Raw genomic sequence first — 68,583 nt, 5'->3', positions numbered from 1 at the left:
TGCCGCTCACCATCTGCGTGGCCTTTCCGAACCTGCTCACCTCCCTGTTGGGCTCCTGGGTCACTCTGAAATTAGGTCTTAAGCAGAAAGAATGGGGAGTGCTCTGGGGAAATGTATGTGGCCCAGTGCCAGCCCGATGGTGGCAGGCCATGGGAGGCTTCCCCCCACCTCTCTGCGTGGCCCCGGGGGTCCTGGGGAGCCTGGTGAAGCTCAGACCCTCTCTCCAGGAAAACCGGAAGCTCGAAATCCTGCATCAGACTCCAGGGTGTTCTGGGAACCGTGGAGAAACGTTGCGGCCGCTGCTGGGGTCATCAGATCCCATCCTGCCTTGCCTCTCTCCCCCCACGTGACTCAGGTTCTCCACTTTTGCACAGCCTTCCTCACCAGATGGTCAGATAACCCATTAGAGAAAGAAACAGTGGTGCCCGCTGGGATGCACGTGGGCTACCACCATCCATGGGCTCCCTGGCCAGAGTCCCAACCTAACCCTGGTTGCCCGAGGCCCTGCCGCTGAGGCTACTATGCCTGCCACCTGCAGGAGGAAGACCCGGCTGCAGAAACCTGGACACGAGAAGGTTAGGAGGAGAGTGGCTGCAGCTGGCTGCTCTCCCGGGCCTGCTGCCTGGCATGTGGGTCGCAGGTTCCTCTGCTCCCTGGGACCGACTAGCCCTCAAGGGTCAGGTCCTTATTGCCCCCGCCCTCCCATGAGTAGGACTGTGTCTCACCCCAGGGTCAGCATGTGACTTGGGTGGGGTGGGACCGTTCCCCGGTCAGACACCTGACCACTTACCCACCTCCTCCATTTGCCCACTCTGTGCCCTGTGTCTGGCTGGGTTCCCTGCCCGCCAGGCACTGCCAACACCCGGGCCTGGAGCTCACACTCTCCCAGACGTCCGGGGGGCCCAGGCCCTTCCCCACGCCCCCAGCCCAGGACCTTCAGGGGCAGGGACACTGACCGCAGTCCATGTTCTCTTTAGGACCCCAGCAGGCTCCAGGAGAGGAAGCAGGGGCGGCCAGTAGAGGGTTCGACAGTGTCGGCCCCCAGCCAGTCTCCCTGGGAGAAGACCCCTCACTCCATGCATCCTAGTGGCCTGGGTCTCAGAGACCACCCCCCACCCCCACCGAGTGCCAGGTCCCAGCTGTGAGAACAGGCCTCACACCAGGCCACACCAGGGGCGCCCATCCTCCGGACTCGCCCCCAGAGAGCCTCCCGCCCTGCAGCTGCTGAGCTGGAGACAGAGCCTGCAGTCCCAGCCCCTGGGGGCCCCGGGGTCGGGGGTGGGTCTCCAAGTCCAGGGTTTTGTGAGAAGGTCCCCCCCCCCCCGCCCCCTGCATGGGCCACAAAGCAGAGCAGAGCGTGGCAAGAGCCCAAACCACGGCTTCCTACCACCTGGAACCAGGGCGGATGCCGGGGCCCCCGGAACGCGGGGCGCTCGAGGCTTCGGCCACCGCCGCCTCCTCCCATCGCGTAGGAACTGTTTCCCACGTTGTTGGAACTTTCCACAGGCCTGACTTCTAACAACTGCGCATCATTCAATTAGACAGACGCGGATGGTTTCTCAGCCGGCCTCCGCGCACATCTGGGCCGCTTCCGGGTTCTGCCGCTTGTAAATAACACAGCCAGAGGAGTCTCCTGCGCCGGTTCTCTGGGTTTCGCATTATTTCTTCAGGTTAAATTCCCAGAAGCAGAATCACTGGGTCAAAAATATGAACACTTTATGCTTGTTGCTACACACAGACGTCAGAATAAATCTGGGACTCCATGCTGAGCCGGCCCCTGGGGCCAGGCTGCCCAGGAACCGGCCTCTCCCTGGCACATCCCCGGGGGCCGAGATGGGGGCCTGGGCTTCATCTGGGGTGTCGGGCGGGCACCAACCTCGGCCCACTCTGTGGGCTTCCTGAAATTCCCACGAGGGACCCTGGTGGCCTCCGAGCTGACTCAGCAGCTGGAGACTGGGACGGGGGTGTAGACACCAAGAAGTCATCACTTCCTGCCCATTTCAAACATTCTGTGAAGCCCTATGACCCAGCCCTTTCCCTTCCCGCTGGGCCTCCAGCCCCCTGGATTTTCCTGTTTATTGCACCCCAGAGGCTGGCCTTGACCTGGCTTCTCTCCTCTGGGGCTGCTTCCCGAAAGGACTGTCCGATTCCATTTTCGGCCAAGGCCGGCAGGTCCAGGGCAGACGGGCTGGCCTGAGGGTTGACACCCCATAGCTGGGACTGACGCCAGGCCATGCCGTCCCCAACCTATGCAGCCAAGCAGGGCCCTGCTGTGGGCTTGGGGCCCCAGAGCTGTGGCGGTCTGTCTGGCTGCCCATGGCCTCCGAGGCTGCGACCCTGGAAGGTCAAAACCGAGCTCTGGGGTCACACAGTGCTCAGCTTGGTGCATACAGGGAAGGTTAGGGTTAACCCTGACCCAGTGTGACTGTAACCTAGAAGCTCAGCGCCTCAGCGCGGTGACCCCCCCCATCTTTTTACTGAGGAAGAGCCCAGCCCGAGGGACAGTGCTGGAGGCCAGTGGTGTCGCAGAGACCACAGTGTCGTGGGGAAGCATTCCGTGCAAGAGTGCAGACAAACCGTGATGTGGCAGCCTTGCTTTGTGTGGGTCACACGCCCAGCAGACCTGTGGGCTGAGCCGCCCAATGTGTGCCCTGCAGCGCTGGGCAGGCAGGTGGCATTTTTCACCCTGTGTTAGCTTTCTAATCCTTGCCCCATCCCATGGGGTGAATAGGGTAGGAAGAAATATTCCATTTTCCAGAGGTGAGAGGTGAGGTGACTGTTCGTGGTCACAAAGCTGGAAAGAAGAGTCAGGACGAGGCCTTGAAGCCAGGCCTTCTCCTCTCAGGTTGGGGAGGGGATGGACCCTGGGGTGGCGCCAGGCCAGGGTGCAAAAGAGCCCCTGTGGACAGCAGGCTGAAGACCCCGGTGCCTGGCACCCTCCTTGTGGACAGGGGGCTGAAGACCTTGGTGCCAGGCGAGGCTTCTGCCCCGGAGCCGGGCACCCTCCCAGGCCAGGCCCAGAAGGGGCCCCACCTCCATGGTCTGGCACCAGCCGTGCCACCTCCTGCTACGACCTGCGTCTGCCACTCTTTGGCACTACATCTAGCCTCTGGCCATCCCTCTGCCCCTGTCCCCCGCATGTCTCACTGCAGCTGTCTCTGGGGCAGGTTGTTGTCCCTGCTTTACAGACGGGAAGGTCATTGCGGGAGAGCTGGACCCGCCTGAGGAAGAGTGAGGACCCGCAGAGCCGGGGGCAGCCCAGCTGCGGGGCTCCCACCCGGACACCAGGCCCTCACGGTCTCAGGACAGCTCAAGACGCGCCCAGTGAGGGCCAGGCCGACCTGGCTGGTTCCTGGGGGGACACACTGAGGCCCAGCGCCTGCCAGGGCGATGGGAACATCTCCTAAGAGTCAGCACAAGCTGGGGCCTCTCTGTGGGGCCTCCAGGGGCCTCCGATTCCCGCTGTGAGGCTTCCCTGAGCACCTAGGTGCGGAAACACCTGCTCGCCCCAGGACAGAGGCAGCCGGCACGGCTCCGCATGCTGGAAAACGCAGGGCTCAGGCGCTTCCTGAGCGGAGCGGCACCCCCATCTCGCCCAGCCGTCCGGCCGGGGCAGAGGAAGGAAGTGGGCACAGGCGCGGCTGGAGGGAGGGTGCCCACCCTGCGCCCGGGTGGGATGGGGGCTCCAGCACCAGGTGGTCGTGGTGCAGCCCTGGCCGGGCCGGGCGACCTGGGGAGGAAGTGGGTGGGTGCAGTGTCTGCTGTGGACGGGCATTGCGCCAGGAGGTCTGCTCTGAGCCCTGAGGCCACTGGCCACACGGGCTTCTCAGGCTGGCTTGGCAAAGGCACAGAGACCGGGGGTGGAGGCGGGGGCAGGCCTCGAGGGTTTCTGGCTGCTGTTTGACAGCTAGGCCTCCCCGGCTCTGGCCGGGTACCAGGGCAGCTCAAGGAGCCCCGAGAGGCCATTCTCATAGGCAGGCAGAGCTTGCCCAGCCACTGGGCGTCTGAGGGACACAGGCCTAGACTCTCACCTGGGCCCCGCTCCCAGTGCCTTAGGCCCATCCTGAATGCTACCTTTGCCTCTGAGACCTCAGTGACCCAGTGGTCCTGCAGTCAGGACAGCCTGGCCCAGCCTTCAGCAGGGCTGCTATCGGTAAAAGGGAAAGAGAAATGTTTCGTTGCTTTGTAAGTAGTAAAGCCCCAGAAGGATGAATGGTTTTACTCAGTGCAGCTCCAGGTGTGGCTGAATCCGGGGACTCCAGCGGTGCCCTCTATTTAAGTTCTGTCTCTGTCCGTTTCCAGGCCCCTCGGGCTCCACTCCCCACAGTGCGGCAAAGATGGCTCATGTCCCCACCACTCAGCACCTCCTGTGGAAGATGGACTCTGCACAAAGCCTGGACCCCATGGGCAGCTCGGGCCTCATGCCCATCAGGGACACAGAAGTCCAGATACATGGGTGGATGCTTAGGGAGCAGCAGTAGGTTTCCAACCCATAGCTGTCTACCCAGGGGCTGACTGCGAGCCAGACCCAGAGGCCCTGAGTGTCCACTTAGCCCATTCCATCCCCTCACAAGTCCCAGAGGTGAGTCCATTCTACGGATGAGGAGCCTGAGGCTCAGAGCAGGAAAGCCACCTGCTTAAGGCCACTCAGCTTGCTAGACTGTGGCCAAGAAATGTGGATCAGGGCGTGCTGACCCCAGAGTCTAAGATGCAACCCCCAGGCTCTCCCTCGGGGTTAGGGATGATTCTGGAAGCCCTTGGCAGCACAGCAGTCAGCTATCTGTGTTGCTGTCATCCCCGTACCAGGGCCTGTCTGCTCGGGGCACCTCTTATTTGGGGTTGACACTTGAGGTGAAGCCTTTCAAACTGGGTACCTGTGGGGCCCGAGAAGAGCTGAAATCCATGGGACAAAACACAGCCTGTTTATTCTGAGCTGGGTCTTACTCAGGGGCAGGTGGTGGATGTCAGAAATGGTGTGGATCCAGCTCCAGACCTTTCCACAAAGCTAACATCACAATGAAGTCACAGCGAGCAAGTAGCACAGATGGGTTAGTCCCAGGGTCTCTGAAAGTGATGCTTACACAAGAATAGAGTCTCTTGCGTGTGCAATAGCTCTATACTACATTATCGTGTGTGCAAGAATGTTATTGCCTCCAGGGGGTAACAGTGGTAAAGAATCTGCCTGTCAATCGAGAAGGTACAGGAGACATGGGTTCAATCCCTGGGTCGGGAAGATTCCTCTGGAGCAGGAAAGGTCAGCCCACTACAGTATTCTTCCCTGGAGAATTCTATGGACAGAGGAGCCTGGCAGGCTGTCCACGGGGTCACAACGAGTTGGACACAACTGAGCCTTTTAAGTTAACCAGTTAATAGTGTTATGCCTGAAAAAAAAGAGGTACAGGACTTAATTTTAAAATACTTCATTGCTAAAAAATGCAAGAGCTGGAGTAGTAACACGAAGAATCACTGACCACAGTCACGATAGCAAATGTAGTAAGTAATGATGAAAACGTTTGAAATATGGAGAGAATTACCAAAATGTGACACCCAGACAGGAAGCGAGCAAATGCTGCTGGAAAAACAGCTCTGACTGACCCACTCGATGCAGGGTCACCGCAAACCTTCAATTTGTAAAGATCGCAGTGCTCAAGGAGTGCAATAAGATGAGATGCACCTGAATTCTAAAACAAATGCAAACTCTTTTTTAAATGCGAACACGTGCATTCATGCAAGGGGACAGCCATAGTGGGCTCCTGGTCAGGACAGAACCTAGAGCTTTCCTGACCTTGAGATGCAGACCTGAGCTGCAGAGACCCTGGGCTGTGGGGTAACCGCGGTGAGGTGCCGGAGAGCGGACACGGCGTGGGAGATAGGGGGCTGCCATGAGCCAGCTCAGGAAGTCCCCAGTGGGTACTTTCTCATTCGTCCCGTGGGTTGAGCGTCCATACTGCGAGCCTCAAGCTCTGTGGATCTCGGGTAAACTGTCCCACACAAGTCCTGTCCTCAACGGAACAAGTCCTGACCCTATGGGTGAAAACTCAAGACAGTCACATGACATCTAACCATAAAGACAGCCCAGAGGTTGGGGTGTGGGCCTGGGGAGGCTCCCGGGAGGGGACCCCAAGAGAGGAGGAGCCTTCACCGCTGAGACAGTCCACCCTGCGGGCTCCAACAAAGGCGGGAAAAAGCGCCCAGATGCGTTTTAAACACAGCGTCCAATGCTGTAAGTCAACTCCACTCCCATAAAAGTTAAACAAGCAAAACCCACGGCCTTGGCTGGGGTTGCCCACGGCGTAACTCCCTTCTTGGTTTTGTCTGAATTTCCATAACAGGGGTGGGTGGGAGTGTTTTCATTCCTGTGAAAAACGTGGAACCGGTAAACACAAACATGTTTCTTTTTCCTCAATTGGCCTTGAAGCGAAAAAAAAAGTTGCTTCCCACGGAGGGAGAGAGGCCCAGGCCTCCCTCGCTCACCCGAAGTGCGGTGCCAGCCCGAGGCTCTCTGCCTTGGTCTCCCCACTCGGGAAGCTCAGCGCCTGTAAGGTCAGCTGCGGTCAGGAGGCTGGGCCCTTCTGGGGACCCTCCCCACCTTCACGTCCCCTCTGGGTCCCTGGCCCCGGCCGCTGTGGCTCCCAGGGCCCAGCTTGGGACTGAGCATCATGTGTGTGTGTAGGGGGTATAAATCAGTGGTGTGGGGGCTGAAGGGCCTCGGGGAGATGGCGCTGGTCCCCCCACCTCCACACGCTGGACGTACCCGGGGGCGCAAACACAACGTGGCTTGCCAGCTAGAGTCTGCGTTTAGTGGACAGGGCAAGTTCAAGTTTCAGCATCGTTGTCACATTTTAGCAGAGTGTCCTTGCCCTGTGGAGCGGCAGGTCGCCTCCTGGCCCAAGGAGGGAAGAGTCCAGCACTGGGGACCAGCAGCCCCCAAGCGCAGAAACCAGGGCAGCTTTTTCCCTGCAGGCCACGACGAGCCGAGTCCCACTTTACGAGTGGGCATCTTGCGAGGTCGTCTCATCTAACGCAGACCCTGCTGTTGCTGCGTGCCAGCCGGTGAGCATGGAGGCAGGTGCAGGCAAATCTCTGCTGCCCCTCCCCGGGCGAGCTGGACTCCGAGAGACCCCCACTTACCCTCGACCCGCCCCGTTGCCAACACCCACAGCCTGGTGCAAAGCTTGTGAAACTCAAAAACCAGATTTATCTGCATTAAAACCCCTTGCGTTGGTCTCCCGGCCAGAAGTCTGAGATCAAGGTATCAGAGGCACCGAAGAGGGTCTCCCCGCTCCCCCCGCCTCTGCGGCTCCCGCCGGCGGTGGGCAGTTCTTGGTGGGTGTTCCCGGCTTGCAGCCACATTTCCCGATTGCTGGGTCCATTGTCACGAGGCCTGCTCCCAGGTCCCAGATCCCCTCATCTCGGGACACTGGTCACTGGATGGGAGCCCACATCCTCCAGCCTGGCCTCACTTTAGCTTAATCACATCTGCAAAAACCCTATTTCCAAAGAAGGCCACATTCACGGGTTCTAGGAGGAAACCATCCACTGCGTCTGTGGGGACACAGTTCAGCTTGTAACACCCAAGAGTGGTGGCAAGTGATAAGCCAGGACCTGCTCGTGGCCAGCAGGACCCGGCACGGTGAGGGACACGGGGCCCGTGGATCCTGTTGAATGCACCCGATTTCATTCGACGCGGTGGGCTGCCAGGCTGGAGGCTCGGGAGAGCCCTTGGCACCCGGGGTGGCTCCCCTGGGAGCAGCGTGGCTGTGCTGGGGCCGGTCTGCCTGTATAGCATCTCCCTTCACTTCCAGGGGTCTCTGCCCCCCGACGCCTCCCCAGAGAAGCCCCCCGAGCTGACATCGCCCAACGGCCCTGCCTCCCGCCCGACCCATCGTGCAGCACAGAAGGAGCGATGTCCCCTGAGTCCACGAAAGGCTCTCTCACCACCCAGCCAAGGCCCTTGTCCTGCTCAAAGCGAAGCCTGAGGTCTCCAACCCCTACTCAGCCCCCTGTTGCCTTGCCATCGCCACCCTGCACTCCGGGCGCCAGTCCATTTCTCAGCTGGGGGTCCAGTGGGCTCAGAGCAGACTCAGCTGATGAAAGAGGTCAGGGCTCAGGTAACCTCCTAATGCAGAGGCCAGGTAGATCACTAATGCCCAGGGGTTGCGGCCCCGGCCTGACAAGGCGTTCGGGCACACAGACAGACAGATGGATGGATGGATGGACAGCAGGCCACTGCAGCTGGCTGCTGGGCATACCGGATCATGTCCTCTGGGACTAGCTCGGCCCCCTGCAGCAGCCGGGGTCAGGGGGAGCAAGGCTGTCCCCACCCCCAGCTTTGCAGGGCCATGGTGGGCAGAGGTCTCCATGCAGAGATGGCATCCGTTTTTCTTCATGGCTCTTCCCTCATATTAACAGCCAAGCCTTGCTGTTCTAAGTGAGGAGCAGACGTTAGTACAAGCACGCTCAGGAACCCAGCTTTGGGGAAGCGTGGGTGGATACCCAGCCCCAGGAGTCAGGGCCCCCAGGAGGGGCGAGGGGCCCCTGTCACGTTCACCACCACAGCCCACCTTCCCCAGCACCCTGCACAGGGCGCACTTGACCCTGGTGCCAGCAGAGCCCTGGGCTGGCGGTCCCTTCCCAGTCCTGCCAGCAGGCATGGGAACCAGCATTCCTTCTGTGAGATGAGAGGGACCAGGGGCAGAAAACGCATGAGGCCCGTCCCCCCCAGCCTCATGGGTGCCCAGGCGGGGTGCTCAGTAGTCACCCTGGCCTTTCCTGCATGTGGCTAAGGCCGGGGGGGCCCACCGTCCGGGTTCCCAGGTCCGCTGCCCCCCCACCGCCCCACGACCGCAACCCCGGGAACAGGTACCCTAATCCCATCACGGCCTGCTGGCTCCCACAGTGCTCAAGTATTTTTATCCTCCCTGTGCCCAGGTGATAGCTGGTCTGATTTATGCTGTGCAAAGACCCTCGGTGGCTGCAGGCCCCTCTGGCGGGCTGGACGGTGCGGAGCTGTCCTCCTTGCTGGTTTTTGAGAACTGTTGCACCAAATGCTTGCCTGAGAAATGCTGATTATGACGTTAAGAAGAAGGCTGGAGAGGCCAAGGAAAAAGGGACGAGAGAGCGGGAGGTTGCAGAACCCCTTCCGGATCGCAGGAGCTCCCATCGCAGGCACGGACCACTGGCATTTGCCACCAAAGAGCCTGTTTTTATTTAAACGGCCCAGAGCAAGTCTCTGACTAAACTAACATTCCCACGCCAACACTCAGCAGCGCCTCTGGTTTTTGGCAAATTTTTTCCTTAGCTGTCAAGGCAGAAATATAGAAGAATTCTGGTCTTACTTAAGGATTGTTGGAGTTTTTTTTCCCCTGCCCCTGGAGACATGAAAATAACTCACAGATGTGCAGTACCTGCTAATGTCTGTGGTCCGTTTAGTCCGGGAAGAGAATTCCCTGGGCTCCGTGTAACCCAAACCCCGATGTCCAGGCCCATTTTCTTTTTAACAGGGGGCCGTGGCGGTGGTGGGGGGCGGGCGAGTGCAGGGAAGGGCGGAAGTCCTAGACATGTTTAAATGTGTCTGGAGCAAATGGGAGGAAACCCAGGCAGCCCTGAGAAAGCAGCGGAGGGGCTGAGAGTCCCCGTGGGCCCACCGGGGGGTAGGGCAGCTGGAGGGGCGGGGGTGGTGGGCGTGGGGGGGTTGGTTCACAGGGTGGGTTGGGGGCAAAATGTCTGCAGAGGCTCCTCTTCAGCAAATCCCTCTGGGGCAGAAAGATTTTGCTGTGGGAAGCCTATGTCTTCCCTATGAAAATAAAGATGGACTTTTTTAAGAAGGCAATTTCCAGCTATTTATAACTTCAGAAAGGAAGAAAGGGAAGGAAGGCGGGACGGAGGGAGGAAGGAAGGGAAGAGAGAAGGAAGGGGAGAGGTTGGGGCTGGGGGAGGAGAGGCCTGGCCCGGTTGTTCCCCGCGTGAGTGACTCAGGCCTGCCGAGGTTCCTACCACAGCTGGGGGTGGGGCCAGGCAGTTTCATCCCCCGGGGCCCTTTTTCTTTCTTTCTTTTTTTTTTTTTTTTTTTTGGAGAAAGTTCTGAGCTGCAGCCAGCAGGGCGGGCTGGGTAGAAGCTCCCTAGAGCCAGCCTGCCCCCACCTCCCAGCAGGCTCTGCAGGGGTCCCAGGACCTACGGGTGGGGGCTGCAATGGGGAGACCCAGGCTGGGTTCCATGACCTCCTCAGAGCCTCAGTGTCCTGTCCATAAGGTGGGCAACCCTGCCCCTCAGCCAGCCCTACAGGGAGGTGTCACCTCTGAGCTGGACAGCCTTCTATGAGAACCCCCACCTCCTGCCCCAACCCACCTCGCCCCCACGGCCCCAGGTTTTAGCGAGCCAAGCCTGCTTCACACCATGCCCCCGGTACTAGGCAGGCCCTTCCTCCTCTGAGGCTGGCTGTCTCCAGGGATACCCAGAGATGGGCCACTGAGCCCTGAGTGACCCAACCCCAAGTCTAGCTCTGCCCTGGCCCTCTGGGCAGCTGAGGAGTCAGGGGTCCAGAGAGGTCCAGGCCAGGCCCGTATTCTCAGAGCTCGGGAGACCAGGCCCAGAGTCCTTTCCTGCTGGGTCAAGCTCTGAGCATTTGGGGAGGGGGGTCCCTATGGAGAAGCAGGTGGTCCGACAGGGCCTATGCGTTCCCTGCAGCCCATGCCTCCATGACAAGCGCCGGGGCCAGTCCTGCGACTCTCGAAGCCCACACCAGCCAGGCCTCATCGGCTCACCTGCTCAGGGAGGCAGCTACCTGCCAGAGGATTTGCCCGGGCAACACTCCCTAGGCTCTGTGCCTGCCTCTGAGAGGCTGACCCTCCTTCCCGGGTTTCCTGGGCAGCAGCGGGGCGGGCCGGGGGGCTCACAGTCAACCCCGTTCCCTGGCCCTGAGCTGTCTAGAGGTCTTGGGCCCTCAGGGAGTGACCGCTGTGTGTGACAGGTGGATAGGCCCCTCAGAAGGGCAGGGCCGGGTGCAGGGTCCTGCAGCATGGTGCCGTTTGGTAGCCACCAGAGTGTATGCATCTGTTGGCGGGGGCAGGACCCACAGTGACAGGTCCCTGCATCCACCCCACCCCCTGAGGAACACCTCATGGAGGTGTGAGAGTTGGGAGGCCCCGGGGTTCTGGGGCAGCTTTTTCAAAAATTGTTCTATTTGGGGGCTGCTCCCCAGCTGCGGGGCGCGGGCTTCTCATCGCGGGGGCTCCTCTGGGGGTGCACAGGCTCGGGCAGGCGGGCTTCAGTGGTTGCAGCACACAGGTTCGACAGCTGCAGCTCGCAGGCTCAGTAGCTGTGGCGTAGGGGCCTTCCAGATGGCTCAGTGGTACAGACTCCGCCTGTCAAAGCAGGAGGTGCAAGAGACGCAGTTTCCACCCCTGGGTAGGGAAGATCCCCTGGAGAAGGACATGGCAACCCACTCCAGTACTCTCGCCTAGAGAATCCCATGGTCAGAGGAGCCTGGCAGGTTACCGTCCAGAGGGTTGCAAAGAATCGGACACGACTGAAGCAATTCAGCACGCTTGCATGGACTTGGTTGCCCTGTGGCATGTGGGATCTTCCCAGACCAGGGATCAAACCCGTGTCTCCTATAGGGGCAAGTGGGTTCTTTACCACTAAGCCACAGGGGAGTCCTGGGACAGCTTCTTGGAGCGGGTGAGGCCAATAAGGGAGGGGACCGACCCACTGCAGACCGCCTGGGACGCAGGGCTCGAGGGGGCGTCCCCAGGCCTGGCGGAGCTGGCCCATGGGGTCTGCCGGCACCCGCAGTGGGGCCTGGGCTGGCCCACTCCCAGCACAGACAGACCTGGGTGACCGTGGATCCCTGCAGGGGGAGTGAGTGCAGGCAGACAAGCCAACTGGAGACCCAGCCTACCCCTTCCCTTCTGGGTGCTGGCGGGAGTCCAGCTTGGGGAAGGGGAGCGGGGAGCAGGTAGAGCCCCGGGCACAAGCGCGCGGGGGTGCCTGGCCCGGGTGCAGCCCATCGTGGTGGAGCCATGCTACATCGCTACCGAAACCACGTCCAGAAAAATGCTCGAACGTCTGGAAACGTTCTGGGTTGCTTTCAAGAGGAAAAGGGTGGACAGGACTCTAGGAATCTTTCAGTGGAGGAGGGGACCAAGCCCAGGGCGGCAGGCATGGGCCCTCAGTGAGCCTGCTGGTCAAGGCCTGGCTGTGGTGGGGCAGGAGGCTGGGCACGTCTCAGGCACCCAGGCCCTCTCTTCCTAAGCGGGTCAGACACATTTTACAATTAAGTTCAAAAGGTGGACAAGTGCCGCCCCTGGAGTTCTGGACTCGACCCCCTGCTGCCCTGGTGGGCACTGCCCCCGCCCCCCAATCTCACCCCTCCTCCCCACACCCCATCCCCTCTGCCGCAGGGCCACCGTCACCTGCACCAAGCTGCCCAGCTGCCCCCACGCTGTGAGCAACCCCTGAGGCCAGGGCGGGCAGCAGCCCCGTTGTGGTCCCAGACAGCCCACCCCAGGCTTCTGGAGCCCATCTGCCTGCTGAGGAGCAAGGCAGAGACCTGGCCGACCCAGAACCAGTCTTCTCAGGACAACCAGGAAAATCAGCAGCGCCCCACACCCTCCAGTTGCATCCGAAGCGCTGGGGCCCCAGGACCAGGAGTCTCTGTCTGGCTGCACCTTAGAATCAGGGCAGGGGAGCTTTAAACAGCATCCCCCACAGCAAGTCAAATCATGCCAGACTCCCTGGAGGAAGGGGCTGGGGTGAGTTTCTTTGGGAGGCAGGAATGGACTCCCCAGCAGACCTCCCCTGCCCATCCTGGCAATGATATCCCTGCATCTCTGGGGAGCAGAAGAGGGGAAACTGACCAGCTCAGCCTGGGGTTCGGGGGCTCAGGGCCTTCTCCCCTTTAGGCCCAGCAAGCTGGACCCCAGAGAAGAGAGTGGCTACAAGACACTGACCCCTCTGCGAGCCAGGCCTACAGCCTCACCCCCACCAGTCCCAGGTTTCCCAGGTGGCCTGGGGGGCTGTGCAGGGACCGCCCAGCAAACCTGGCCCTAGTGCCCACCACAAACAGGCAGGAAGCCCCAAACCTTGTTTCATTGCTGTGCCCCCCGGATCAGTGCTGGCCACCCCAGGCCCCACTCTCCCACTGGGCTCTGGAAAGGACCCGCACCCCAAATTCCCCTCCTCTCCCCAACACCCCCCAACCAGGGCTGCCCCTAGGCTGCCCATCCTGTAAGAGGAGGTCACCAGGGTCTGGGCCGTCAGGACCCCCAGTCCTCCCCACCTCAAACCCCTTGGCCTGGGAAGGTTGTTAAAGAGAGATAAGAAGGGGCCTAATTTGTGATTGGAAAAGCTTGGTGCCCACTTGCCAGGGCTTGGCCCACCTCCTTCCCAGGTCTGGAGGGGAGGGAAGCCCCGCCCAGCCCTTGACCTTGGCCTCACACAAGCCCCTCCCCAGTCCCAGGCACTTCTGGTTTTGCCGGGGTCTCCTGGGGGCCCCAGTCACCCATGGGATACCCCAGGAAGCAGGTGGCTGGCATGGGGGTTAGAAGCTTCGGAGGCCCCCTTATCTGTATCACTGGCTAATGAGAGTACCCAGCCCCTGGGCAAAGGCCCAGTGTAGGCCTGGCAGGGCTGGCAGACTCAGGTGAGACTCCCCCGGTCCCAAGTCCCTCCTCCAAGACTGCTTCCTCGGTGGAAGGCTGAGGACTTGCTCCCAAGCCAGGGCTGGATGGCCCTTTGCTTTTGATCTGGGGCCTGTTTGCAGAGACGCTGGGTTCCAAGAGGAAGGCACGCAGGTAGGGGCCCCAGAGGGGTGCCGGCCCTGAAGCCCTCCTCTGTCCATCCCTGGGAGAGGAGAGGCTGCGGTGTGCAGAGCCCTGAGACTGCGGTCTGGTTGTTGAGGGGTGGGCAGGGGAGGGACTTCGCAGCCCACCCCTCTTCCTGCTACGGAAAATCTGCTCCTCCAGGCCTCCTGGCTGCTGTTATATAAACATCTCTGCTGCCTCCAGGCGCCTCCTCTCCCGGGCACTGACCCCGAGAGAAGTTACCCCAGGCTCTGAGAAGTGCCATGCCGTCAGCCTCCTGGAGGAGGCAGGCCAGGGAGGCTCCAGAAGCAGCTGGACAAGCTGTTCCTCCTGGTGCTCACAACTGCATCCCAGCTGCCCCCAGGTGCCCTGCAACAGGTGTACCAAGGAGGTTGGGCTGGTGCAACCTGCCCATCAGCAGGCAAACCCCACTCTGCCCACCTCTCTGGGCCTCCCTGGCAAGGGCGGCTTCTCAGCCAGCCTCTGGGATTTCTACAGTCCTGAGGGTTCTCCTGACAGGGAACCGCACGCTGGCTTACTGCCCTGTGTTGAGAGGGGGTGCTGTTCTGTACCCAGTGCGAGGCTGTAAACCAGCTTAGCAGGGACAATGGCAGGCATTTTGGACGCCCAGCACTTAACCTGGGCTGGCACAGGATGCCCAAATCTGGCGTTATGGTGCAGAAATAAGTCACCCGGAAGGAGCACGGGGGAGGGTCCAGGGCTGCCGGACCCACAGCGTGCTTCGCGGGCCACCTTAGGCTGGAGGCGCGGAAGAAGGGGTAGGACGGTGACCAAGGAGCGTCCGGAGGCGGTCCCTCCTGGGGGAGCTGGTGCTTAATCTTTCTGGCCGGGCGCTGGCCCCAGGCTATTTCCTTGGGGGTACCCAGGGTCCCTTTGGTAGAGGCTGCAGCCGCGGCACCACCATCTTTCAGGGTCAAATGGCCCAGTCTTCACAGCCACGGAGGTGGGGGCAGGTCTAGGCTGGAACTTTCAGAGGTTTTAAGTTGCTACCAGGGGGGCTCCTAGGATTAGGGCCCCAGGCCAGGGGTAACGCAGGGCTGCCGATGGAGCGACTTCTCCCAGAGCCTCTGCCCCAGGGACCCCCACACTCGCCTGCCCAGCCCAGCTCCTCTCGGGGACAGGCCTGTCAAAGGCGCCCCTTTCCTCGCTCCGCCTGCGCCTCCTCCGCTATTGAGATGTAAATCTTTGCCAATTGTCGCCGAGCGCGGCGGGAGCCCACAGCCGGATCCTTCCGCAACCCCGGAGCAAACTTTGGGTCTCCGAAAACTTTCGAACGAGAAGTAGTCCCTTAGGGCATGGGCCCCGACCCCGCTCCGCACGGCCGCGACCCCCACCCCCGTAGGACCCGGGCTCGGGACCCCGCGCCCCAGCCTGAGGAGGCGCGCGGCTGGTCGAGGAGAGCAGAGGGGCGCGGCCAGCAAGGGGGCGCGGGGTGCGGAGGGATCGGCGGGGGCGGGCCCCGGGGGCGGGGCCGGCGGGGCGGGGGCGGAGCGCGCGGCGGCCGGGCGCCTCACTAGTGCCTCGGCCACGGGAGGGAGCGCACGGGCCCCGGGATCGGGGCGCGGGCCGCGGGCGCAGCGTAGGAACGATCGCGGGCGCGGAACCGGGCCGGGGAGGCCGCGAGAGCCCAGGGACGCTCTCCAGCCGGAAGGAGAGGGCAGTAGCGGGCCGTCACCGCCCCTGGGACAGTCCCTCTGCGCTCGGGTGTGCCGGAGCCCCCGCCGGCCGGGCGCAGGAGGCCGCCCCCGGGCGCAGCGGGCAGCCGGTGGGCAGGCATGCCGCCGCTCCTGGCGCCCCTGCTCTGCCTGGCGCTGCTGCCCGCGCTGGCCGCACGAGGTAGGCGACTGCCCGCCGCGAGCCCGCAACTTTCCGCGCCTTCGGAAACTTTTGGCGGCGCCCTAGGCTCCAGTCCCCGGGTGCCTGGGAGCTGGCGGCCAGGGTGGGGAGGGGGACCGGGCGACCCGGGGCGGGGTAGGAGCCAGAGTCCCGGGCTCGGGGAGAAGGACTGACCCTCCCCCGCTCCGTTTGCCGGATCGGGACGGACTTGGCGGTGCTCGCGCCTGGAACCGAGTTTGGCGCCGGGTTTGAAGTCGGCTTTGAAGCCGGGCGTGGGCATCTGGGGGCCTGGGAGACCTAGCTCTGGGCTCGCCTTTCACCAGCCGCGCGTGGGCTCGCTCCCGGGGCGGGCGGACGAGCTGCCTACTACTTTTCGATTTGAATCGAGTCGGTTTTGGTTTCCTGTTGCTTTGGGGCCATTTATCTTTTTTCTTCGCCTCTTGCCCGCGCCGAGGGCGGATGTTGGGGCGCGGAGCCTGGGGTCCAGGGTGCCGCGATCGTCTTTACTGAACCGCACTGCGGGACCTGGCTGCCCAGCGTGTTGGGCAGAGGGGAGCAGGGTGGGCCAGGCGGCCCAGCCCCGCCTCCCTTCGGAGTAGAAGAGTTCGCGCAGGACCCGGGCGAGGGCCCCAGACCCAGGTGTCCCCCGGCTCCTGGCCACCCTGCCCGCGGTGTCCCCTCCCCACACCGGGTCGCTACCCCTATCCTGGCTCACAGTTTGGGGCGGGGTGGGGGTCTTGTGTGCAGAAGATTCCGCTGCTACTGATGAACTTTCGCTTTGTGGAGTTCACGTTTGGAAACCTTGCAAGGGTTGCCAGGGCGGTCATTCCTCTCCGCTTCCCGTGGAGAGGAGCTCCGAGGAATCGGATGGTGATTAATGCTTCTCTTCCCCTAAAAGTTGGAGGGAGAGCTAGTTCCCTGCTTCCTGAAGATGGGGTTCCATGTCACACCCCGTCCCCACCCCCCCAGAGGGGGCTTAATTTACATAGCCTTGGTAAGAAGGGGGGGCGGGGGGGCGTGGATTAATTGATCCCTTCCCGGGAATGAAGTCAAATTCCTTCCAAATGGAGCATCTTCACCCTCGCCCCCAGCCCCTGGCTGTGTGTGGCAGGGGAGGCTGCCACTGAAGATGCCCACCCTGGGGAGCCGGTGTTGGGTGTCAGTGGAGGCGTGGCCAGGTCCCTGGGGTGCAGTCCTGGTGCCCCAGGAGGCGGCCCTGGCGCGACAATGGGCTGCTCTGATTCCTCCGCCTGGCGCTTTGTTGGCGGGCGGGGCAGCGGCCCTTGCAGCTGTCGCATTTTCCCACGAGCGGGGGAGCTGAGTGTGGCCAGCACCACCCCCCCCCAGCGCCACCCCTTGGAAGAACTTGTTTGAACAGCAAGACAATCTTGGTGCTTGGATAGGGGCCCCAGCCCAGCCAAGGTCCCCGGTGAAGCCGGGGTGAGGGGTGAGAAGTTTGGGAGACTGGCCCAGGGTCATCCCAGCGTTTCTTCCCTGCTGTCTACAATGCATTTCAGGTCACTCCTCCCCACCCCTCTACCTACTTTGAGCATGACCTCTCCACCTGCCACCCAGCCAGTCTATTCCTCCCCGTCCCATCTCTGATCCCAGAACTGTGGGCAGAATGTTGAGCCCCCTTAGGGTTCATGCAGGGCTTCCTGGGGGCCCCCTGCACCCAGTAACCCCATGACAGGAGGTGAAGGGTAGGCAGTGCCCCTGGGGGTGCTGGCCAGGCTGACCTCTCCTCTTGCCCCTCCCCAGGCCTGCGCTGCTCCCAGCCCGGTGAGACCTGCTTGAACGGCGGGAAGTGTGAAGTGTTCCCCAACGGCACCGAGGCCTGCATGTGAGTATGGGCCCCCGCGCCCCTGCAGGGACCTGTTGCTTTGTCAGAGCGGAGCCCCTGCCTTCTGCAGCGGGCCAGCGGGGGCAGAACACTAGGCCATTGTCTTCTGGAGATGGCCCAGAAGGCTGGGCGCGGTCACGTGCTGGTTTTATTGGACAAAGTCTGGCAATTACTTAATCACCAGCAATTACGCTGCGTGTGGAGCCCAGCCTGGCCGCTGGGGGTTCAAGCACTCCTTTGAGGACCACCTCAGACTCCTGGGGTGCTAGGTGGGCATCCCTGCTCCCCCATTTCTTCCCAAAGTCCCTGAGACCTGCAGGGAGGCTCCAGAGCGTCTGCAGGGAGGCCAGGCCCTCCCCACCCTGCCAGCTGAGGGGAGTGCCTCTGCTGGGGGCAGGTGATGCTTGCTCCAGGCAGGTGAGCGCCTCCTGAACAGGAGGTGCCTCTCAGCGAGAAGCTGACTAGTTCAAAAGCACACCCACCCTTTGCCACCCTCTGCCTTCCCTGGCCTCAGGTGAGGTTGGGGAAAGGAGGTTGGAACTCATCGTGGTGGCCGTGCCCGTCTCCGCAGGGGTATGGGTGGGAGTTCCTGCCAGGAGCTCTGTCTCTGTCCCCAGCTCTGACCTCCCAGGCCCTTCGCCTTCCCAGCCCTGGGTCCTCAGCTGTGAACAGGGGTGGCGGTGGTGTCAGGGAACCTGGTTAGGATCTATCGCCTGCCTGCCCGCCTGCGAGTACTGGCAAGCCTCTCGGGAAGTTTTTCTGCTGTGGCCGATGCCCTTCAACTTGAGTTCGTCCCTGATGGGAATACCGAGCAGGTTCCTGGCGGCTGGAGAAACGCCCCCTCCCCAGGCTGCAGAAGTGAGTCCCCAGCCGGGCTGGCGCGCCCTCATTCCAACTGCTGAGGGCCCATTCCCTTGACAACCCCCAGCCCGGGCTCACTGCCGGCCCAGCCAGTGGGCAAGCAGCCCCCTCCTCCCCGCTACCCCGGCCCCAGACTGAAGCCAATTAAGCAGGTCTGTGAGCAGTTTAATGGACAAAATGCATTGTGTCTTTGTCAGACACTAATGAATGCGCACTACTTTCTTTTTTTTTTTGCTTTTTTTGGGGCCTTTTTCTCCTCCTGCAGAAGCCTCACCGACGCTTGATGCCCTAAATCTTGTTTCCTTTCATTGAGAGACCGACAGCTGGGATTCAGTGGAAGTGCAGGGGCTATTGTTGGGGAGGCGGATTAATGCTGGGTGATTAAGTATGCGTGGCTTCCCAGAATGCCCACTCCCTTCCCTGCCGTTCGGCTCGGCTCACTGGGATGTACGTGCGTGTAGGGCTGGGGGCAGTCTCCGTGTTTCTGCAGAGGGCTCTGGGGAGGGCAGGGGCAGTGCTGGGCTGGGGGAAGTAGGAGCCGTCTCTCCTTGCGCCATCACCGGGGGATTGGGACGGGGTAGCCTGGGGCCCCCCCGCCCCAGACCAGCGCTCCGGCCGCACGCTGCCCTTGCTGCTGCAGCTCTCACCGCTGGCCTCTGGGTGAGGCGCTTCAAAGGGATGCGGTTGGGGGAGGCTCTCCCACCCCCAAACCTGGGCAACTTTGGGAGTTCCTGCCTCCCCAAGCCAGGCCCCGGATCAGGGCTAGGGTGCCGGCCTTTTTCCTCCCTTTGGCCTGGTGCTTCCCCCCACCACCACCTTGGCGGGAAGCCTGCCTGTCTGGCCTGGCACCCCGCCTCGCTCAGCCCACAGAGACCCCATTGTGAGCACCCTGCAGACCCATTGGGAAGTTGAACGGAAGTGCTGTCCTTGCGGGCCCCAGCTCTGGGTGCCTCAGGCTGGAGGCAAGGGATCAGCCATGACGACTGGCCAGGCCCAGCCATGGGGAGGCCCCAGTCCAGGCTCGTGGGGCAGGGTGGGGGCACTGTGGCCACCCCCAGGGTCCGTGCTGTCTCGCTCTCACCCACCACCCACCGGTCTGCGGAGGTTCTGCTGGCAGGGGCAGCCCGGCTCTCTGGGCTGAAGGGGAGAGCCGCTGTCTTCCCTCCAGGGTGTCTGGGTCTCAGGCCGACCTGGGTGTGAACCCTGGCTCTGCAGCCTCCAGCCGGGACCCGCAGAAAGTTCTGTGACTTTCCTGCTGCTTCCCCTGTGGCCAGGGCGTGGGAATCGGGGCTGTCATGTGCCAGGCGCATTCATGCCAGGTGACTCATCTGTTTCCACCCAGAGAGAGGGAACCTTCCCCAGAAGCCACCCGTCAGGTGTCTACAGGGCTCAGGGTCGGAAAAAGAGGTTTGTGTTGTTGCGAAGTCCCTTCAGGAAGTCCCAGAGAGCGGGGCCGGGCCACCCGATGGCCATGAGTCTCTGGGGGCAGAACCCTCTGCCCTGAGGAAGGTGGCTGTGTGTGGTGGCCCCAGCAGGCGGTGCCTGGGGAGGCCGGTGACCCAGGGGCAGGCTCAGGTGGGTCTTTGCAACCTTCTGCCGCCTCAGCGCCCAGAGTACGCCGGAGGGAAGTCGGGCAGGTGGTGGACCTCAGCTTTGGACGATCCTGTATTTGAGGCCTGGCCCTCCCGTGCCCAGTGCCCTCGTGACCTCAGGTCTTCGGGTCACCTGAACCCAGATTCCCCCAGCCTGTAATTCGTGCTTGATCCGTGATTGATCTCCTTGGTGGTGCGTAAAGATTACGTAAGAGGCACGCAGCAGGCGCGGGGCGAGTGTCCGCTCCCTTGCTGCCTTCTCCTTTTGAGCTGACAGCGCTGGTTTCAGGATCCTCATTTGAGAGGGTTTAGTTGTCTAATGAGTGAGTTCAGAGAACCCGAAAGACACGGCCCGGTGGGCCCGAGCCAGGGCACCGCCTGGGAGGGGCCGGCCGGCGACTCCGAGGGCTTCTCACCTGCGGTGGCACCCGCAAACCCCCTCCTTGCTTCCTTCCCAATTCTGAGCACCTGTTGTGTGCTGGGTGCTCCTCTGGCCGTGGGCATGTGGGCCCAGGTCCGACGCAGCCCCTGCCCCCATGGTTTCTCCGCTTTCCAGTGTGGGGGTTAGGAGAGGCGGCCTGAACACATGACACGTCAGAGGGAGGGGAGTGCAGTGGGCAGGGCAGCCCGGCCCCACGTGGCTGGCAGCAACCCCGGAACCATGGGCATCGGGCGTGTAGCAGGGCCCAGAGATGTCGGCGCCCGGTCCAGCGTCACACAGCCCAGCGTAGCACCTAGCCCCGCTTCGCTCTGTCCGGGGACGTGTGTTCCTAATCACGGCTGCATCCTGCCTGTACTGCCCCCGGGGCCCTCGCTGGCCGTCCTGTGAGGAAGCAAGGCGGGGACAACGACTTCCCTTTAGAAGAAGAGGGTCAGGGGCCGAGTGGAAGTGACTCGGCCACCCGGCTGCAGAGGAACAGTCTACGTCTGTGTCACCTGGCCCGTCTGTTTCCACTGAGTCACCTGCGTGTCTCGGGCGAGTCTGGGGGAGGAACAGGTTAATTCTCACCCTTGCCCCCGCCCCCACCCCAGGCTGAGAACGAACCAGGTCTGTACAGGACTTCCTCTGTTTGTCAGCGTCTGGGCGCCAAGGACGCAGGGTTAGAAAAACACAGCGAATGCACAGCCTCAGCCCCAAACCATCACCTGCTGCCTCTGACCACGGCGGGTGGACGTCAGGGAACACGCGAGCCCCACAGGAAGGTGCCCTCCTCGGGTCTGGCTCTGCCTCTATGGCGGCCAGTGTTTTTTCCACTGGAAAAAAAAATAGGGATTTTTTTTTTATAAAGAGAGAGAAAAAAAAGAAAGCTGTGCCCTTAGCTGGAAGAGGGTGGAGCCGGGCAGACAGCTGAGAGAGAACGCTTTTCTTCAGGACAGCTGAGCTGGGTCAGGGCAGCCGAGGCCACGAGTGAGAGAGCGGGTGCAGGGACCTCCTGCTCCGAGGTGGGGGGGGGGGTGGGGGCAGGTCCAGAGGGCAGCACGGCTACACTCCCCCAGGGCTGGGTGGCAGCCCAGGGGTCCCGCGGAAGCCAGCACTGGCTCCGTCCCTCGCTCACCATGACGCTGGCCGGGCCGGGCTCGAGGAGGGCACCTTTGCTGTTTCACGTCTCGCCTATGAATAGTGAAAGGATGTGGCTTTGCAGAGTCGATTGAGTGTCCTGATTGCTTTCCTCAATAAAGTACTGACGGTCCCTCCACGCACAGACAGCCCCTTTCATCCAGCCTCGTAAAAGAGCGGCAGACCTTTTTTTCAGCGGCCTCACACCCCCTCAGGATGGCGGCCGGCTGTGCGTCTCATCCTCAGTCCCCACTTCACAGGTGGGAACGGCTGAGGCTGAGAGACGAAGAGGCTGGGAACGGGAGTAGGGGACCCGGGGCCAGCTTGCCTCAGCTTCTGCCTTCGTGTCCGGGCACATCCAGAGCCTGGCAGACTCTTCCTAGAGGCTTTAACGAGCGGCTGGCCTGGGGGCATCGCGACTTGTGGGTCAGGGTGCGTTTGATGGGTCCTGAAGTTCCCGGCCGGGCTGTCTCTGGCGACCACACCCTGTAGTCCCATGGACTGTAGCAGGTACAGAGCGACTGGCTCCTGCTCTGTGCCTGAGAGTGCAGGGTTGGGTGGCCGACCGGAGCTCCCTTCCAGCGGCATCCTGGCAGGACCCTGGGGTGGGCCCGCAGATGCCCAGGTGGCGGCAGTGGACGCAGCGTGGTCGGGGGAGGAGGGCCCAGGAGTCAGGCCTGGCCATGCAGTAGGGCGGCTTCTGCCTGTCTGGGGCCATCTCAGGGCTTTGGGGTCCTCACCCCCACCCCCTGGGCCTGCTGGTGGGCCGTGGACACACCCGCTAGAGCGGGGGCCGTGATTGACAGGTGCTGCTGCAGAGGAAGGGCCGCTGGGCAGAGAAGAGCCCTTTGCCAGAGTGGCCTTTGTTGGCTTCGTCCCCGGCATCTCCTTCCTCAAGGCCCCGCCCGCCTCGCTCCGCTGAGGTCACAGGTTGCTGATGACCAGATTTGGGGTGGGGGCGGGGCGGGGCGGGGCAGGGGGAAGGGAGGATTTCTATTTGTATTTTGGTGGTCGGTTGCACGTGTCATGAGTTTTATGATTTTAGACGTTTAGAAGGTACATTTCGGGAGACTTGCCTGGTGGCCCAGCGGTTAGGACTCAGGTTCCGCTGCAGAAGGCACAGGTTCCATCCCTGGTCGGGGAACTTAGTCGCTTCAATCGTGTCCGACTCTGTACGACTCCGTGGACTGTAGCCCTCGGGGCTTCTCTGTCCGTGGGATTCTCCAGGCAAGAACACTGGCGTGGGTCGCCATGCCCTCCTCCAGGGGATCTTCCCGACCCAGGGATCAAACGCGTCTGTTGTGTCTCCAGTATTGGCAGGCGGGTTCCTTACCGTTAGTGCCGCCTGGGAACTGTGCGACACAGCAGAGTAAATTACTGAACAAAGTCTGCATTTCAGTGGCGCTTGGTACATTCACAGGCTTGTGGGACCAGCACGTCTGTCTAGTTCCAGGTTTTCACCACCCCGAACAAAACCCCCGTAGGCATTAAACAGGTGCCCCCCTTCCCCTCCTCCAGCCCCGAGTGCTCCCATCTGCTCTCCATCTCTGGCTTGACCTGAATGCACGCGCCGCTCGCCTCTCCCACCCAGCTTCTTTCGCTCGGGGTGCGTGTCTGTGCGTCACTCGTCTGGGTGCTGGCTGGATTCGACCTGCCTGAGAACGTCGGGGTGGCTGGCAGTGGCCCAGCATGGTCATCCCGGTATGGCCTTGGGCAGAAGTCCAGAGGCGGTGGGTGTCGGGGGTGGGGGATGTCTGGAAGGCTCCCTGGAAGAGGCGACGCTCACTCCTGTGTCTGCGTGGCCAGCCATGGGACCCCCTTGAGTGGGGCCTGGCGCATCCAGGGGTACTTGTTAAAGTGGGGTGGCGTGCCCTCAGGTCCAGGGGATGAGCGCACAGGGCTCCACGGCCAGCACCCCACCACCTGCTCGGTGTCAGGAATGCAAGGGGCAGCGGGCGTTCACTGAACGCTCTCTAGGTGCTGGGGCGAGGCGGGCAGGGCAGACGCATGCCTGGCTCGTTGTTTGAGAACCAGACTCGAGGGCAGATGCCTTCACCTCCTGCGCCGTGAGGCTGGTGCTGTGGGAATGCCCTGCCCAGGTGCCCCAGGCCCCCCTTTTGGAGGGAGTCCACTGTGGAGACTCAGGCAGATGGGCTCTGAACAGGTCAGGGGCAGCTGGAGGGCAAGTCTGAGACCTGAGCCCCTACCCACGCCATCTGCCTGTTTCCCGGCCTTGCCCTGGCCTGGAGCACATCTCTCCTGAAACAGGGCTCATCTCGGAGTTGGTGGGTGTACCCTTGGGAGGCACCCCACCTGGTGTGAGAGGGTGAGGGTCAGGGGCCTGGCTCCTCGCGCTTAGCCACAAGCCGATCCCCTCCCAGGGGCTCTCGGGGCTCAAAGAGGCTCCATGTTTCCTGCAGGGCACCAGAGGGGCTCTCGTGCAACGTTAGCATGCTCAGCCGCGGTGGGGAGGCTAAAGTGGGTCCCCCCGTCACAGGTGGGGGCAGCTCTCTGCGTGTCTCTGAGGCGCGTGGAACTCTGGGAACAGAACGCCCTCCCCAGGGTTTCACCACTGAGTGGTCCCTTCTGGCTGGGGGTCTCCTCCCCACCTGCACCCCCGCTGCCCCTGGGATGGAAGCATTCTGGGAAAGGGGGCCTTGACCTCGCCATCCACTCCCTGCCGAGGCTCGGGGGCAGGGGTCATCATCATGATGGCATCCACACGTTTGAGTGAATTAGATTCATCATTGCCCGTTCCCTTCCTGACACCGAGCTGCTGCTCTGCATGGGAGCCTGTCGGGTGGCATGTGGACACCTCCAAGGGCCTGGCCTCCCCTTCCACGCAGCGCCCGCCCCCTCTGTGGCTCAGCCCCCAGGATCCCCAGCCCTTTGCTGTGCTGTCCTGGGCTCTCCTGGGTCGGGGCTAGGGACGGCCTCTGGAGGTCTGACCTGAGCCTCGTGCACCTGAGTTGCTCCATTTCCTGGAAGGTGCGTCCGGGGTCCTGGTTCCCAGCAAGCCTTGGTGGGGGCGGGGGGTGCCCTGGGGAGGCCGCACTTCCAACGCCCACGTGGCGGTTCCCAAACATGAGAGGCACTCAGACAGCCTGCCAGGCCCCACCAGCCTCGACCTGGGAGTCCTCGTGGGACAAGTCAGTCACCGGGCTTGGGTGTCCGTCGCGTGTCTCTGAAGTGCTTGAATCGGTTGGCTCTTCTCCGCTGGGTAAATGGTCCCTCATCCCTCTGTTGACACTGTGATTTGCTGAGCAAACTCTTTGCCCTGCAGGAAGCATGAAAGTCCAGCCTCCCCCAGCCCGGCTGAGGCCTGGGGCAGGCAGGTCCCATGTCGTCACGTCGGCCTTAGGGTCAGGGCCACGGGCCGGGAGAAGGGCTGGGGGTCTGAGCCACACCGCACAGGGGACAGGCCGCTGGAGGCTGGGCAGGCACTCGGGGTGACAGGCGGGCACCAGGCCGGCCCTCCTCCGGGGACCTGCCGGCCTCCTGCTTCCTTCACCCCTTGGTCCTGGGTCAGCTGAGCCGCCGGCCTACTGCCCAACCCCAGGAGGCCTGCTGGACAGGCAGCTGGGCCCTGGCGGGTCCTCGCGGGTCCACTGGGGGATACGTGTGAGAGGAGGTGGGCGGCTGCCCCTGGAGAGCCCTGTCGGTGGCTCCCCCGCGGGGACCCGGGGTTCGGGGACCTGCCTCCCACCGTTTCCTCTTGGTTTCGGTTGCTGGTAAGCGGAAACTACACGGTTACTGGAAATGACAGGTCTGGGGGAGAAGCCAGAGTTTTGAGTGTGTGTGTCTTTCCCTGAAAGCTTTTCAGTACGAGAGATGCTGAGCTAAGGCCGGGCTGAGGCGGGGCCTGGGGGTGGGGGGTGCTGGCCACACTTCCGTCCCCGGGGCCCCCGTCTCCCCTCCGACCACGGAGAGGGCTGGGGGAGGTGACTGCCTCTGGGCCTTCCGGGTCAGCCTGAGGGTCTCTCCTGCGCTCACCAGGCTGGTTCCGGCTCTCAGGGGTGGCCCCACAGGGCGGGGCTCCCCTCACTTCCCCCTCCAGGGCTCAGGATGAGGGTGGCCTCAGGCCTGATTGAGAGCCAGATGGGGTGGGGGAGGCTGGCAGGGCTGTGTGTCCCGGTGTCCACAGTGGCAGGGGCCTCAGGCCATGACGGCTTCCGCCTGGGGGTCCAGGGCCCAGGCCCGGCCCAGCACGGCGCTCGGCAGGCATCTGGGACGTGGCCTGGGTCAGGGCTGGACCCAGCTGAGCCCATCCGGGTTTCTGGAAGGCCTGGCCTCCAGGCCACAGGCAGGCATGGTCCACGTCAGCTGCCCGGCCCTGTTCCAGCTCACTGCTCCCGCCAGGCTAAAAGAGCGCTGTGCTCTATAGCACAGGCCATGGGGGGCTGTGTGACCGGGGGCTGCTCACCCGCCCCTATGAGCTCCCCTGTAAACAGTAACACACGTGGGTCCCGATGGGACATATCAGCGTGGCTTCACTCCACTCTGGGCCTGTTCCCAGTGCTCCCAGGCTTCGTCCAGAAGGCTCTCAAGAGACCAGCCCAGCCCCGGATTTGGGTGAGGTCATGGAAGGGCGCTGGTGGCTCAGACTGTAAAGCGTCTGCCTACAGTGCGGGAGACCTGGGTTCGATCCCTGAGTCGGGAAGATACCCTGGAGAAGGAAATGGCAACCCACTCCAGTGCTCTTGCCTGGAAAATCCCATGGATGGAAGAGCGTGGTGGGCTACAGTCCGTGGGGTTGCAAAGAGTCAGACACGACTGAGTGACTTCACTTTCACTTTCACGGAAGGGCGCGAGGTTGTGGCCAGCCCAAGAACCTTCTGCTTTCCCCGTGGAGAAGAGTCTCCCCTGAGCCCAGACGGCCCTAGGCCCAGACCAGCGGGCGGGCTGCCCGGGTGTCCCCAGGCTGTGACAGTGCAGGGCTGTCTCTCAGCAGGTCCACGCCGGCCTGGGCGCAGCTGCCAGGGCTGTGTCTCCTGGTGTCTGCCGTGGTCCCGTGCCTTGGTGACTGTGCTGAGCCCGGGGTGGGGGCCAAGGCGGCCACGGGCTTGTGGGCAAGCCTGGGGACATGGGGCCTGGTGGTCTGCCTCGGGCAGGGGTTGGGGACTGGGCAGGTGGCGAGCCTGAGCTGGGAGAGGCGTCCTGGGAGAGGGTCTCATGGGAGCCTCATCAGGGCCCACTCTGCTGGCCCTCCCAGCGGCCGGCGGCTGTAGGCTCCGTGCTTCCTCTCTGTCCCTAGGGCTGGACAGACAGGAAGGAAGGCCACATGAGCTCTTGTGGCTGAGGGTGGTGACAGGTGTCCGGCGTTGGTGGGACCCCTCCTGCCACACGGAAGGGGTGCGAGGAAGCCGGGGCCCAGGGCAGCCCCACCCCGCCAGCTGGGAGCTCCCCAATTCCCAGGCTTCTCACCCAGACACCCTCTCCTCCGCCTCCAATCCAGGGTTTTGAGTTTCAGCAGATCTTGTGGGGTTGTAAGAACACATTGTCTGCTCCAGCCCTCCCGGACTGGGAGATCAGGCGGTCAGGCGAGAAAGCCAGGCCGCCGGGGTGGGGGAGGGGGAGGGGGAGGGGGAGAAGGAGTGGGGTGCTGAGCGCCCACACCCCTCCTCCACCCAGGGAGCTCCTGCTGGCCTCCCAGCTGCCTCCAGGGGGCGCTGTGCTCTAGCTGCCCCCAACCCCCACACTGAGGGCCTGGCGTCTGGCCACCGCTGGGGACAGCAAAGGTTAATAGCTGCATTCAAACCCAGGTGGTGCCGTGGGTATAACCTGCCAGAGCCCTGGTTTTCTCATCTGTACAATGGGCCAGTGTCCCTGCAGGGCCATTCTGAGAAAGAGACGAGATAAAGCCTGAGTACAGGTCCGGGAGCGGGGAGGGGAGTCCACAGTGTCTTCCTTCTGGGACCTGTGTCGAGGGGGGTCCTCAGTGTTCTCCCGCGCTGCATTCGCAACTGGAGAATGGGAAGAAGCGGGGCTGCCCCGAGCGTCCACTCCGGTCGGCGGGAGAGCCGCCGGGCAGGCCTCCCCTCTCCCCGCACCACCCCACAGCCGAGCAGAGGCGGGCATTGCAGGGCCATTTCTGGCTCTGGCTCCGACCTCAGTCTGTGGTTGCTGACTTAATTAATCGAGTTTGGATTAAGCGCACCCCCGCCCCCCATGGCGTGGGCCGCAGGCCGCGTGCTCACCGGTCCCTTCATTGTATCCAGTGTCTGGGGGCACGGGTCCAGCTCCGTCTTGTGGGGAACCGAGCTCCCTGGCAGCTGGGAGGGGCCACTCCCTGGCCTCCCAGAAGTGGGGCTGCAGGCTCGACCACGTGGGTCTCAGAGAGCTATTGGGGTGAGCCCTGGATAAGGACACCCATTCCCACCTTTGTCCAGCTCCTGGCTCCATCTTTGAGGGTGATGGTTGGGGAATTAACCCAGCAGAGCAGGGCCGCGGTGGGGGGGTGGGTAGCAGGCTTTTCTTACTCGCCCAGCAGCCCCCAGGGCTCTTGGGACAGCGTGTTGGCTGTGCCTTTTGCAATGTCCAGAGGGGCCAGCCAAGCAGCGATGTGTGTCTGCCCGTGGGTGGGCCTGGGTCGTTCTCTGCCCACTGCAGCTGGGCCATCTCCAGGAAGCCGCTTGACCTCTGCCTTTCCATCCCTTCAGACGGGCAGCCACTTCCCACGTCGAGGGTGGGGCAGCTATGATCGCCGCGGGGGGGTTGGCGAGCCGCAAGCATTGTTTTCCCCGCAGTGGGAAAGGTGGCTTCCCGGAGGACCGCTTCCGTCCACACACAACACAAAGGGCTTCCCCGCGCTCCTGCACTTCCTCTTTCCAGCTTATTCTAAACCATCCAGAGGTGCAACTTGGGAGAAAAGAGGCAAAGAGCCCTGAGCGGGGAGCAGCTGCTGGGCCCGGTGGCTCCACGCCCCGCCCCGCCTGGACCCCTTTCCTCCTCTGTGGCCGCTGCCTGTTCTCCACTGAGGGTCAGCCGCTGTTGGGAGTTGGGGTCTGTCTGCCTCAGACCTGGCTGGTCCTTTTCCGGGGTCCCCTGTCCCTCGGCAGCCCTGGCTGCCGCTCGCCTCCTCCCTGAAGCTTGGGAGCCAGGGCAGCGCCCTCCCCGTGCAGCTCTGAGCCGCCCCAGCCCAGCGGCCGTGCGGGCTGGAAGCAGACTGCAGCTCAGCCAGGCACTAGCCGGGTCCCTGCAGTCGCTTCCTGGGGCAGTTGGGGCTGCAGGTGGTGGAGTGAGGTCTCACACTGTGGCCTCCAAACCCGTGCAGGGGTGGCCAGGCTCCAGGCTGCCCTGGGCACACCCTGCCTGAGCAGAAAGGGACCAAGACAGGAGAGGGCAGAGGGCTGTCGTCCAGGTACCCTGGAGCACGGCAGAGTCATGGCTCAGACAGCGGTCTGGACCAAGGATGCTGAGGGTTTGAGAGAAACCTGGAGCCCCGCCCACTGCCTGTTGGAGTTCCCGGGCACCACTGGCTTTTGTTCCGTTCCTCACAGCTGAGCTGTCCTGGTTGTGCCCAGTGGGGAAGGACCCCAGGATGGGCATGGTGGGTGGGCACAGTGAGGGAGGCCAGCAGAGGCCACTGAGCACCACCCTCAGTCACTGCGCGACCCCCCGACCTGCCACAAACACAGCCTCCTGGAAACTGTGATTCCCCACTGGCATTTGGGGCCCTTGAACCAGCCTCTGCCCAGAGGGGCCCAGGACCCCTGGCAAGCCTTATCCAGGAGCACAAGTGGACTCCTTGACCCCGCCCCTCTGAGGGAGGAGCTGGGGGCTCAGAGTCTGTCCAATGCACCCCCCTGTCTCCTGGCCTCAGTCTTCCTGTTCCATAAGTGGGCAGGAGCCTCCTCCACCCGGTCTGCAGGTGGCCCCAGTTGCCTGGGCTGGGCTGGGGGTCTGAGAACCTCCCGGTCAAGCTGCCCCGAGGTGGGCGGGCCTGCCTGCCTGGTGGTGGGCCTTAGTGGTCTTTGTTTAGCATCCTGGACCACCTCTGGGGAGGAGGGGGGGACCCTGACGAGCCATCCGTGCTCCCTGGCCCCTCTCTTCGGGGCCCGAGTAACATTGTGTTTGTTGGAGGGTCCTGGGCAGAAAGCCTGTGAGCGAGGCAGTGCTGGTGTGGGGAGGGTCTTCTAGCAGGCACCCCACTGCAGGCAGAGCTAGGGCCGGGCGTGGGGGGTGGGAAGGGCCTTCAGCTGCAGCAGGTAGGACCCCAGGCCCTGACTCAGCCCCCCGGGGATACGGGCTGCATGGCTGGGGGGCAGGGACCTGCAGAGCTGTCCCTGTCTGTATTGGGTGGCACAGTCCCTGCCCACCTTTGGGGCATAGGCCCTGGGCCTGCAGACGTGGCCTCCAGCCATGGGTTACCATCTCTTGTGCTGATATCCCAGGCCTCAGGCGGCAGGGTCGAGTGGGGCCCTCGGTGCTGGGGAGCCCTGTGTCCCCCATGGCTTTCCTTAAGCAGGTACACAGACCCTGGTGGAGCCACCGTGTCCCCAGGGACATGTCGGTGAACTGCGTGCAAATCAAATCCAGCAGTGTTGGCTAGAGTGAGAGTCCGCTGTGCTCCAGGTGCCCAGGCCGCCTCTGCACCAGGCTTTCTGTGCCCTTGATCCCAACTCGCATGAAACGGAGGCATGGCAGGCAGTGCCCATCTGTGCCGCAGAGCCTCCCGAAAGTTCTGATGGACTGTCTCACCCATCCATCGGTGGTGACCCCCCCTCCCCTGGGGCGACTCTGTCTGGCCTGCAGAAGGAATAGGGTGGCACACCCCCCGAGGACCCCCAGTCTGCACCCCCACCCGGCCAGGGCCCTGTGCTCACCCAGCTCTGCCCCACTCAACCCCCCTGCTCAACCACAGACTGCTCGAGAGCAGACCGAGTGAGTCCTTCCTCTGTGCTGAGTCCCGCCTTCGAACTGCGTGTAGAGGGAGCTGTCATCTCTCCCCTGGGAGTGGCAGATGGCCCGCTTAACTCAGAAAGGAAAACAGCACCATTTAGCATTAGTCCCGGGTGAAGGGGTGAAAGGTCAAGGCAGCATCTGCCTCTGGACGCTTCTGGGGCTGCATTTCTATGGAGTGGCGCTGGGGGGGTGGGGGGGGGTGGGGGGAGGAGCCGGCTAGGAGGAAACACTGAGGAAGCCTCCAATGAGCTCCAGGCCAGTGGGCGGCTGGGCGGCTGGGCAGGCGGGCGTCCCAGCAGCTGTTCTGCGCTGCCACCCCCAACTCCAGGTGCCGCCTCTCTGCAGCTCTGATTCTGGAGCCCCCAGCCCCACCTGACCCTCTGCTGCTGCTGGCTGTGGTGGGCCAGGACACCCGTCGGGCTATGTGTGGGCCGGAGGGAAGGCGAGTGGAGGAGGAGACACTGGGAGACCGCCTTCCAGAGGAGAGCAAGGAAGGGGAAGCTGCCACGGGCCCCTGGGAGCCAGGAGCTAAGTGGCACGGTGCATGGGGCGGTTCTCGTCCAGCCTCAGGGTCCCCGACGGCCCCTGGCCCGGAATCCTGAGGCAGGTGTTGGGTGCGACTTTGCCCTCCAAGCATGGGCCCCTGTCCCCGCCAGGCACTTAGGCCGAGCTGCCAGGACAGGTGTTCAGGACCGAATGGCCACGAGGGACTTGGTCGCTGGTCCCAGCAGACTGGCCGCGTCTGAGCAGCCTCACGGGCCCTCCTCCACCTTCTCAGGGAAGTGCGGGTGCCTCCCCAGGAAACCCCAGCACTGCAGCCAGGGTGGGGGGCAGGTGGGGACACGTCTAGGCGAAAGGGGGCATGGCCGGAGGCTGCCCAGAGCAGGGACAGGCCTCTGTGATGGGCTGTGAGGCCCCCCCACCCTGCCTACCCACCCCCGCCCTCCTCAAGACCAACCTGGCCCCGGGCGTCCTCCCATGGATCTAAGCCAGGCCCTGCTTGTACCTAGCACCCACCCCCCCCCCCCCGCCCCCGCGCCGAGCACCTGCCTCAGCGGCAACCCCCCCCCCCCAGGCTGCCGCTCCCTCGCTGCCCTGCCCCTCCCCCTGCTGGGGTGTTCGTGGTGGACGGCGGCCAGGCCCAGCCCTGGAGCCGGCCCGCATGGGCAGCGTGCCTTCACAGCAGCGTCCGCCAGGCCTGGGCGGGAGCAGGGAGGACAATGGGCCCCCTCAGCCGCTGCCTTCCCCCCGCGGAGGAGCCTCCCTGGCTCCTGCCCTGCCCCCCGCCCGCCGGGGCTGGCAGCCGCCGCTGCGCCGGCCGGGAGCAGCTGCCGCCCGCGTCCCTGGCCGCAGGCGCACCTGCTCCCCAGCCGCCCTTTGTCCCTGCTGCTGCAGCCTGATTTACTGGGCGCGCTTTTCCTCTCGCTGTAATTCATGCAGCCTCCCTGGCCGGGATGCTCTCGATCCAGGTGGATTCTCCCACAGTCTTCTGCGCTAGGCTCCCCATTCAGGACGGGCTTGGGGTGGGGTTCAGGGACACACTGCCCCGTGGCTGGAGGCTGGAGGGTTGTGCACCCTGGTGGGGCCTTTCTGGTCCACTTGGGAACGCTGCTGAACCAGACCAGTGATGAAGGTGGAGCCCACACGGAGGACGCCCTGGGCAGCCTTGTGTGCGTTTCCCCCAGGCCATGGGGCAGGCCTGCCTCACCTCACCCACCTGGGTGGGCTTCCCACGCCTTGGAGCTAGGTGTGGACAGGGCAGGCGGGCTCCCACCCCCCACCCCGCTTTGATGACCAAGTGTCCTCTGTCCGGCTCCCGCTTTCTGCCTGCTCTTCAGTAGCTGGGGAAAAAAAAAGCCTTTTCTCCAACGGGAGCGGTGGCCAGCTCCTGCTCGACAATGGAGGGCATTGAGAGGTGGGGGAGGGGCTACCTCCTGGGTCTCCTCCCTCCCCTCCAGGGCTCTGGGTTCCCAGTGCCACTCAGGCTGGGACCAGGCAGCCTGTAACTGGATCCACGCTCAGTGCGGGCCACGCCACCTTCCCCAGGCTCCAGGGTATGGCCCTGCCGGGGCCTGGGGTGCCAGGGTGCCGGTCGCATAGGGGGTGCGTCCCGGGGTCTGTGCCCCCAGAGAGGAGCCAGCCACACTCGTCCTCCGCCCTCTCCCTGAGCCAGCTGGGCTGGAGCCCCGGCTCAGGCCTGAGTTACCTCCCCTGCGCCCCTCCCAGAAGGGCAGCTGGTTTTCTTTAAGCCAGTTGGTTTGGGACTTTTGGCTTCAGGCGACAGATGGTGGTCCGGACTGGCCATTTTGCGTTCTCCTCGCCCGCCCTGCCCAAGCCACAGCCTCAGGAAAGCCCCGGCTCCTCACGGATCCCCCTCCCTCTTTCCCTGAGCAGCTTTGTGCAGGAGGGGAAGGAGGGGCCCTGGCGGGCTGGCATTTGTCGGGGGTGAGGGGTCCTGGAGTGAAGGCCTAAACCCCACGGAGCAGCCCCCCTCGGGGGGGTCTCGGGAAGGTAGGGTGGTCGGAGCCCAGGAGGGCCCTCTCTTCCCCCAGGGTCCTCGTGGCTGCCCGGCAGGGGTGGGGGCCCCGCCCACCGGCACCTGGGGCTATGGGCCCAGCGTCAGGGCTGCCTTCCCAGGCCTCTGCAGGCTGGGGGCCGCGGGCGCGTTCCACCCCAGAGGCTCTGCCGCTGGGAAGAGGGAGGCCTGGCTGGTCCCAGAGCCCCTCCTGGGCTTTCCCTCGAGCGCAAGGCCACGAGGTGACCCTGGGGGGCAGTGTAGCACCCTGCCTCGAGAAGCCGAGGCAACAGGTGGCCAAGGGCGGCCCCGGGGTGGGGGTGGCAGGTGCCGAGCCCTTCCCGGTGGGGAGTGCCTGGGACCAGGCCTGGGGCCGGGGGCGGGGGCAGGGTGCCCCCCACACCCGGCTCACCTGCTGCCGTCTTAGCCTGGGAGCCGGCACAGGGCCTGCCGCAGCGGCGGTCTTCCTGGCCGCTGCTTTCTCCAGCTGTGCAGCGGGCTGGGCTTCCGATGTGAAGCCTTCGCCCCTGAAAGGGAGAGACTGCGTCCGGGCACCACGCGTGGGTGAGGGTGGAGCGCCGAGCAGCGCGGTCCTGTCGCATCGGACCCCCGAGGGAGAGTTCCACGTCGGTGACAACGTGGGAGCCCGGCCACGTGGTGTCTGCAGTCCTTGCCCTGTTTGCTCTCGTGTTCGTACTGAAAGAAGAGCAATCTGCGAACTCTTTTATTACCCAAATAACGCACATTCGTTACAGAAAAGCTGGAGAGAGATAGAGTAGGCAGGTCCCTGAAACAAAAGGTTTCACAGAACACCATTCCCTTCCACGGAGAATGGCTGGGTCTGGCCCGTGTGGCTCCTTCTCGGTGGCTCACGAGTGCAGACAGACGCCTCCATGGATTCTGAAACCGACGCTGGGGCCCGCCAAACACTCTGGTCTCTAATGTCTCCAATTAACGTAATCACTGTTTTTATGGACATGAAATTCCCTTGATGTAATAGTAACCACTTGAAAGCGGAGAGCTCAGTGGCGCTTGGCACCCTGGTGATACTGGGCAATGACCCCCACTGTGGTCCCAGAACCTCCCCGGGCCCTTTGAGGGGGGCCGCTGCCTGGGAGGGGGACCCCCATGGATGCCGGGGCTGGTGGCGGGCTAGCTAGGGAGTGGGCGCTCACCACCCTGGCGTGTCTGCCACAGATGCAGCGGAGCCTTTGCGGGCCAGCAATGCCAGGCCCCCAACCCCTGCCTCAGCGCCCCCTGCAAGAACGGCGGGACGTGCCACACGACGGAGCGAGAAGGCCTGGTGGACTATGTCTGCAGCTGCCGCCTGGGCTTCTCAGGGCCGCTGTGCCTGACGCCCCGCGACCACGCCTGCCTCGCCAGCCCCTGCCTCAACGGCGGCACCTGTGACCTGCTCGCGCTCACGGAGTACAAGTGCCTCTGCCCCCCGGGCTGGTCAGGTGAGGACCCCGGGGGTGTGGGGATGAAGTGGCCTTCCCCCAGCCGCCCACACAGCCAGTGACAGCCCCCCGTCCACGTGGCCGTGGACAGTCCTGGACTGGGCTCGGCTGTGGGGGTCAGCGACCCAGAAATCGCCTAGAGTCCCCGCTCTGGGGTCCCCATGCCACTTTCCAGCCCTGGAGGCGTCAGTTCCCGGCTCGAGGGCACCCCCCTGCCACAGCCTCTGTGAGAAAAGGGGAGACTCCCCCGGCCCCTGCAGGAGCCATGGTGTCACCACCGGCTCAGGAGGGACGCAGTCTGGGTCAGCTCCCCAGGGGGCCTGGCCTACTGTGCATCCCATGGTGGTCACTCAGCCCTAAGTGGTTGGGGTCCTGGGGTGGTGAGGAGCTGATGCCACTGGGCCCATGCCCAGCTCACCCCTTGTCCAGGTCTGGACACTGCCCCCAGCTCATAGGAACCAGGGAGGCCGGCTAACCACCCCCCGCCCCCTGCCCCCCCAGGGAAGACGTGCCAGCAGGCCGACCCCTGCGCCTCCAACCCCTGTGCCAACGGTGGCCAGTGTCTGCCCTTTGAGGCGTCGTATATCTGCCACTGCCCGCCCGGCTTCCATGGCCCCACGTGCAGGCAGGACGTCAATGAGTGCAGCCAGAGCCCCGGGCTCTGCCACCACGGCGGCACCTGCCTCAACGAGGTCGGCTCCTACCGCTGCGTCTGCCGCCCCACCCACACCGGCCCCCACTGCGAGCTGCCCTACGTGCCCTGCAGCCCCTCCCCCTGCCAGAACGGGGGCACCTGCCGCCCCACGGGGGACACCACCCACGAGTGCGCCTGCCTGCCAGGTACTGCCCACCGGAAGCGTGCAGGGGGCGGGGAGCTGGGCAGGCTGGGTCTGGGGGCGTCACCCGAGCCTGGGCGGTTGGAGGGCAGCCTTGGGGGTGGTGCGGGGCACACTCTGGGATGCGGGCACCCACCCACCAAGTGCCGCCCCGGGACAGGCCTGCTGTGACACCCTAGTGCTCCTACCCTGCCGCCCCCAGGGAGGGCCTGAGCATTCCGCCCGCTCCGGGCTCGCTCTGTTCTCCTGGCCCCCTGCCCCGCGTCTCCCAGGCCGTGGACACCGGCCTCCTTCAGGCCCCCCAGGAGGCCCCTTATCCCGAGTTCCCTGGGACCACGTGCACGTCACAGAACTCTCCCCCGCTGCAGGGAGCACCCTCTCCCGTGTCGCCCGCGGGGCTTCCCCTGGTTCCTGGAGGTGGGGCGGGGGGGCCGGGGCTCACACGTGGCTCCCCGCAGTGGGGCCCTTCCTCCTGGCCTCTCCCGTCGCCCACTGCCGGGGCAGGAGTGACAGGCGGGCCCAGCCCCACCCACCCCCCCAGCAGCTCCACCGTTCCTGTTTCGGGTCCCAGACTTTCCACTGTAGTTTTCTTCTGAGTCCGTTTTGCTGCTGCTGATCTAAAAATACTGATAATGACGAAGAGGTTCGAAAGCCTCCAGTCTGTCACTTGCACGGGGGCGGTTAGGCAGGGACTGGGAAGGGGAGGGAGTTTTGGGGCGGGGCGATGAGGAGGTGGGGTCAGTGGGGTCGGTGGGGTTTGGGTTGCTGGAGAGGGGAGGGCCCAGGGTCCGGCTGACCCAGGACTGACCCAAAGGTCGCTCTGGCCCCCAGACGGCCCTCGGCCCAGCCCGGCCCTTGCAAAGAGGAAGTGCTTTTCCCGCCCGCAAGCCCCGGGCTTGTTGCCTCTGCGTGCAGACGCCAGGCGTGTGCATTTCCGGTCCCTGATTCTCCCCTCGCCACCTGCCCACCCCGGCGCTACCCACTGCCCGGCTGGGCTGTGTGGCTGTTTCAGAGTCTGGGTTCAGATGTCTTCCTGAGGGGGGTGGGCTGTGGGACCCCAGGGTCAGGAGGGGCTGTGGTGCGGGCTGGGGGGGGGGCCGGTGGGAGGCGTGGGGGCCTGGCAGAGGGGGCCGCACGTGTGGAGCAAGTGCAGCCCCACCGGCCGGAGGTGAGCTGAGGCTGGGGAGAGGCGGTGCTTTAGGCCTGCCGCACGCAGGAGGGACTGGAGTGTGGGCGCCAGGCTCCAGTGGGGGAGGCCTCCGAGGGAGGGGCAGGAGGGGGTCCAAAGGCGCCCGGGGAGGGGCATTAATTAGTAACTGGCTGCAGGTTTGGCTATTGCCAGACGCACCTTTCTGGGTTGATTATTGAACCAGCGGGAGTCGAACGGATTAATAGCTAACTGACTGGACGTGGAGGGGGTGCCGCAAAAGTTGGCCTGGCTGGGAGAGGGCAGGGAGGGGGTGGGGGGCTCCCACCCTGCCTGCGCCTCTGCTTCTGGGAAGTCTGGGGGCCGCACCTGCACACACACCCACCCCCGACTACCTGCCAGGGTCCCTCTGTCTCCCTGCTCCAGTTCCGTGCGAGCGGGCTCCCAGGCCCAGTGCTGCCCCGTCAAATGGGGTATCCACGGCCGCACGTGGGGGTGTGCAGACAACCCTGAGCACAGGGCTGGGCCCGCAGTCAGTGCCCAGTCACAGAGGCCGTAGCGCAGACGTCTTCTCTGACAGAACCCCGGGGAGCCTGTGACCGTGGGTCTCCGTCTGTTCAGCCGGCCGTTTAGAAAACGATCGCTTTGGAATGTGCTGACCGTGGGCTCTGGGGTGTGCGGCCCGGTCACAGGAGTGGGGAGGGCAGGGTGTGGGGCAGGGACCCCGAGGGCTCCAAGGCGGTGGGCATCACAGGACAGGCTGTGGAGAGCAGCTCTCCGCCCAGAGCAGGGTGTCCTGGGTCCAGCCAGGAGGGTGCCAGAGCCCAGTGCAAGCGTGACAGGACGGTGAGGGCCTGGCCCCGTGGGGAGGCCTGACCGGGCGGCTGGCCCCTGCTGCAGGCTTCACCGGCCAGAACTGCGAGGAGAACATTGACGACTGTCCGGGGAACGGCTGCAAGAACGGAGGCGTCTGTGTGGACGGCGTGAACACCTACAACTGCCGCTGCCCCCCGGAGTGGACAGGTGCGCACGGCGGGCGGCTCGGGGCGCCTCTGCCCCTGGCATCTGTCCCCGTGGGGGGCAGGCAGAAGGGAGCTGAGATATGGGACGGGAAGGAGGCCGTGACCTGCAGCTGACTGCCCCCCCGCCAGGGTCTGAGGCCCCCCCCCAGCCCCCTGGAGCAGCACAGACGTGGGTGGCACCAGCCAGTCTGTGTGAGCCATTTGCAGCCTGGCCCCAGGCTGGCCTGGCCACAATCAGGTCCCCAGTTTGAGCCCAGCTTGCTGGCCAGGACACAGGGATGCTGGCCAGCAGGATGCAGGCCCTGCCCGCAGGTGAGCGTGGACCCCAGTGCACCTGTGCCCATGGAGCGGCCAGGCAAGAGCCCCCAGGTGCCAGAGGTGCCGGGGAAAGGCTGGCTCTGGCTGGCGGGGCTGGAGGAAGTCAGGAAGACTTCCTGGTCGAGGTGAGGGTCTCAGCTTGGCGGAGGGGGCTGGAGGCACCAACCGTCCCGGCCCCCCTCAGGTCAGTACTGCACAGAGGACGTGGATGAGTGCCAGCTCATGCCCAATGCCTGCCAGAATGGCGGCACCTGCCACAACACCCACGGCGACTACAACTGCGTGTGCGTCAATGGCTGGACGGGCGCGGACTGTAGCGAAAACATTGACGACTGCGCCAGCGCCTCCTGCTTCCGGGGCGCCACCTGCCACGACCGCGTGGCCTCTTTCTACTGCGAGTGTCCCCACGGCCGCACGGGTGAGCGCCCGGCCTGCCCCCAGGCGGGGGGCCCTGGGGGGTCAGGCCTGGGCGAGGGGCCTCACACTGCAGCTTTGTGGGGCCCGTAAGGGGGGAGCCCCAGGAGGGGCCTCCTGGAGTGAAGCAGCCGGCCATGAGCCTCCCGGAAGAGCTCTGGCATTGTAGGGCCCTCCACAGGGTCGCTGGCTGTGTCCTGGTGGGGGCCCTCCCTGGGGAGCCGGGTGTGGGCAGTCGGCGTTCCCGCTGACCCCCGCCGCCGTGCCCAGGTCTGTTGTGCCACCTGAACGACGCCTGCATCAGCAACCCCTGCAACGAGGGCGCCAACTGTGACACCAACCCCGTCAACGGCAAGGCCATCTGCACCTGCCCCTCGGGGTACACAGGGCCGGCCTGCAGCCAGGATGTGGACGAGTGCTCACTGGGTACGGGCAGCCGGGGTGCTGGGGAACCTGTTGGAAGTCGTCCGATAAGGGGAGGCGGGGAGGCGGGTCTGATGGGGGAGGCAGGCACACCCCCGACTGTTCCAGAGGCTAGGGTTCCCAGAGCAGCCCCTTACCTGTGCCGCATCCAACCCCCCTCCCCCGCCCGCTGCCCCCACCAGGTGCCAACCCCTGTGAGCACGCGGGCAAGTGCATCAACACGCTGGGCTCGTTCGAGTGCCAGTGTCTGCAGGGCTACACCGGCCCGCGCTGCGAGATCGACGTCAACGAGTGTGTATCGAACCCGTGTCAGAACGACGCCACCTGTCTGGACCAGATCGGGGAGTTCCAGTGTATCTGCATGCCTGGTACGCGGCCGGCCGCCCGCCCGACCCTGGGGGTGGGGAAGCCGCATCGCCTCTGCCCCCGGCCTCCGTGCCCGCCCAGGCCGCAGCCTCCCCACAGTTATCTGGGGAGGCTCAAGCTTGGTCTCCGGGCACAGTGAAGAGCAGGCGAGCGCTGGGCGGCTGGGTCGGCCCCGGGGAGCAGGTTGCTGACCAGCCCGCTCCCGCCAGGCTACGAGGGCCTGCACTGCGAGGTGAACACAGACGAGTGCGCCAGCAGCCCCTGCCTGCAGAACGGCCGCTGCCTGGACAAGATCAACGAGTTCGTGTGCGAGTGCCCCACGGGTGAGCCTGGGCCCCGCCGCCCACCCTGCCCCTGCGCCAAGGCCGGTCAGGTCCCCCACGGTGGGAAGAGCCCGTAAGAGCCTCACCTCCGGAGTGTGGGGAGGCGGGGGTGGGTTGGTTTTCAGCCCCCAGAGGACAAAGCTGGGCCGGGCAGGGTTCCTGGTCCCCACCTCGCTGAGAAGCCCGGGGCCCAGAGACCTCCCTTCCTGCCTTCGTGCCCTGGCAGGAGGAGGGCCGGCCTGCGGCGCCCACCTGCCTCTGCCAGCGGCAGTGGATGTGATGGCTAGGAGGGCCTATGGAGCCTGTGAGGGCCCAGAGTCTGTCGCAGGGAAGGGCTGGGGGACGCCAGGCCCGGGGAGGTGTTGGGGGTCAGAGCCCTGGACCTTCTGAGATGCAAATCAACTGTCCCAGACGCCTAGCCGGGAACCGAATTCTCAGCCCAGCCCGGCTGTAGCCATGGCAACTGTCCATCTTGGGCTGAGCCTCCTCTGAAGGGGGCAGGGCAGGAGGGCCAGGACCCCAGGGGTGTGCTCTGAAAGAGGGCGAGGAAAGGATACGGGCATTTGCCGTTTGCCCAGCCCTGGCCAAAGCACTCTCGCGGGGCCCTCCCGGGCGCCCCCCGTCCCCCGACCTTGGCCAGCCAGGGCTTGGCTGTGGTGCCGTTGTGCCCCTGGCATCTGACCGCCATCCCCTCCCCCGGCCACAGGCTTCACCGGGCACTTGTGCCAGTATGACGTGGACGAGTGTGCGAGCACACCCTGCAAGAACGGCGCTAAGTGCCTGGATGGGCCCAACACCTACACCTGCGTGTGCACAGAAGGTGCGGGGCTGCGACCCCAGGCCAAGTGGGGGGCAGAAGCAGGCGGTGGGGTCCAGGGAAGGGGCTGGTCAGAGGCTGAGGCTGGGGGGTGACCCCTCAGTCTGGAGGGGAACGAGAGCAGGGTGCGTCTCTGACCCCAGGCAGGTGGGGGGTGCGCCCCAGACATCCCCAGGCTTCCCTGGTGGGAACAAGAGGACCCTGGGTCTGCTTGATGGTGTCCTGGACAGACTGGTAACCCAGAGAGTGGCCCCCCGCCCCTGCAGGCTACACGGGGCCCCACTGCGAGGTGGACATCGACGAGTGTGACCCCGACCCCTGCCACTACGGGTCCTGCAAGGACGGTGTGGCCACCTTCAGCTGCCTGTGCCAGCCGGGCTACACGGGCCACCACTGCGAGACCAACATCAACGAGTGCCACAGCCAGCCCTGCCGCCACGGGGGCTCCTGCCAGGACCGCGACAACGCCTACCTCTGCTTCTGCCTCAAGGGGACCACAGGTGCCCGGCCCCGGGCTGGTGTGGGGTTAGGGCGGGGTAGGTGGAGCTGCGGATGAGTGAGCAGGGGTGCGTGACCTCCTCCGGTCTCCCACCCCCAGGACCCAACTGCGAGATCAACCTGGACGACTGCGCGAGCAACCCCTGCGACTCCGGCACGTGTCTGGACAAGATTGACGGCTACGAGTGTGCGTGTGAGCCGGGCTACACAGGTGAGCCACCCAGGATTCGGGGGCCTGCAGAAGGCTCTGCCGTCTCGCCCGCGTCAGGGCCTTGATTCGGGGGCTGAAGCTGTGCTCGCAGGTCAGGGTCTCGGGACTGTGGGGGCCCAGCTCTCAGGCCAGCAGCCTTGGCAGCTGGCGGCAGAGGCTCTGGAAGGAACGGGGGTGGGGGTGGGTCTGCTGACGCTGGGATGGACACCCCTGAGCCTGGCGTGCCGGGTGGGAAGCAGCCGGGCAGGCCCGCAGTGGGGCCAGGCCCCCGGTGCACATGCTGCCCTCTGCCCCGAGCGCGTCCAGCGTGGGCCCTGGGTCCCGGGAGCAGAGCTAGTGTCGGTGAGAGTCTGAACCTCGGGAGGGCCTGGGATGGAGTGGGGGGAGGGGTTGCTCACGGAGAGGGAGGCTGAGGCTCCGGGGGCAGGGAGCCCGACCCCTCTCCCGCTCCTGGTGTCTGAGCTGCCGGGCCACCCGCAGGGAGCATGTGTAACATCAACATTGACGAGTGCGCGGACAGCCCCTGCCACAACGGGGGCACCTGCGAGGACGGCATCAACGGCTTCACCTGCCGCTGCCCGGAGGGCTACCACGACCCCACCTGCCTGTCTGAGGTCAACGAGTGCAGCAGCAACCCCTGCATCCACGGGGGCCTGCCGTGACAGCCTCAATGGGTGCGTCCTCGGAGCCCCACCCTGGGGGCGGGGGGTGTGGGGGTGGGGAGCCAGCGGGTCTTGGGCGGAGCGGCCAGGTGCTCCCCAAGGACGGGTCTGCTGTGGGAGCCCTGAAGGGTGCCGTGCACGGGCGCTCACTCGGCTCCTGGTCTGAGCCCAGCACTGCCCTCGGCTCCGTGTGTGCCCGGGGAACGCATCCGTGCCAAGGCAGCAGGCCAGAGGTGAAATCTCTGAGATATCTGAGAGTGAAAGGGGTGTCTTGGGTCGTGTCCGAGCCCCTTTGGGCCACAGCTCAGTGGTAAAGAATCAGCCTGCAATGCAGGAGACCCGGGTTCGATTCCTGGGTCAGGAAGATCCCCTGGAGAAGGAAATGGCAATCCACTCCAGGATTCTTGCCTGGGAAATCCCATGGACAGAGGAGCCTGGCGGGCTAGTCCATGGGGTTGCGAGAGCCGGACACGACTTAGCAAGTAAACCACCACTGAGCTTCCGTAAGGAGGCTGCTAAGGTCATCCGAGGCTGCGGCTGGGGTCCGGGGCCTTCCGTCCCACCCTGACCGTGAGGACGGGAGAGGGGCTACAGTGCAAGTTAATCACCAACGGCCAGTGACTTATTCAGTCACGCCTGTGTGAGGAAGCCTCCATAAAAAGGCCCAGTGCGGGAGTTAGAGAGCTTCCGGGTTGGTGAACAGGTGCTGGGATGGGGCGGGGACCAGCTCTGAGCCCTTCCCCATCCCTGGCCCCGTACGTCTCTTCCATTGGGCTGTTCCAAGTTTCCCTGCTTATAGTAAACCATTGATCTAGTAAGTCAAACAGTTTTTCTGAGTTTCGTGAGCCGTTTCTGCAAATTTCAGAGGAAGAGGTCTGGTTCCTGGCTGTTTGGTCAGAAGTAGAGGTGACAACTTGGGGCTTAGGGTTAATGTCTGACCTGGGGCCAGTCTGGTGGGTCCCAGCCCTCTCTGGGGGGTGGGGGACAGTCTGTGCTGACTCCAGGCACTTAGGGCCAGGACTGGGTTGCGGGCCACCCACCTGGTGTGGGAACCCTGTGCATATATGTGGTGCCAGAATAGTAGAGTGTAGAGAAGCTGACTTTTAGTTTCCGACACCCACTACGTGCCTGGCATTGGCTCTATCTAAATGGGGTGATGGACATGGCAGGGACTACACACCCTCATTTTGCACAGAGAGGGTAAGCAGCCTGTTCAGGGTCACACAGCAAGTGAACAGTGGATGGTCTCCTGACCACTGCTCTGAACTGGGCACTGTCCCAAACCTTTACCACTGTCTTAGTCGAGGCAGGCTATTTAAAATCGTTTAAAGGACTCCAAGGGTCAGAGTGGACCAGTGTCTCCATCTAATCAGGTTGTAAGACGGTAGCAGAGTCTGGGTTGCTCCCAGCCTAGGCCCCGCCCTCTCTGGCTACACCTGAGCCGCCGTGTGGTCGCCTCTGCAGGTACAAGTGTGACTGTGACCCCGGGTGGAGTGGGGCCAACTGTGACGTCAACAACGATGAGTGTGAGTCGAACCCCTGCGTCAACGGAGGCACCTGCAAGGACATGACCAGCGGCTATGTGTGCGCCTGCCGGGAGGGCTTCAGTGGTGAGTGGGACGGGGGCTCCTGGTCCCAGCGCAGGCCCTGGGGGCCGCATGGAGCCCGGACACACGCCAGCCGTCGAGAACCCCCGTGGCTCCTGGGCCAGCTGGTGTGGGTTCCCAGGCCCCAGGCTCAGTGCAGGGCTCTTTCTCCACGCCAGGCAGAACTTGGCCATAGCACCTGGAGTGACGGCTACACCAACCGTGTTTTCTCTCTCTCCAGGGCCCAACTGCCAGACCAACATCAACGAGTGCGCGTCCAACCCGTGTCTGAACCAGGGCACATGTATCGATGACGTGGCAGGGTACAAATGCAACTGCCTCTTGCCCTACACAGGTATGGGCGGGGCATGGGGCTGTGCGCTTGGGGCCTGGAGGGCAGGGGCGGGGCCTGGAGGGCAGGGGCGGGGCCTGTGGTGTGGGCTGGTCTGGAGGGCAGGGGCGGGGCCTGTGATGTGGGCTGGTCTGGAGGGCAGGGGCGGGGCCTCGGCAGGTGGCTCAGGTGGCTGAGGTGCGAGGCGGCCTTCCTGGGCTGGCCTTGTCTGCATCCCTCTGCAGGCATCCCAGAGGCCCTGCTCTGTACTCCGAGCCTTAGGCCTGGCTGCGTTAGGGCCTTGCCCTGCAGGTGTCTTTGCTCATAAAATAACCAGGTGCCTGGGAGAAAATTTGAGCACAAGCAAGTCCCTACTTGGGGGACCTGCCTGGGAGGTGGCCCCCTTGGCGGCGGAGCTGGGTCTGGGCTGTCAGCCTCCCTGCCTGCCATTCAGGCTGCCCTGGGGGTAGGGGGGCCAGGCTGCCCTCCCCATCGCTGGCGAGGCCTGAGGGAGCCCTTTGATGGCGGGCCCTCTTTGTGTGGGGAAACAAGGAGCCCTGTGTTCCTGCTGAGAGTGGCGGGAGACGGGTCCCTGGCATCTCAGCTGCCGCCATTGGCCCGGCTGGGGGAGGCGGGATGTGGGTCCCCTCCTGAGGAGAGATTTGGCAAGTGTTAAAAAATGGAAGTCACGAGTGCTCAGGCCACCAGGCCCCCCGGGGATGGGGCAGGGGGTGCTGCTGTTGGGGACAGTCCTGAGAGGCCCCCATAGTCAGGGGTGGGGCCCGTGACTGCAGTTCTCACGACACCGGCGGCCTGTGGCCCGAGCAGTGTTTTCTTTGACCAAAGCTGGGGACCTGGACTTTCTCTCCTCCGCCGGTAGGAAACGCCCCCTCCCCGGTGGCCGCCCAGGGCGCACCCGAGCCCCTTTCGGACACACTGCCATCGGGGCTGGCGGCCGGCGGGGAGGAGCCGGCCTGTGCTGACCCGCTTCCCGTCCGCCCGCTTCCTGCTTCCCTCTGCACAATTGTCGGAAACCCTGGCGAATTTCCTGCCGGCTGGGGTCACTGTGGAAACCGATAGAATGAAAGGCCTGGGACAGTCACCCCTGCGGGCCGGGGAGATAATGGGCGGCCGGGAAGATAACGCTTCCTCGCGGGCTCGGGACATGGCCCCGTGGGCCGTAAACAGGAAACCCCGCGTTGGGCTCTCAGAGAGGAAAGGTCACCTGGAGTGCCGGGGTCCAGGCAGACTCCCGCTCCCACCCGGGGTCCTGACGCCGTGTCCAGTGCTCCCCTGATAAGCAGCCATCCTGAGGGCTGAGGCTGGCACGTTCCCTGCAGTCACAGCCTTGGTTCAGGGGCCTCCCGAGATGGGCACTAGCCGCCCGAGGCACCGAACCCCTGGACTCAGCTCCCAGGCCGCCAGCTCAGTGCGGGGCCCTCTGCCATTAGCAGGGCACGAAACTGGAAGCCGGTCCATGGCCCCTTCGTCGGGGGGTCGTCAGGCCCAGCCCAGCCCTTGCTCCTGGCACTATCAGGTAGCGGGGCCCAGGCCATTCCCCCAGCCTGTGGGGGCCCAAGGGTTCCCCTGGTTCACGTTCAGGCACTCACACAGCCAGGCGCTCACACAGCCAGAGTCCTGGTGCCCCGCTGTATGTCCCCCCGCCCCCGCCCCCCATGCGGGGCAACCAGACGTGCTTTGACGGTAGAACCACCCGTTCACAGTGGCTGCTGGGGCCTCTGTCAGGACTTGCCTGGGGCATTGACCTCTGGCCGGGGCTCCCGGAGGGCTCATCACCCTGCCCCTCCCTCCCAGGGGCCACGTGTGAGGTGGTGCTGGCCCCGTGTGCCCCCGGGCCCTGCAGAAATGGTGGTGAGTGTCGGGAGTCAGAGGACTATGAGAGCTTCTCCTGCGCCTGCCCCACGGGCTGGCAGGGTGAGTCCAGGGGGTGGGGGGACATAGGGAGGCTCGGAGAGGCTCGGGGGCCACTGGCTGGCAGGGGGAGCCCAGGGGGATGGGGGGACATAGGGAGGCTTGGAGAGGCTCGGGGGCCACGGACTAGCAGAGTGAGCCCAGGGGGATGGGGTGGGGAAGCTCGGAGAGGCTCGGGGGCCACGGGCTGGCAGGGTGAGCCCAGGGGCCGGGGGGACAGGGGTGGGGAGGGTCAAGGGCTTCAGGCGACTCTTGCTAGTGAGTCCCCGTCCTTGGGGGATGAACCAGTGGGCTGCAGGGTCCTCCCAGGCTTGAAGATCTGTCTCCTGCTTGGCCCCAAGTCAGGGGGCAGCCCTTTGGAGAGCCCCCCTTCCCTGGACGCCCCGAGAGGGTCGCCCTGCGACAGTAGAGGGCCTGCTCCGGGGGGGCGGGCAGTGCCCAGTGGGTACTGGCTGAGCCAGCGGCTCCCCCGTCCCCTTCCCCAGGGCAGACCTGCGAGATCGACATCAACGAGTGTGTGAAAAGCCCGTGCCGCGTGGGCGCCTCCTGCCAGAACACCAACGGCGGCTACCGCTGCCACTGCCAGGCGGGCTACACGGGGCGCAACTGCGAGACGGACATCGACGACTGCCGGCCCAGTGAGTGGCTGGCCGGCCCCGCCCGCTCGAGACGTCCAGACCCGTGTCCCCAGGCGGGCGCAGGGCAGGGGACGTGCCCGGGTCACGTGAGAGGCTGGGCAGGGCAGTACCCGGGTGCAGGCTTGGCGCCGGCAGCCCTCTCGATCCAGAGGGACCTTTCGGAAGGGCGCCTGGTTGGGGGCTGGAGGAAGTGCTGGGGCGGGGCTAGGTGGCTGCTGGTGACCAGCGAGGTGGTCGCGGGCGGTTCCGGGGCTGTGGTGCCAGGCTGATGGGCCCCCAACTCGTCCATCCTAGCATCTCCCAGCCGGACTCCCGGGCTCCTCTCCCCGGGGCCGCAGCTGCCCCATCCAGCGTGGCTCTTAACCTAGTTCTTGTCATGACCCCTGAGGAATGGGGCTCATGCCACCTGGGGTCCAAGAGAGGCCAAGTACCTCATCTGGCATTACCAGCAGGCAGGGAAGCCTGTGGCCACAGCCTGTGTGGGTCTCACTGTTAAGCCTGCCGGCCTTTATGGCCCGAGGACCGGGAGCTCGTGGGGTAGCGTAGACCCCAAGCTCACAATGCGGCCTGCTGGACTGGGCTCCCTGCGGAACACCCCGGGGGCAGTGCCAGGAGCCCAGAGTTTTGGCCGCCCTGGCAGAGGGGTGGTGCCCAGCTCTCAGGCCTGCCCTCCGGTCCCCTCGCAGACCCATGCCACAACGGGGGCTCCTGCACAGACGGCATCAACGCGGCCTTCTGCGATTGCCTGCCCGGCTTCCAGGGCGCCTTCTGCGAGGAGGACATCAACGAGTGTGCCAGCGATCCCTGCCGCAATGGCGCCAACTGTACCGACTGCGTGGATGGCTACACCTGCACCTGCCCCACGGGCTTCAGCGGCATCCACTGCGAGAACAACACGCCCGACTGCACGGAGAGGTGCGAGGGGCCGCGGGTGCATGCAGCCGGCTACGGGGCCACGCACAGCGCCGGCAGACCTGTGTACCCAGCGGGTGCCCAGCGGGTGTCCACCTGGGGGCGGGCACTTGTTGCCAGTGTGAGACACCGCTCCTCCTGGAAGGGCCGTTGTCCATTCTCCGTTGTGGCTTAGAAGCAGGAGCCCTGCGGTTTATCCTCAGGAACTGCTGTTCCTCCTTCCATCAGCTGGGGACCTCGTAACTGGCATGTGTCCTTATTTGCCTTGGCTGCCAGGAAGCTCGGCATGGACCGTCACACTTATCCCGTTTCTAGCATTTATCTCCCATGCGGTCTGGTTTCTGCTCATTTTTGTCTTAATCGTGACACACCTGTGTGCGATATAAAGCTCCTCTCAGCATGAGTTCTAAACAGGGCGGAGGAAGGAGTGTGGTGTGGTGTGAGAGTCTGGGGTCCCCTGGGACTCCTACTGGCCTCCCTGAGGTCAGCCAGGGTGTGCTGGCCTGTCCTGGCACCCAGACCCCTGTGGCCACCCTGATTGGTGGTGAGGATGCTGGCATGGACGTACCTGCTTGGGCAGGGTCCTGCCCCCAACTCACCACCCCCTTGCTGCCTGCCCACCTCCAGCTCCTGCTTCAACGGTGGTACCTGCGTGGACGGCATCAACTCCTTCACCTGCCTGTGTCCACCCGGCTTCACCGGCAGCTACTGCCAGCACGATGTCAACGAGTGTGACTCTCGGCCCTGCCTGCACGGCGGCACCTGCCAGGACAGCTACGGTGCCTACAAGTGCAGCTGCCCACAGGGCTACACGGGCCTCAACTGCCAGGTGAGGGCGGGCCCCGGGGCACATGCCAGGCACCTTGGCCACATGGCGGGGCCCCTCGTTTGCATTCCAGCTGGCCCTCCCACCCTGGAGAGCCGAGGAGGGGGCAGATAAGGAGGGAGAGGTGGTGAGCAGGGCAGTTTCCAGCTCAGGTAGCAGAGGCTTAGGGAGCAAAAACAAGGACCAGCTGTTGGGGGGGAAGGCGGCTAAACACCAGTGTTTTCATGGAGACTGTGTAAAAGTATCAAAGGTTTATCTTCTTTAAAGATGTTCACACACAAAACACCAATTAGAAGAGAGCTGTTTCCTTCTTAAGAAAAAATCTTCCTTCAAGGAAAGGCAGCCTGTTGTCAGGATTCACCACCAAGGGCCCAGAGCAAGAGAGGGGCCCCCGCAGCCCCAGTTGCTCCTGAGCAGGGGAGACCCCGTGGGCCTCGGTGTCCATTTCTGTGGATTGGGGGGAGGTCACGGGCCACCTTGGGCGTGAGGGTCTCTGGCGCCCATGTGTGTCCCCCGCTGGGTGGGCTGGGCCCGTGGGGACTGGCGGGTGGGGCGTGAGCGAGGCTGCCCCCTCGTCCCCAGACCCTCGTGCGCTGGTGCGACTCGTCTCCCTGCAAGAATGGTGGCCGGTGCTGGCAGACCAACGCGCTGTACCGCTGTGAGTGCCACAGTGGCTGGACTGGCCTCTACTGTGACGTGCCCAGCGTCTCCTGCGAGGTGGCCGCGCGGCAGCAAGGTAACCAGCCCAGGCTTCTCCGTGCCCACCGGGCATCAGACCTCTGAGGTCAGGAGGTGTGCTGCCCAAGGCACGAGGCAGCCCCTGGGGAGGGGAGCTGGGGCCTCACGCTCCGCCCGCCACCTCCCCTGCAGGCATCAACGTGACCCACTTGTGCCGGAACGGGGGCCTCTGCATGAACGCGGGCAACACACACCACTGCCACTGCCAGGCCGGCTACACGGGCAGCTACTGTGAGGAGCAGGTGGACGAGTGCTCACCCAGCCCCTGCCAGAATGGGGCCACCTGCACCGACTACCCCGGTGGCTACTCCTGTGAGGTGGGCACCCGTCCCTGGGGCGGGGGTGTGTGTGTCTGGCCTGAGTGCCACTGAGGGCCAGGCCCTGGGCTGGGAACGAGTGTGGCAGGGAAGACTAGACCCATAGAGGCGTGCTGCGTTCAGTCCCATCAGGGGAGGGCTGGGTAATCAGGAAAGACTGCCTGGAGGAGCTGTCCTCTGGGGGCACCTGCAAGAGGAAGACCCTGAGAAGCAGGGCAGGGTTTCCCTCCCCCAGATTCACCCACCTCTACACTACCACCTTGGGCAGTGAACCGCAGCTTCCCAGGGCCCTTACCAGGGTCTCCATCTGGGTCCTGGTAGGAGGGCTTTGCGAGGCAAGAGGGCAGCTCATGGGGCCCCGTCAGCCCACACAGGGGTAGGGGGCCGCAACCTGGCTGCCCGCTGAACCTCAGGCCCACGCCTCGCTGTCCCCCTGCAGTGTGTGCCCGGCTACCACGGGGTGAACTGCTCCGAGGAGGTGAACGAGTGCCTGTCCCAGCCCTGCCGGCACGGAGGCACCTGCATCGACCTCACCAACACCTACAAGTGCTCCTGCCCCCGCGGCACACAGGGTAGGCTTGGCCACACTTGGGGAGGGAGTCTGGTGGGCTGGTTGCCAGCGTCCAGCTCCTGGGCGTCTGACCCCCGGCCGGGGCACACCTGTGGGAGGCGTGGGGCCTGAGAGCGGCCACGTGGGGTCTTATGGCGCCTGGCCTGCAGGCGTGCACTGCGAGATCAACGTGGACGACTGCAACCCCCCCATCGACCCCGTGTCCCGGGGCCCCAAGTGCTTTAACAACGGCACCTGCGTGGACCAGGTGGGCGGCTACAGCTGCACCTGCCCGCCCGGCTTCGTGGGTGAGCGCTGTGAGGGTGATGTCAACGAGTGCCTGTCCAACCCCTGCGACGCCCGTGGCACCCAGAACTGTGTGCAGCGTGTCAATGCCTTCCACTGCGAGTGCCGCGCTGGCCACACTGGTGGGTGCTGCCCTGGTCAGGGGGGTGGGCGGTGCCGGGAGTGGGGGGATCAGTGCCTCACGCCACTCTTGTCCCCAGGACGCCGCTGCGAGTCGGTCATTAACGGCTGCAAGGACAGACCCTGTAAGAATGGGGGTAGCTGTGCGGTGGCCTCCAACACGGCCCGCGGGTTCATCTGCAAATGCCCAGCGGTAGGTGCCATGGGCAGCAGGTGGTGGAGAGGGCTTCTGGTCTGAAGGGGGCAGGAGGACACCCCCGGCTCAGCATACCTAGTGCCCAGGGTTGGCCAGCACCTCCCCGCCCCATCCCGCCACCCCTCCAGCCTGCGGGTGAGCTGGAGGGCAAAAGGTGGCTCGTGTGTCTGGACTCCACCCTCCGCGTTCCCCTCGAGACAGTGTTTCTTGTGTCTTTATGTTTAAAGCAGTTTAGTAGAAAATTGGTGCAGGAGGGTTCCTGTGTAGCCTCGCCCCCTGCACACCCAGCTTTCCCGTTATTAACATCTTGCTCTCCTGTGGGCTTCCCTGGTGGCTCAGACAGTAAAGAGTCTGCCTGCAGTGCAGGAGGCCAGGGTTTGATCCCTGGGTCAGGAAGATCCCCTGGAGAAGGCAATGGCACCCCACTCCAGTACTTTTGCCTGGGAAATCCCATCGACGGAGGAGCCTGGTAGGCTACAGTCCATGGGGTCGCGAAGAGTCGGACACGACTGAGCAACTTCACTTTCACTTTTCACTTTCACGCACTGGAGAAGGAAATGGTAACCCACTCCAGTGTTCTTGCCTGGAGAATCCCAGAGACGGGGGGAGCCTGGTGGGCTGCCGTCTATGGGGTCGCACAGAGTTGGACACGACTGACGCGACTCAGCAGCAGCAGCAGCAGCGAGTGATGCACACACTGACACGTTAAGTCCAGCCCACTCCATGTCATGTGTTCCTTGGGTCTGCCACACACGCAGTGCTACGAGCCCCCTGTGCAGGATCCCAGGAGGTTGTTTGCCCTAAAAGTGCCCCAGGCTCCTACGGTGCCCACCCCTCCCTCCTTCCCTCCCAACTCCTGGGAAACCCCCACCCCCGAGTGTTTCGTGTTGACTTCCTTTTAAAAGGAAAGGCCACCAGCCCTTGTGGGTGGGTGGGGGACGCAATGGAGCGGCCAGGCGTGTCCCCAGCACTTGTGGGGGGGGCCAGCTCACCCCTCACAGCCACACGGCCCCTCCCGCAGGGCTTCGAGGGCGCCACGTGCGAGAACGACGCCCGCAGCTGCGGGAGCCTGCGGTGCCTGAACGGTGGCACGTGCATCGCGGGCGCGCGAAGCCCCACCTGCCTGTGCCTGGGCCCCTTCACCGGCCCCGAGTGCCAGTTCCCGGCCAGCAGCCCCTGCGTGGGCGGCAACCCTTGCTACAACCAGGGCGTCTGCGAGCCCGCCGCCGAGAGCCCCTTCTACCGCTGCCGCTGCCCTGCCAAGTTCAACGGGCTCCTGTGCCACATCCTGGACTACAGCTTCGCGGGCGGCCTGGGCCTCGACATCCCCCCGCCGCAGGTCGAGGAGACCTGCGAGCTCCCCGGCTGCCGCGAGGAGGCCGGCAACAAGGTCTGCAGCCTGCAGTGCAACAACCACGCGTGCGGCTGGGACGGCGGCGACTGCTCCCTCAACTTCGACGACCCCTGGCAGAACTGCACGCAGGCCCTGCAGTGCTGGAAGTACTTCAGCAACGGCCGCTGCGACAGCCAGTGCAACTCGGCCGGCTGCCTCTTCGACGGCTTCGACTGCCAGCGCGCAGAAGGCCAGTGCAAGTAAGGCCCGCGCGGACGCCGCTCAGCGCCCACGATGTCCCACGGGGCTGGTGGGGGGCAGGCGAGGGGGCCGTCCGCTCACCAGCAGGGGCAGAGCAGGTGGGAGGAGGCCACTGGGCTTCGCAGGCAGGGCAGCGCACAGCCGGGTGCTGGCCGAGGGCCTCTGGGTGGACAGGGGCAGGCGTGGCCCTGGGGGCCCTGGGCGCGGAGGGAGCCCTGAGCTGTTGCCGTGCGCCCCCAGCCCCCTGTACGACCAGTACTGCAAGGACCACTTCAGGGACGGGCACTGCGACCAGGGCTGCAACAGCGCGGAGTGCGAGTGGGACGGGCTGGACTGCGCGGAGCACGTGCCTGAGCGGCTGGCAGCCGGCACGCTGGTGTTGGTGGTCCTCATGCCACCCGAACAGCTGCGCAACCGCTCCCTGCACTTCCTGCGCGAGCTCAGCCGCCTGCTGCACACCAATGTGGTCTTCAAGCGCGATGCCAGCGGCCAGCAGATGATCTTCCCTTACTACGGCCGCGAGGAGGAGCTGCACAAGCTCCCCGTCAGGCGCTCCGTGGACGGCGGGGCCCCGCTGCTCCCAGGCGGCGCCGGCAGACGCCAGCGCAGGGAGCTGGACCCCATGGACATCCGCGGGTGAGCGAGCCCCCCCGGCAGCCTCCACGCCCTGACCCTCAGGGATGCCCCCCTCTCAGAGAGGACAGCGCTGTCCTCCCGAGATGGGGAAAGAGACCTGGGGTTTCAGCTCCCGTGACGGGCGAGCAGCAGAGATGGCATTGCCACCCAGGCTCAGCTCTCACGGAGACGAGGGACCAGGCTCCGGACACCTCCATCCTTCCGAGATGGGGGCCAAGGCTGCCCTTGGCTCTGCAGGAGCCCACTGCTGGCAGGGGAGCACTCTGAGGAGTGTCCGTGTGAGCTCCATGCGTGCCCTGCTGGTGCTGGACACGGCGGGCCCTCAGGGCCACTGTGCACCTCCAGGCTTGTTCCTGTCCAGACCCAGCTCTCCGCCTCCCCAGGCTGCCCCCCTGGGGTTCTGGGAGCACCCTCTCTCCCCGCCCATCCATCAGGGTGACGCCGCAGGAGCCAGAGCCATCCCTGGGGGGCGTGCCGGCCGGGCGGGTGCCAGGAGTGGGCCGGCGCCCGAGCCCCCTGACCTAGGCTCTGCCCTGCCACCCCAGGTCCATCGTCTACCTGGAGATTGACAACCGGCAGTGCGTCCAGTCGTCCTCGCAGTGCTTCCAGAGCGCCACGGACGTGGCCGCCTTCCTGGGTGCGCTGGCCTCGCTGGGCAGCCTCAACATCCCCTACAAGATCGAGGCCGTGCAGAGTGAGTGGCCAGCCTGCTCCCCCAGCCGCACTCCCACGGGAGCTCTGGACCGTCCTGGGAGGGGTTGTGCGTGGGAGGCGGTCTCCCAGCTCCCCCCGCCCCCCCAGGATGCTCTTGTTCTTTGCGCCAGTTGCCACCCATGGGGGGGGGTGTCATGCCATCCAGAGCTGGGGGGGCTTTTCTGGGGTTTCCCACCGGGCATGCTCTCACTCCCGTAGCAACAGCTGTCCTCGAGGCTGGCCCAGGGGAGTCCACACATCCGCCAGCAAATTGGGGGGGAGACTTTTCTCGCCCCACCCCTTCCTCCCGATTTTTCTTTGTTGGGTATTATTTCAAAATCATTACGGGTTGTTTTTTTTTTTTTGAGAGAGAAAGCAAAGAATTGATCGATGTCATGTGAAGTGTTGAAGTTTGTATCTGGAAAATCCCCCTAAATCCTTTGTCTTAACAGCTCGATGCGAGTGCAGCGATTTGAAGTTGCCTAATCCTTCTCCCTTAAAGGAGAAAAAAGTAAAAGCTGTCTCCAGATAGCCGGCTGGTGCAGGAGAGAATTTAGCGATAGTTTGCAATTCTGATTAATCGCGTAGAAAATGACCTTATTTTGGGGGGCGGGATGGAGGCGAGCGGGCGAGGACGCGCCGGGCCGCGGAGCCAGTGCGCTGCCCCCGGCCGCAGGCCTGCCTGGCTGCGCGGCCTGATGTCCGGGCGCCCGCCCGCGGCCGCTGTGCCCGCAGGTGAGACGGTGGAGCCGCCCCCGCCCCCGCCGCTGCACTTAATGTACGTGGCCGTGGTGGCCTTCGTGCTGCTGTTCTTCGTGGGCTGCGGGGTACTGCTGTCGCGGAAGCGCCGGCGGCAGCATGGCCAGCTCTGGTTCCCCGAGGGCTTCAAGGTGTCGGAAGCCAGCAAGAAGAAGCGGCGCGAGCCCCTCGGCGAGGACTCCGTGGGCCTCAAGTCAGTGGACGTGGCGGGGCGTCTGGGTGGGGGCCAGGCTTGCGGGAGGCGGGGCTGCCCCCTCCCCTCCTCCGCGGCCCCTCCTGGGGCCCTGGGCATGCGCGGGGCCTGGAAGGGGAGGGGAATCTCCGTGGACCCCCGCTCCCCGCGCTTAGTCCCATCTCCCCCCGGCCCCGTCACCCCCAGGCCCCTGAAGAACTCTTCGGACGGCGCCCTCATGGACGACAACCAGAATGAGTGGGGCGACGAGGGCCTGGAGGCCAAGAAGTTCCGGGTGAGTCGGGGCTCCAGGGTCCCCGCCCCGCCCTGCCCCGCCCCGCGGGGTGTGACCCTCTGCCCCACGCCCTTCTATAGTTCGAGGAGCCCGTGGTCCTCCCTGACCTGGACGACCAGACAGACCACCGGCAGTGGACCCAGCAGCACCTGGACGCCGCCGACCTGCGCGTGTCTGCCATGGCCCCCACGCCTCCCCAGGGCGAGGCGGATGCCGACTGCATGGACGTGAACGTCCGCGGGCCGGGTAGGTGCGGCTGGCCAGACACCGCCCCCCCCAACCCAGGGCTCCACCCCCAGGAACCTGGTGGCACTGGGCGGCCCGCGCTTCCCTGACCTGGTGACCCACCCGCCCCCCTGTCCCAAGCCTCAGGGTCAGTACCTGAAAACTCCCTGGGCCTTGGAGGGGGTGAGAACCCCCAGGAGTTGGTCAGCCTCCTCATGGCCTCCCCTCTCAGAGTGCAGGTCTCAAACCGCGCTCTGCGCTCTGAGTTGGTTTCTTCTTTCAAAATGCGTCTTTTGAGACATCCAGAGTGCCTGTTAGCTTACCTCCTCTGTCTCCTGGACGGGGCTGTGGGTGAAGGTCTCGGGCAGGTCAGGAAGCAGAGCCCACCAGCTGCCTGCAGCTGGACTTGTTTCTGCCCTCGGGGAGCTTGGACGGATTGCACTGGTGTTGGGCAGTGCGGCTGTGTGCACTGGGCCTCCGTGGGCAGCGCCCCCGCTGAGGTCTGTTATCCCCGGGAGCAGCTGCCAGGGGCCAGCCTTCCTGACCTGGCCCTGTCCCCGTCCTGCCCCCCTGCAGATGGCTTCACGCCCCTCATGATCGCCTCCTGCAGCGGAGGGGGCCTAGAGACAGGCAACAGCGAAGAGGAGGAGGACGCGCCCGCGGTCATCTCGGACTTCATCTACCAGGGCGCCAGCCTGCACAACCAGACGGACCGCACCGGCGAGACCGCCCTGCACCTGGCCGCCCGCTACTCACGCTCCGACGCGGCCAAGCGCCTGCTGGAGGCCAGCGCAGATGCCAACATACAGGACAACATGGGCCGCACCCCACTGCACGCGGCTGTGTCTGCCGACGCACAGGGCGTCTTCCAGGTGGGCAGCCACTCACGTGCCCTTCTGCACACCCTCGCCTGCCTTCCCTCCTTCCTGGTCTGGCCGCAGAGCCCTGATGCCAACCCTGGCCAGAGCAGGGGCAGCTGGGGTTCCCCCGGCACCCCAAACCTTTGCACCCTGGAGGGGGCGTGAGGCCAGGGAGGGTGTCAAATCCCCTGTATCGTCCCCTAAGGCAGCGAGGCTGGTGGCGCTAAAGCAAGAGAGGCCACAGGGACCTACAGGGGCAGGGCCTCCTCACCCTCACCCAGGATAGGCCCATCCCGTGTGCCTGCCCCTCGCAGCCCCCATGCCCTCCCCTCTTTGGCTGGAGGCATCGATCGCCTCTGGCGGTGGGGAGAAGGGCTAGAGGTTGCTGTTTGCTGCCTGTGAGCAGTGGGGGGGGCGGGGGGCGGCTCTGGCCTTGCTGGCCTTCCAGGATGAGGATGGATTAGGGACGTGGGTGCTTGGGTCTCTGGGGAGCATCCCTGGCAGAAGCAGCTTTTGAAAGCTGCCTGCCAGTCTCCTGGCCACAAACCCCCAGGCCCCAGGCCATGCTGCTCTGCAGAGACAGGCAGGTAAATGGGGCACAAATGGGGGGTGTCACAAAAGTCTAATGATTTCTGACATGTTGTTTTTTATGGAAATGAGAGATTGGGGACAATTTAAACGAGCCCCTGGAGGCAGGCTCTGGCCGAGTTTGCCCGGGCAGTCTCTGTGGCACGTAGAGACATTCCCTTGGGCGCTTTTCGGGGAGAGGCTGGTCCACACACGGCTCTTCCCCAGCTCCTTTCGTCCCCCCTCCCACCCCCGAAACAGTGGCCGTCCTTCTGTCTCGTGCTCCGGCCCCACCCCTCCAGCAGAGCCTGGTGGAGTTCTGCCCACTCCCCGGGCTCGCACGCCACACGTGTCTGGGCTCCCTGGGGCCGCCTGACCCCAGGAGGGCTGCATCTGAGTCAGGGGTTGGGTCCCAAGCACGTGTCCCGGAGCGGGCGGGGGCCTCACGCTCACACTTGAGCTGAGCCCGAGACTTTCCCTGTGGTCCAGATCCTGATCCGGAACCGAGCCACCGACCTGGACGCCCGCATGCACGACGGCACGACCCCGCTGATCCTGGCCGCGCGCCTGGCCGTGGAGGGCATGCTGGAGGACCTCATCAACTCCCACGCCGACGTCAACGCCGTGGATGACCTGGGTGAGCCCGGATGGGCCGGAGAGGGGGCACGCCACGGCCGCCTGCCCACCCCTGACCCGCCTGCCCACCCCTGACCCGCCTGCCCACCCCCGACCTGCCTGCCAACCCCTGTCCCGCCTGCCAACCCCTGTCCCGCCCTCTGCTCCCCTTGCAGGCAAGTCCGCCCTGCACTGGGCAGCCGCGGTGAACAATGTGGAGGCTGCTGTCGTGCTGCTGAAGAACGGGGCCAACAAGGACATGCAGAACAACAAGGTGGGCTGGCTGGCGAGACACTTCCCCGCTGCCGCTCCTTCCCGACCGGGGGACCCCCGAGCCATGACTTGAGCTTCTGGGCCTCGGCTCCCTCACCCGTTAAGTCCCAGGAGAAGCTGCAGGAAAACAGAGACGTGGGTGCCCGTGTGGTCGGCGCTCCCTGCCTCCCTCTGGCCACATTACCAGTCCCCTCCCGGGCCCAGGGCACGGGCAGCTGCAGCTGTCCACCCCCCCCCATGTCACTGTGACCTGTGACCTCACCTCTGTCCTTGGCTGTCACTGGCCGGGACGGGTTGACCCAGATGGTGCACGCTGAGCCAAGAGGCTGGTGGGCAGGGTGGGGGGCTCTGCGTTGCCAGGCCCCCAGATGGAACGGTGAGTGTCCACCTTCTACACGTGGACCGCCTCTGGTCTCTCTCAGCCTCGCTGCAGTCTGTCCCCAGAGTCTGAGTATGCTCTTTCTTTCCTGCCCAGCCCCAGCCTGGCCCTGAGTCTCCTGCGCTTGCCTTTGGGCTCCTGTGTCCCCGGACCCACCCCTTCCTTCACTGACCCCTGAAGGGATCTCCTGTTCTGGGGGAGGGGCGCAGGGGATGCTGTTGGGCCCGGTCACTTCTGAGTCTGCCATGGGGCAGAGGCATCATCCCGCCTCCTTCTGGGGAGACAGGGTGACTGGTGGCAGGGACCGCCGTGGCGGGGCGATAGCTGCGGCCAAGGCCATGTGTGTGCCAGGCAGACACCATCCAGCCTCACCCCACACAGCAGCCTCGGGGGGCATACGTGGCATGTCCACTGTACAGATGAGAAAACCACGCCCTGGGGACAGAGCTAAGATGTCAGGATTCCTCAGAGACCAACGGATGCCCACAGGCACACTTTAGTGACCCCACAGCCCCTGAAATCGTGGCAGGGTCTCCATCTGTGTGGTTTTGGAGGAGGGGAAGAGGGGACACATTCTGTTAGATTTCCCGAAGGGCTTCCCTGGTGGCTCTGGGGTTAATGCGTCTGTCTGCCTGCAACGCGGGAGACCTGGGTTCGATCCCCTGGAGAAGGAAATGGCAACCCACTCCAGTATTCTTGCCTGGAGAATCCCATGGATGGAGGAGCCTGGAGGGCTACAGTCCACGGGGTCGCAAAGAGTTGGACATGACTGAGCGACTTCACTTTCTGACGCCGTGAAGGTAGAGCCCCACTGGTTTAGAATATAGGATCCCACAGGTCCTCTGGGTGGGTCTTAGAAGATGCGTTTAAGGTGTTTTTGTTTGTAAGACATAATAGTGATGGTAGGACCCTAGGGGGAGGGTTAAGATGAGGTGCCTCCCCTCCGCAGCAGGGTGGAGGCGGGGCTGACCGCTGGTCCATCTGGTGGCTGGTGACCCCTGCACCTGCCCCCATCTGCTCCCCCCAGGAGGAGACGCCCTTGTTCCTGGCCGCCCGGGAGGGCAGCTACGAGACTGCCAAGGTGCTGCTGGATCATTTCGCCAACCGGGACATCACAGACCACATGGACCGCCTGCCTCGCGACATCGCACAGGAGCGCATGCACCACGACATTGTGCGGCTGCTGGACGAGTACAGCCTGGTGCGCAGCCCCCCGCTGCATGGTGCCACCCTGGGTGGCGCGCCCACCCTGTCACCCCCGCTCTGCTCGCCCAACGGCTACCTGGGCAACCTCAAGCCCCCCATGCAGGGCAAGAAGGCCCGCAAGCCCAGCACCAAGGGCCTGGCCTGCGGCGGCAAGGAGCCCAAGGACCTCAAGGCTCGGAGGAAGAAGTCCCAAGATGGCAAGGGCTGCCTGCTGGACAGCGGGAGTGTGCTGTCGCCCGTGGACTCCCTCGAGTCCCCCCACGGCTACCTGTCAGACGTGGCCTCCCCGCCCCTCCTGCCCTCCCCTTTCCAGCCGTCTCCCTCCGTGCCCCTCAACCACCTGCCCGGGATGCCCGAGGCCCACCTGGGCGTCAGCCACCTGAGCGTGGCAGCTAAGCCCGAGATGGCGGCGCTGAGCGGGGGCAGCCGGCTGGCCTTCGAGGCAGGGCCACCACGCCTCTCCCACCTGCCCGTGGCCTCCGGCACCAGCACGATCCTGGGCGCCAGCGGCAGTGGGGGCGGTGGGGCTGTGAATTTCACCGTGGGTGGAGCTGCGGGCTTGAATGGCCAGTGCGAGTGGCTGTCCCGGCTGCAGAATGGCCTGGTGCCCAACCAGTACAACCCGCTGCGAGGGGGCGTGACGCCGGGCACCCTGAGCACACAGGCTGCCGGCCTCCAGCATGGCACGGTGGGCGCGCTGCACGCCCCCGCCCTATCCCAGGTGATGAGCTACCAGGCCCTGCCCAACACGCGGCTGGCCTCCCAGCCTCACCTGGTGCAGACGCAGCAGCTGCAGCCACAGCAGAACTTACAGATGCAGCCGCCGAGCATGCCGCCGCAGCCAAACCTGCAGCCGCCGCAGCCGCACCTCGGCGTGAGCTCGGCCGCCAGCGGCCACCTGGGCCGGAGCTTCTTGGGAGGGGAGCTGAGCCAGGTGGACATGCAGCCGCTGGGGCCCGGCAACCTGGCGGCGCACACCGTCCTGCCGCAGGACAGCCAGGTCCTGCCCACGTCGCTGCCGTCCACGCTGGCCCCGCCCACGCTGGCCCCGCCCATGACCACCGCCCAGTTCCTGACGCCCCCCTCCCAGCACAGCTACTCGTCCTCCCCGGTGGACAACACCCCCAGCCACCAGCTACAGGTGCCCGAGCACCCCTTCCTCACCCCGTCCCCCGAGTCCCCCGACCAGTGGTCCAGCTCCTCGCCACATTCCAACATCTCCGATTGGTCCGAGGGCATCTCCAGCCCGCCCACCAGTGTGCCGTCCCAGATCGCCCACGTCCCGGAGGCATTCAAGTAAACAGCCGGCTGCCCCCAGGACCCTGCGCTTCCTTTCCCAAGCCCTGCCGGGGCGCGTGCGTGCGCTCCATGAATGCCGGGGCCGACCAAAGGAGCTTTGTTTCAACAAATGTGTTTTTATACAAAATAAGAGGACAAGGATTTTTAAATTTTTTTTTAGTATTTATTTATGTACTTTTATTTTACATGGAAACACTGCCTTTTTATTTATATGTACTGTTTTGTATGGCATCAGGTAGAAACTTTTATCTGCTCCGAGAAAATAAACTAGTTCTCAGTCATGATTTTCCTACTTAGGATAAAGACTCCTAGGTATTTGTAAAATATAAACAAAGATTCATGATGTGCAAATGCCATTTATTTATTGATTTCCTCTTTTTTGAATCCCAAAAGAAATGATGTCAGACAAGGGTGGTTTGAGCCAACATTGTTCAGAAAGCTCCAGGGGTGCCCGGGGCCTGCTTTGATTTCCCCAGACATCCCCTCACCCCCACCTCCAAACCTGGACCACCCTCCTTCCAGGACCGCCTGCATCTTATGAAAAGATGCGTCTAGAGAAAGAAAAGCAAGCCCTTTAACTCTCTTGGCACATGGGTTACTTTGTACCTGAAGTAGGAAAGTAAAATGTAAAATGATGTGGTTCGTGCATTTCGGTTGTACTTCTAAACTTTTTAAAGATATGTCTCTCAAAACGTGTTCTTGGGGTATGCCAAGGGTACATTTCATGGTACCAGTCATGAATCTTTGTTTCAGGTTCAGTATTACGTAGTTCTTTGGTATTGTGAGTTCTTGTTCTTTCTGGAGGCTCCCCTGCCCTTCACCCCCGCTGATGTTTAAGCATCATGTGAGAAGTCGGAGGTGTGGCCATGTGGTACCCACCTTGGACCCCACGTCGGGGAGGCCTCCCCCTTCCTGGGGAAAGACACTGCCGGGCCGCCTTGTTGGAGGCACCTCAACTTGAACTGCATCTCCCAGGTTCAGTGGAAGAAAAACTGGCGCCCCTGCGGCCCAGTGCTGACGGGCCTGGTTTTTATAGGAGACTTGGAAAAATGTGGGCGTGTCCAGCCTCAGTGCTCAGAGACCCTGGTGCCAGGGCCTGGCGCGCCCTGCGGTGCTCGGGTCACCAGGAGCCTGCTCGCGGGCCACCACTCCCAGCACCCAGGGTAGAGCAGATTTTTACATTATCAAGTATAAGCCTGTGGCAGATACATATCTGTAAATACATTTTTAAAGGGTGATTTTGTTTAAGAAATCTGATTGGACAACTCTGTCAGGGTCGTGCTGATAAGGGATGCCAGAACCCAGGCCCCACGACCTGCAGCTGCCGAACCGTAGCTCCTGAGAGCAAAGCCGGGGGGTCCCGCCGCCCACCGCACTGAGTCTGCTGCCCCGGCCTCGCCGGGCGTGCTGTGGGGCCACCCCTAGTGGGCACGATCAGACTCTTCCTAAGATGTGGTTTGTTTTTGTGTTTTATAAGATAGAGTGTAGTTTACATAAAAAGAAAACTTTTTTAAAAAGTTATCTACCTACAAAACTGTAGGTGATTAAAATGATGTATTTTTTTTCATCTTTTTTGTTAACAGATTTGCAATAAAAATGATTCCGATGGTCGTCCAGATTTTGCTAAACTCGACTGTGGTCCTGGCTTGCTTTCTGAGAGGGAGGGAGAGCGATAGAGAGGGAATGCCAGCCCTGGCTCCTGGGTGCCAGGGTCACTTTGTCGGGTCAGGTATCCAGTGTCCATCTACCCTGGCAGGCCCTGTGCAGCGGGGCAGAGACTCCATAGGGAGCAGGGCACACGCAATCCCAAAACCAGGCTCTCGGCTGTCTCTCAAGTGTCTGGGTCACGGAGGGTGAGGCACCACTTACTAGCCTGGGGACCACCGCTGCTGGCAGGAGGGGCACAAGGAAGGGTCCAGACCCCGGCCTGGGGCAGAGAGAGCCCAGGGACATCTGAGCAGGGGAACCCTGGGGGGCGGGGGTGGTGACATAGTGGGATGAGTCCTGTGACCCCCAAGGAGTGCAGGCTGGGCAGAACCACTGTCTCAGGCATCCGCAACTGGGCCATGAGGCACACGGCTCTGATCTTCCTCCCTCCTCCCTATGCCTTCCTCCCTACGCCAGCTCTACCTGCCCCCGCCCCTTCTCATGACCCCGCCCCTTCTCCACCTGGCCCCACCTCTCCTCTGCCTGGCCCCGCTCTTTGCCCCTTCTCTATCTGACTCTACCCCTTCTCCACTGTACCTTACCCCTTCTCTACTTGGTTTCACTTCTCCTCTACCTGGCTCCTCCCTTTCTCTACCTGGCCCTGCCCCCACACCGGTGGCTTCAAAACAGATTAACAGTCCGCTGACCTTTTGAACTGTGGTGTTGGAGAAGACTCTTGAGTGTCCCTTGGACAGCAAGGAGAGCCAACAAGTCCATCCTAAAGGAAATCATTCCTGAATATTCATTGGAAGGACTGATGCTGAAGCTGAAACTCCAATACTTTGGCCACCTGATGCAAAGAGCTGACTCAGTGGAAAAAGACCCTGATGCAGAGAAAGATTGAAGGCAGGAGGAGAAGGGGATGACAGAGGATGAGATGGTTGGATGGCATCACTGACTCAATGGACATGAGTTTGAGTAAACTCCGGGAGTTGATGATGGACAGGGAGGCCTGGTGTGCTGCAATCCATGGGGTCGCAAAGAGTCGGACATGACTGAGTGGCTGAACTGAACTGAACTGAACTGACCACCTTGAGGGACACTCAAGAGTCTTCTCCAACACCACAGTTCAGAAGGTCAGCGGACTGTTAATCTGTTTTGAAGCCACTGGCGTTGCAAAGTGCCACCTGTCCCTGGTGTGGCCCATCTGGGCACAAGGGTGAACCCAAGATTTTCTCGCTGAGTGCAGAAGCTTCATTTCTGGGACAAGAGATACTGGGAAATGGAATATGGTAAATGGTGAACTTCCATCTTGGAAGGGGCACTCAGCCTAAATTCTGCCCAAAGAACTCCCAGCACCCTTAAACCACACTCCTAGGTGGGCACCCAAAAGAAGTGAAAACGGGCTCTATAGCCGGTCCTTCTGCACATGTGCCCACAGCAGCCAAGAGGTGGGGACAACCCGAATGCCCATCAGCTGCCGCCTGGTGAACCAAGTCGGGTAGGACCACACTGTGACGGCTGATTTTATGTGTCAGCATGGCTGGCGGTGGGGGTGGGGGGGCTCAGATTTGGCCACATGTGAGGGATGAGATTAGCATTGCAATCTGGGCTGAGTAAAGCAGATGCCCCCTCCCCTGCCCCCATGCGGGTGGGTCTCACCCAATGAGGTGAAGAAGGTATGAATAGAACAGAAAGGCTGAGGAGGAGGGACATCCTGCCCCCTGACTACTGGAGCTGGAGCATCTGTTTCTTCCTGCCTTCAGAGTCTCCATAATCATATGTGTCAGTTCCTTGTTATAAATTTCTTTATGTATTGATACACCCTGTTGAAAGTTGGACCATAAACAAGGCTGAGCACCGAAGAATTGATGCTTTCAAATTGTGGTGCTGGAGAAGACTTTGCAGAGTCCCTTGGACAGCGAGGAGATCAAACCAGTCCATCCTAAAAGAAATCAACCCTGAATACTGATTGGAAGGACTGATGCTGAAGCTGAAGCTCCAAGCCATCTGATGCGAATAGTTGACTCACTGGGAGAAGACACCAATGCTGGGAAAGACTGAAGACAGAAGAAGGGGCGACAGAGGATGGAATGTTTGGATAGTATCACCGACCCAATGGACACAAACTTGTGCAAACTCCAGGAGATAGTGAGGGACAGGGAAGCCTGGCGTGCTGCAGTCCATGTGGTTGCAAAGAGCTGGACGTGACTGAGCTATTGAACAACAGCATCCTGTTGGCTCTGTTTCTCTGGAGAGCCCAGACTAAACACACACGTGATGGCCTGTTGTGTGTGTGTTAGTCACTCAGTCATGTCTGATTCTTTGCAGTCCCATGGGCTGTAGCCCACCAGGCTCCTCTGTCCATAGAATTCTCCAGGCAAGGATACTGGAGTGGTTTGCCAATTGCTCCTGCAGGACGGACTATTTTCAGCCATAAAAAGAAATGAAGTGACCAACACAAGCTACAGCTCAGTCAAAATGCAGAAAGACCACGCTGGGTGGAAGAAGCCAGACACCAAAGGCTGTGTGCTTCCATTTGTATAAAACATTCAGAGTAAACAAACCCAGAGAGGCAGAAAGCAGATCAGTGGTCCCCAGGGCTGGGAGCTGTGGGCAATGGGCAGTGAATGCCCAGTGCGTCTGGGGCATTACTTCCGGTGATGAAATGTCTTAGAACTTGACAGAGGTGGTTGTTGCACATTTTTAATATGCTAAATGCCATTGAATTCGCTGTAAAATGGTTAATTTCATGCTCTATGAATTTTACCTCAATTACTTTTTTTAAAGAAAGAACTCCTAGCAGTGTTTGTCCTCCCAAGAAGTTCCTGGTAGTTGTGGGATTCCCTCAGAGGCAGCAGGACAGGCCTCAGGGGACCTGTGGGCCTTAAGGAGCACCTCACTTCTCCCTCAAACCCTCGGGCCCCCAGCAACAAGGAGAGCGATGCCATGTCAGGTTTAAACTGGGCATGCCCAGAACCTGGCCCTGCCCGTCGCCTTGCGGGCGAGGTCCTGGGGGCAGACCAACCACGGCCACAGGCTGAGGGCTCTGCCCTCCCCTGCCTGAACCTCCCCTGATGCCCAGGGACGCAACCCTCAGCTGTGCTCGGGCTCAGAAGCACCGGCAGGGATTCCCCAGGCCCCAGGGAGCCCACTGCAGGCTGAAAGACACCCCAAGACCTGCTCACTGGGGCCTGAACCTGCTCCCACAGCCTCAGCTCCACTGCCCACCAGCATTTCTGCCGTGCACCATTCTCATCTTGGACACACAGTCTGAGCCGGCCTGCTCCACCAGCCGTGCGTTGTTGAAAGGACCCCTCCCAGGCCACGGTGCACCTCCCACAAGGGAAAGGGCGCAGCCTCTCCCTTGGGGCTGGACTCAGCCAAGACAACCCTGGCCTGGGGGTCTGGCTTGTTCTGGCTTGGGGCTCTGGGTCTCCCAAATTCGTATGTGGAAGCCCCAGCTCCCAGGACCTCAGAATGTAGCTGTCTCTGGAGACTGGGTCTTTAAAGGGGTAATTTAGGGAAAGTGAGGTCGGTGCGGGGGGCCCCAAGACAATGTGACTGGGGTCCTCAAAAAAGAGGCGATCGGGACACGGACTCGCACAGAGGGAGCTGTGGAGACCCGGGAGAAGGCGGCCGCCTCCCAGCCCAGGAGGGAGGCCTCAGGAAATCCGCCTTGCCGACAGCTTGGTCTTGGCCTTCTGGCACCCAGAACTGTAAGAATTGAATTTCTGTTAAGCCACTGGCCTGTGGCACTTCTATTTTTTTAGCCGTGGGACCTTAGTTTCCTGACCAGGGATTGAACCCAGGCCCCGGAAGTGAAAGCTCTGGGTCCCCACCACTGGAGCACCAGGGAATGGTGCGTAGCACTTGTTCTGGCAGCCCTAGCAGATAGATGTCCCCAGGCATCCCAGTGCCACGTGCATGCCCACGGCCTGCACGGCCACGGCCAGCTGGCCCAGGCGTCGGCCCTGGCCCCCTCCCCTCCTCGTGGTGTCCCACCCCAGGGGTCTGGAGACTTGTGCTTTTCAACACGCAAAACACGTGAGGTCAACACAGAGTGGCCAGTCCACCCTCCTGCCGTGCCCTCCTCTCCTGACTGCTCACCAGGGGCAGGGGTGGGGCACCTTCCTGGAGGCCTCCAGGGTGATTTAGAGCAGCACTGTCCGCCGGAAAGGCAATGCAAGCCACGTGTGCAATTTCAAATATTTTAGCAGCCATGTTAAGTGCAAAAAGAAATGGGTGAAGTTTATTTAGTAATATATCTTAGTTAATCCAACAGACCCAAAATACTGTCACTTCAGCATGTAACTGACACAAAGTTAATGGCATCTTTTACCTTCTTTGGGGGTAGGAGGGGGACTGTCTTTAAAAGATTGTGGGTGTTCCAGGCTTACGGTGCACCTCAGTTTGGACGGGCCACAGTCCAGGTAGTTGACCACCACATGTGTGCACGGCCACCACGCTGGGCAGTGTGGATTAGGCGGTCAGGATGGCTGTCGGTCCCTCAGCTCTGCGGAAAAACTGGAGGCCCGTCACTGGCATGGGGTCTGCTCCACCTTGTCCCAGAGGAAGCCCCAGAGGTGGCTCTGCACCCCTCTGGACACAGCAGAGAAGGGATCTGTGAGCCAGGAAGGACGGCCTCAGGGCCCACAAATAAACACACCCGTGGGGCTACACACGCCAAGAAGTGAGCAGAGCTTCTCAGGCCTTGGCGCTACTCGGGGGGCTGCCCACAGCTGCCATCCTCTTCACTGAGAAATGCTCGCTTCCAGAGGCTGTGCTTAGCCTCTGAGCGGAGGACCACTCTGTGGCGGCTTCATATCCCATCACGGCCAATGACGAATCGTTTGCAGGCCAGCCCAGATTCGGGAACCGTGCCCAGGAGCGCTGTTGGAGGGGCAGAGCTGTCAGCAGACAGGGGGTGGAGAGCTTCGTACGCTCGCTGTCATGAGGGGATCCCAGGCACAACAGCAAAGGATTATTCCGTCAAAGTACTTCAATCGGGAACCTACACAATGTGGTTCAGCCTGACCCCAGGGCGAATGGAGAGATCCAGAAGTGCTGTGTCCCAGAGGGTGTTTGATGGGTTTGGGAAATAGCCCTGGGTCAGGGGATCCTTTCCTGCAGGACCTCTTGGGCCCTGAAATGACGGCGTGCACCGTGCATCTCTGGGAGGGAGCGCGTGTGCACTGGCTCCCAAACGACTCACCGTCGTCGCAGAAGCCAGTGGAGCATGGGCTGCACCCGGGCCGGGAGGCGCTGCGCCACGTGACTCCATCTTAAGGATCATCGAAGGGGCCACGCCGGCTGCTCCTGAGCTTCCCGATTTGTGCCACTTGTGTTTCCACCTTCCCGGTCACAGTTGGAGGACCACGGGGAGGTGACGTGACATCCTGGAGACTCAGTGTCTCAGGGTAAAGTGGAAACGACTCCGACCCAGCCTCCTGGGCTGGTGGTGGGGCTGCAGTTGTCGGGTCCCTGGCACAAAGCTTGTGGCATGAGGTCAGGACTCAGAAACGGCGCCGAGTCCTACAGCTGCGTTCTCGGGGCTGCCTCCGGGGACCCGTGCACTCGCAAGGGCCAGGCAGCAGCCACTTTCTGTGGACACGTCACCATCCCAATTAGGACCGAGAAACCCAGGCTGGACGCAGTGATGCTCTGAGCTGCAGAAGCGTTGTTTCTAGGTAACACGAGAGACACCACGTGTGAGGGCCTCGGGGACTGCACTCTTTACTGTCTTCTCATGCTCTTGAGCCACAGGGCAGGTGACGTTTTATCAAGCACATCCATAGTTGAATTCGTACTTCTGTGTAGATTCACGGTATTTACTGCAAATCTCTCTGCAGGCGCACTTCAGAGATACGATGCGTTTGGTTCCAATGCACTTGGCTGCAATCAAATGAACGTCACAGTAAATTAGTGTGAATGAAGTGTGAACAGAAGTCACGTGAGTATTTCGGTTTCCCAGTGCATGTAAAAGTTATGTTTCTGTTAGACTGTAGCCTATAAGGTGTGCAATAGCATCATCTCTGGAAAAAAAAAAAAACAATGTATACATCGTAATGAAAACCACTTTATTGCTAAAAAATGCTAACCATCCTCTGAGCCTTCAGCGAGTTGTATAATAGTAATAAATTCAATGGAGAAGGAAATGGCAGCCCACCCCAGTATTCCTGCCTGGGAAAGGGCTTCAGTTCATGGGGTCGCAAGAGTCGGACAAGACTTAGCGACTAAACCAGCACCACCACCACCAATAACATCAGAGATCACTGTCCACAGGCATTGTAACAAATATAATAATAATAATCGAAAGTTTGAAATATTGTACGAATTACCAAAATGTGACACAGAGACAGGAAGTGAGCAAATGCTGCTGGAAAATGACTCTGACAGACGTTTGACGCAAGTTTGCCACAAACCTTCAATTTGATTAAACAAACACGCAACGTGTGAAGCATCGCAGAGCGAGGCAGGCGGCCTCATACCAGAGCTTGTGTCACCCTGGTTCTGATCTCTGCGTTTTCAAAATAGGAGCCTTGGGAACTCCCGGGTGGTCCAGCGGTTACGAGTTTTCACTGCCAAGGGCACAGATTCAACTAAGATCCCACAGTTCAGTTCAGTCACTCAGACTCTCTGCAACCCCATGGACCGCAGCACACCAGGCCTCCCTGTCCATCACCAGCCCCAGAGCTTACTCCAACTCATGTCCATCGGGTCGGTGATGCCATCCAGCCATCTCATCCTCTGTCGTCCCCTTCCCCTCCTGTCTTCAATCTTTCCCAGCATCAGGGTCTTTTCCAAGGAGTCAGTTCTTCACATTAGGTGACCAAAGTATTGGAGCTTCTGCTTCAACATCAGTCCTTCCAATGAACACAATGAATCAGTCCTTCCAATGAATCAGTCCTGACTTATTTCCTTTAGGATGGACTGGTTGGATCTCCTTGCAGTCCAAGGGACTCTCAAGAGTCTTCTCCAACACCACAGTTCAAAAGCATCAATTCTTTGGCACTCAGCTTTCTTTATGGTCCAACTCACATCCATACATGACTACTGGAAAAACCATAGCTTTGACTGGACGGACATTTGTTGGCAAAGTAATGTCTCTGCTTTGTAATATGCTGTCTAGATTGGTCATAGCTTTTCTTCCTAGCAGCAAGCGTCTTTTAATTTCATGGCTGCAGTCACCATCTGCAGTGATTTTAGAGCCAAAGAAAATAAAGTCTGTCACGGTTTCCATTGTTTCCCCATCTATTTGCCATGAAGTGATGGGACCAGATGCCATGATCTTTATTTTTTTAATGTTAAGTTTTAAGCCAGCTTTTTAACTCCACTCTTTCACTTTCATCAAGAAGCTCTTTAGTTCCTCTTCTCTTTCTGCCATAAGGGTGGTGTCATCTGGATATCTGAGGTTATTGATATTTCTCCTGGCAATCTTGATTCCAGCTTGTGCTTCCTCCAGCCCAGCGTTTCTCATG

At 62.9% G+C, this 68,583-nt stretch overlaps 1 protein-coding gene across 1 annotated transcript; it reads left to right on the top strand.

Annotated features, from left to right (window-relative positions):
- NOTCH1 (notch 1) lies at nt 15,355-61,083 on the top strand. The gene is given in 35 exon segments (XM_018056124.1): nt 15,355-15,660; nt 17,422-17,503; nt 34,131-34,393; nt 34,895-35,233; nt 37,277-37,399; nt 37,901-38,134; nt 38,401-38,556; nt 38,736-38,921; nt 39,129-39,242; nt 39,949-40,062; nt 40,326-40,559; nt 40,658-40,768; nt 41,249-41,415; nt 41,417-41,442; nt 42,895-43,040; nt 43,258-43,371; nt 45,163-45,282; nt 45,765-45,917; nt 46,604-46,832; nt 47,457-47,658; nt 48,238-48,391; nt 48,526-48,710; nt 49,150-49,282; nt 49,431-49,688; nt 49,767-49,879; nt 50,904-51,475; nt 51,717-52,112; nt 52,658-52,806; nt 53,541-53,757; nt 53,944-54,031; nt 54,112-54,277; nt 54,833-55,128; nt 56,173-56,320; nt 56,475-56,572; nt 57,978-61,083. Coding segments are annotated over 35 exon segments (7,626 nt in total). The 5' UTR covers nt 15,355-15,599; the 3' UTR covers nt 59,457-61,083.

Source organism: Capra hircus, chromosome 11 (assembly GCF_001704415.2).
Source record: "Capra hircus breed San Clemente chromosome 11, ASM170441v1, whole genome shotgun sequence".
Taxonomy (NCBI): domain Eukaryota; kingdom Metazoa; phylum Chordata; class Mammalia; order Artiodactyla; family Bovidae; genus Capra; species Capra hircus.
This window is presented reverse-complemented; position numbering and strand designations above follow the sequence as displayed.